Here is a 71,863-nt window from a genome sequence, read left to right as displayed (position 1 = left end):
ATTCTTTGCCTCTCTGGTTAGGTTTATTCCTAGGTATCTTATGGTTTTGGGTGCAGTTGTAAGTGGGATTGACTCCTTAATTTCTCTTTCTTCTGTCTTGCTGTTGGTGTATAGAAATGCAACTGATTTTTGAGCATTGATTTTATATCCTGACACTTTACTGAATTCCTGTATGTTCTAGCAGTTTTGGAGTGGAGTCTTTTAGGTTTTCCAGATAAACTATCATATCATTTGCAAAAAGTGATAGTTTGACTTCTTCTTTGTCAACTCAGATGCCTTTAATTTCTTTTTGTTGTCTGATTGCTGAGGCTAGGACTTCTAGTAGTAGAAGTAGTAGTGGTGATAGTGGAAGTCTCTACTGTGTTCCTGACCTTAGGGGAAAAGCTCTCAGTTTTTCTCCATTGAGAATGATATTAGCTGTGGGTTTTTCATAGGTGGCTTTGATGATATTGAAGTATGTATACTCTATTTCTACACTTTGAAGAGTTTTGATCAAGAAAGGATGCTGTACTTTGTCAAATGCTTTTTCAGCATCTATTGAGAGTATCATATTATTCTTGTTCTTTCTTCTATTGATGTATTGTATCACATTGATTGATTTGTGGATGTTGAATCAACTTTGCAGCCCTGGAATAAATCCCACTTGGTCATGGTGAATAATCCTTGTAATGTACTATTGGATCCTAGTGGCTAGTATTTTGGTGAGAATTTTTGTATCTGTGCTCATCAATGATATTGGTCTGTAATTCTATTTTTTGATGGGGTCTTTGGTTTTGGGATCAAGGTAATGCGGTCTCATAAAATGAGTTTGGAGGTTTTCCTTCCATTTCTATTTTTTGGAACAGTTTCAGGAGACTAAGAATTAATTCTTCTTTAAATGTTTGGTATAATTCCCCTGGGAAGGTGTCTGGCCCTGGGCTCTTGTTTGTTTGGAGATTTTTGATGACTGATTCAATCTACTTACTGGTTATGGGTCTCTTCAGGTTTTCTATTTCTTCCTGGCTCAGTTGTGGTAGTTTCTATGTCTCTAGGAATGCATCTATTTCTTCCAGATTGTCAAATTTGCTGGCATATAGTTGCTCATAATATGTTTTTATAATTGTTTGTATTTCTTTGGTGTTGGTTGTGATCTCTCCTCTTTCATTCATGATTTTCTTTATTTGGGTCCTTTCTCTCTCTCTCTCTCTCTCTTTTTTTGATAAGTTTGGCCAAGGGTTTATCAGTCTTAGTAATTCTTTCAAAGAAGCAGCTCTTAGTTTCGTTGATTTGTTTTGCTGTCCTTTTCATTTCTATTTCATTGATATCTGCTCTGACCTTTATTATTTCTCTTCTCCTGCTGGGTGTAGGCTTTTTTGCTGTTCCTTCTCCAGTTCCTTTAGGTAGGGTTAGGTTGTATATTTGAGACCTTTCTAGTTTCTTGAGAAAGGCTTGTATCAGTATATATTTTCCTCTCAGGACTGCCTTTGCTTTGTCCCATAGATTTTGAACAGTTGTGTTTTCATTATAATTTGTTTCCATGAATTTTTTCAATTTCTCTTTAACTTCCTGGTTGACCCATTCATTCTTTAGTAGGATGCTTTTAGCCTCCATGTATTTGGGTTCTTTCCAATTTTATTCTTGTGATTGAGTTCTACCTTCAGAGCATTGGGGTCTGACAATATGCAGGGAAAGATCCCAATCTTTTGGTACCAGTTAAGACCAGATTTATGACCCAGGATGTGATCTATTTTGGAGGATGTTCCATGTGCACTAGAGAAGAATGTGTATTCTGTTGCTTTGGGATGGAATGTTCTGAATATATCTGTGATGTCCATCTGGTCCAGTGTGTCATTTAAGGCCTTTATTTCCTTGTTGATCTTTTGCTTGGGTGATCTGTCCATTTCAGTGAGGGAGGTGTTAAGGTCCCCTACTATTACTGTATTATTGTTAATGTGTTTCTTTGACTTTGTTATTAATTGGTTTATATAGATGGCTGCTCCCATGTTAGGGGTATAGATATTTAAAATAGTTAGATCTTCTTGTTGGACAGACCCTTTGAGTATGATATAGTGTCCTTCCTCATCTCTTATTATGGACTTTGGCTTAAAATCTAATTGATCTGATATAAGGATTTCCACCCCAGTTTTCTTTTGATGTCCATTAGCATGGTAAATTATTTTCCACCCCCCTCACTTTAAATCTGGAGGTGTCTTTGGGTCTAAAATGAGTTTCTTGTAGACAGCATATTGATTTTTTTTTAAATCAATTCTGATACCCTGTGTCTTTTGATTGGGGCATTTAGCCCATTTACATTCAAGCTAACTATTGAAAGATAGGAATTTAATGCCATTGTATTGCCTGTAAGGTGACTGTTACTGTATACTGTCTCTGTTCCTTTCTGGTCTACTACGTTTAGGCTCTTTCTTTGTTTAGAGGACCCTTTCCAGTATTTCCTGTAGGGCTGGTTTGGTGTTTGTAAATTCTTTTAATTTTTGTTTGTCCTGGAATCTTTTAACCTCTCTTTCTATTTTCAATGATAGCCTAGCTGGATATAGTATTCTTGGCTGCATATTTTTCTCGTTAGTACACTGAATATATCTTGCCATTTCTTTCTGTCCTTCCAGATCTCTGTGGATAAGTCTGCAGCCAAGCTAATATTTCTACCATTGTATGTTACAGACCTCTTGTCCTGAGCTGATTTCAGGATTTTTTCTTTGTCACTAAGACTTCTAAGTTTTATTATTAGATGTCGGGGTGTGTATGTATTTTTATTGATTTTTTGGGGGTTTCTCTGTGCCTCCTGGATTTTGATGCTTGTTCTCTTTGCCATATTAGGGAAATTCTCCATTATAATTTTCTCCAATATACCTTCTCTCTTTCATCTTCTTCTGGGATCTCAATTATTCTAATATTGTTTCATGTTATGATATCACTTATCTCTTGAATTCTCCCTTTGTGGTCCAGTAATTGCTTGTCTCTCTTTTGCTCAGCTTCTTTATTCTCTGTCACTTGGTCTTCTCTATCACTAATTCTCTCATCTGCCTCATTTATCCTAGCAGTAAGAGCCTCGATTTTTTATTGTACATCATTGCTAGCTTTTTTGATTTCAACTTGGTTAGATTATAGTTCTTTTATTTCTCCAAAAAGTGATTTTATTTCTCCAGAAAGGGTTTCTCTTATATCTTCCATGGCCTTTTTCAACCCAGCTAGAGCCTTGAGAATTATCATTCTGAACTCTAGTTCTGTATTGATTAGGTCTCTAGCCATTGGTACTTTCTATTGTTCTTTTTTTCTGTAGTGAGTTTTTCCCCCTTGTCATTTTATCCACACAAGAATATATGAATGAGGGAATAAAATACTAAAAGGGTGGCAAAGACCCCAGAAAAATGTACACTAATTAAATCAGAAGAGAGTCAAACCAGGGGGGAGAAGAAAGGGGAAAAAGAGAAATAAAAATAAAAATAAAAAAATAAAAAATGTATATATTAGACTGGTGAATAGAACAGAGCCATCCACTTAATTTTGGGTGTATTCTGGCCTCTTAGAAGAAACTACCTCCCAAAATTTTAAAGAAAGAAAAACTTATATATATAAAATAAGGGTAAACATGATGAAGGGATGGAATATGACTGTAAAGATGAAAATTAAAAGAATTTTTAAAAAGGGAATTGAGAAGCTAAGTTGTCTGGAAAAAGAAAAAAAAGAGGAGGGAATGCACTCAGGCTAGAACTAGAACTAGACTAGACCAAAGCCATGTGATAGATTTAGCATATATTTTGATATATTAGAAGAAATTGTATCCCAAAATTTGTTTTTATAAAACAAGCTTTTATGTATACAAATATTAGGTTAAATACAATGAAGGCATAAAATATGACTATAATGAAGGTTTACGATGAGTTTTTTTTGAATGGTATTGTTAAGATAAACTAATTAAAAAGTGTTAAAGGAGGAAAGAGGAAAAGTTAAAAAAATAGAATAAGAAAAAAATAAAATTAAAAAAGTTTAACTTCACAAGACTAAAGGATCATGGGGAAAAAGCCATGAATTGTATGTGTTGCTTTCCCCTACCTCTGGAGTTCCACGGTTCTCCTTGGTTGGTGAGCTTAATCTTGGCTGGCTGTTTTTGCAGATCTTCTGGGGCAGGAGTCTGCTGCAGTGATTCTCAAATGTCTTTGCCCAAGGTGGAATTGCACTGCCTTTGCCAGGGACCAGGCTAAGTAATCTGCTCGGGTTCACTCTTGGGAGCTTTTGTTCCCTTAACACTTTCTGTAGAGTTCTGGAGGAGTGGAATGAAAATGGCGGCCTCCCAATCTCTATCCCAGAGGAGCCGGGAGCTCAGGGGCCCACTCCTCAGTGCCCCCTTAGAGAAAAGCACTCAATCCCTCCTGTCTCCCTGGTCTCTGGCTGTGCTCTGTGTTCACCTGGCCTGTGACGGAGCGTTTTTATCTCTGGTGCATGGCCCAGTTTGAAGTCCCAAACCCAGCAGATTCCTGCTGCACTGTTTCTCCCAGAGAAGGAAGGTTAGTCTCCCCAGATCTGCCACTTATGGGTCCCTGCTTGGGGCCCAACTGTGCCTTGGATCATGGTTTATGGTAATCCCAAGCTGAGAGCTCACTCCTAGGCTGTGTCTCTGCAGCTGGCTTCCCCACTCTGATACCTGGGAGCTCTGCCACACTCAGACACCCCTGATCTTTCTGTGACCCTGCAGGACTTGAGACCACTCTGTCCCTGCGATGGTTTCACCTCTGCTTAGCCTCTGGAGCCACGTCCCTCAGGGGAGCAGACCTCTAAAAGTTCTGAATTTGTGTTCCACTTCTCCACCACTTGCCAGGAACTGGTCTATCTTCCCGTCACTTCGGATTCACTTCTTTGCACATCCTACCTTTCAGAAAGTGGTCGATTTTCTGTTCCTAGAATTGTTCCTCTTCTTCTCTTCTATCTCCTGTTGAGTTTGTAAATGTTAGGATGGCTTGATAAGCATCTAGCTGAACTCTTGGGACCTGCTGTCATTTCAATCTGCTACTCCTCTGTCATCTTGCCTCCCCATTTTGTTTTTCTTTTTCAACATTTCCTTAGTAAATCAGGGTCTCTTCCGGTTCCATACAAATTTTAGGATTGTTTGTTCCAATGCTTTGAAAAATGCAGTGGAATTTTGATGGGATGGCATTGAAAGTATAGATTGCTCTAGGCAGTATAGACATTTTAACAATGTTTATTCTTCTGATCCATGAGCATGGGATGGTGTTCCATCTTCTTGTGTCTTCTTTGATTTCTTTCATGAGTGTTCTGTAGTTCCTCGAATACAGATCCTTTACCTCTTTGGTTAGGTTTATTCCCAGGTATCTTATGGTTCTTGGTGCTATAGTAAATGGAATCGATTCTCTAATTTCCCTCTCTGTATTTTCATTGTTAGTGTATAAGAAAGCCACTGATTTCTGTACATTGACTTTGTATCCTGCCGCATTGCTGAATTGCTGTAGGAGTTCTAGTAGTTTGGGGGTGGAGTCCTTTGGGTTTTCCATATAAAGTATCATGTCATCTCTTAACTTCTTCTTTGCCAATTTGAATACCTTTTATTTCTTTTTGTTGTCTGATTGCTGTTGCTAGGACTTCTAGTACTATTTGAACAATAGTGGCGAGAGTGGACATCCTTGTTGTGTTTCTGATCTCAAAGGAAAGGCTGTCAGCTTTTCCCCATTGAGAATGATATTTGCTCTGGGTTTTTCATAGATAGATTTTATGCAGTAGATGAATGTTCTCTCTATTCCTGTACTTTGAACTGTTTTAATCAGGAACGGATGCTGTATCTTGTCAAATGCTTTTTCTGCATCAATTGAGAGGACCATGTGGCTCTTCTCTCTTCTCTTATTGATTTGCTCTATCACATTGATTGATTTGTGAATGTTGAAGCACCCCTGCATCCCAGGGATAAATCCCACCTGGTCATGGTGGATAATCTTTTTAATGTACTATTGGATCCTATTAGCTAGGATCTTCTTGAGAATCTTGACATCCATATTCATCAGGGATATTGGTCTGAAATTCTCCTTTTTGATGGGATCTTTGCCTGGTTTGGAGATCAGGGTAATGCTGGTTTCATAGAAAGAGTCTGGAAATTTTCCTTCTGTTTCTATTTTTTGAAACAGCTTCAATAGGTATTGAAGAATAGGTATTATTTCTTCTTTGAATGTTTGGTGGGATTCCCCAGGGAATCTATCAGGCCCTGGACTCTTGTTTTTTGGGGAGGTTATTGATCACTGTTTCACTCTTGTTACTGGTTATTGGTGTATTCAGTTGTCAGTTTCTTCCTGTTTCAGTATTGAAGTTTACAGGCTTCCAGGAAGGCATCCATTTCTTCTAGGTTGCTTATCTTACTGGCATATAGCTGCTGAAATTAATATCTGATGATTGTTTCTATTTCCTTGGTGTTAGTCATGATCTCTCCCTGTTCATTCATAATTTTTTTTTTATTTTCAGCATAACAGTATTCATTGTTTTTGTACCACACCCAGTGCTCCATGCAATCCATGCTCTCTCTAATACCCACCACCTGGTTCCTCCAACCTTCCACCCCCCACCTCTTCAAACCCTTCAGATTGTTTTTCAGAGTCCATAGTCTCTCATTGTTCACCTCCCCTTCCAATTTCCCCCAACTCCCTTCTCCTAACTTCCCATGTCCTCCATGCTATTTGTTATGTTTCACAAATAAGTGAAACCATATGATAATTGACTCTCTCTGCTTGACTTATTTCACTCAGCATAATCTCTTCCAGTCCCGTCCATGTTGCTACAAAAGTTGGGTATTCATCCTTTCTGATGGGGGCATAATACTCCATAGTGTATATGGACCACATCTTCCTTATCCATTCATCCATTGAAGGGCATCTTGGTTCTTTCCACAGTTTGGTGACCATGGCCATTGCTGCTATAAACATTGGGGTACAGATGGCCCTTCTTTTCACTCCATCTGTATCTTTGGGGTAAATACCCAGTAGTGCAATTGCAGGGTCATAGGGAAGTTCTATTTTTAATTTCTTGAGGAATCTCCACACTGTTCTCCAAAGAGGCTGCGCCAACTTGCATTCCCACCAACAGCGTAAGAGGGTCCCCCTTTCTCCACATCCCCTCCAACACATGTTGTTTCCTGTCCTGCTAATTTTGGCCATTCTAACTGGTGTAAGGTGATATCTCAATGTGGTTTTAATTTGAATCTCCCTGATGGCTAGTGATGATGAACATTATTTCATGTGTCTGATAGCAATTTGTGTGTCTTCATTGGAGAAGTGTCTGCTCATATCTTCTGCCCATTTCTTGATATGATTATCTGTTTTGTGTGTGTTGAGTTTGAGGAGTTCTTTATAGATCCTGGATATCAATCTTTTGTCTGTCCTGTCATTTGCAAATATCTTCTCCCATTCTATGGGTTGCCTCTTTGTTTTTTTGACTGTTTCCTTTGCTGTGCAGAAGCTTTTGATTTTGATGAAGTCCCAAAAGTTTATTTTCGCTTTTGTTTCCTTTGCCTTTGGAGACATATCTTGAAAGAAGTTGCTGTGGCTGATATCGAGGAGGTTACTGCCTAAGTTCTCCTCTAGGATTCTGATGGATTCCTGTCTCACGTTGAGGTCTTTTATCCATTTTGAGTTTATCTTTGTGTACGGTGTAAGAGAATGGTCAAGTTTCATTCTTCTACATATAGCTGCCCAGTTTTCCTAGCACCATTTATTGAAGAGACTGTCTTTATTCCGGTGTATATTTTTTCCTGTTTTTGTCAAAGATTAACTGACCATAGAGTTGCGGGTCCATATCTGGGCTCTGTACTCTGTTCCACTGGTCTATGTGTCTGTTTTTATGCCAGTACCATGCTGTCTTGGTGATCACAGCTTTGTAGTAAAGCTTGAAATCAGGTAACGTGATGCCCCCAGTTTTATTTTTGTTTTTCAACATTTCCTTAGCGATTCGGGGTCTCTTCTGGTTCCATACAAATTTTTGGATTATTTGCTCCAGCTCTTTGAAGAATACCAGTGGAATTTTTATTGGAATGGCATTAAAAGTATAGATTGCTCTTGCACTACTGGGCATTTACCCCAAAGATACAGATGTAGTGAAAAGAAGGACCGTCTGTACCCCAATGTTTATAGCAGCAATGGCCACGGTTGCCAAACTGTGGAAAGAACAAAGATGCCCTTCAATGGACGAATGGATAAGGAAGATCTGGTCCATATACACTATGGAGTATTATGCCTCCATCAGAAAGGATGAATACCCAACTTTTGTAGCAACATGGACGGGACTGGAAGAGATTATGCTGAGTGAAATAAGTCAAGCAGACAGAGTCAATTATCATACGGTTTCACTTATTTGTGAAGCATAACAAATAGCATGGAGGACAAGGGGAGTTAGAGAGTAGAAGGGAGTTGAGGGAAATTGGAAGGGGAGGTGAACCATGAGAGACTATGGACTCTGAAAAACAACCTGAGGGTTTTGAAGGGGCGGGGGGGTGGGAGGTTGGGGGAACCAGGTGGTGGGTATTGGAGAGGGCATGTATTGCATGGAGCATAGGGTGTGGTGCAAAAACGATGAATACTGTTACGCTGAAAATAAATTTAAAAAATGAAAAAAATGGAAAAAAAAGTATAGATTGCTCTAGGCAGTATAGACATTTTAACAATGCTTATTCTTCTGATCCAAGAGCATGGAATGGTCTTCCATCTTTTTGTGTCTTCTTCAATTTCTTTCATGAGTGTTCTGTAGTTCCTCGAGTACAGATCCTTTACCTCTTTGGTTAGGTTTATTCCCAGGTATCTTATGGTTCTTGGTGCTATAGTAAATGGAATCGATTCTCTAATTTCCCTCTCTGTATTTTCATTGTTAGTGTATAAGAAAGCCACTGATTTCTGTACATTGACTGTGTATCCTGCCACGTTGCTGAATTGCTGTATGAGTTCTAGTAGTTTGGGGGTGAAGTTTTTTGGGTTTTCCATATAAAGAGTCATGTCATCTGTGAAGAGAGAGAGTTTGACTTCTTCGTTGCCAATTTGGATACCTTTTATTTCTCTTTGTTGTCTGATTGCTGTTGCTAGGACTTCTAATACTATGTTGAACAAGAGTGGTGAGAGTGGGCATCCTTGTCGTTTTCCTGATCTCAATGGGAAAGCTGCAAGCTTTTTCCCATTGAGGATGATATTTGCTGTGGGTCTTTCATAGACAGATTTTATGAAGTTCAGGAATGTTCCCTCTATCCCTATACTTTGAAGCATTTAAATCAGGAATGGATGCTGGATTTTGTCAAATGCTTTTTCTGCATCAGTTGAGAGGACCATGTGGTTCTTCTCTCTTCTCTTATTAATTTGTTCTATCACATTGATAGATTTGCTAATGTTGAACCATCCTTGTAGCCCAGGAATGAATCCCACCTGGTCATGGTGGATAATCTTTTTAATGTGCTGTTGGATCCTGTTTGCTAGGATCTTGTTGAGAATCTTAGCATCCATATTCATCAGTGATATTGGTCTGAAATTCTCCTTTTTGGTAGGGTCTTTGCTTGGTTTGGGGATCAAGGTAATGCTGGATTCATAGAAAGAGTCTGGAAGTTTTCCTTCTGCTTCAATTTTTTGAAACAGCTTCAGGAGAATAGGTGTTATTTCTTCTTTGAAAGTTTGGTAGAATTCCCCAGGGAATCCATCAGGTCATGAGCTCTTGTTTTTTGGGAGGTTTTTGATTACTGCTTCAATCTCGTTACTAGATATCAGTCTATTCAGGTTGTCAATTTCTTCCTGGTTCAATTTTGGGAGTTTATAGTTTTCCAGAAATGCATCCATTTCATCTAGGTTGCTTATCTTATTTGCATATAACTGTTGATAATAACTTCTCATGATTGTTTCTACTTCCTTGATGTTTTTGTGATCTCTCCCTTTTCATTCATAATTTTATGAATTTGGGCTTTCTCTCTTTTCTTTTGGATTAGTGTGGCCAATGGTTTATCGATCTTATTGATTCTTTCAAAAACCACCTTCTAGTTTCATTGATATGTTCTACTGTATCTCTGGTTTCTACCTCATTGATCTCAGCTCTAATCTTGATTATTTCTCTTCTTATGTGTGGAGTTGGTTTGATTTGTTGTTGATTCTCCAGTTCTTTAAGGTGTAGAGACAGCTGGTGTGTTCTGGATTTTTCATTTTTTTTGAGGGAGGCTTGGATGGCTATGTATTTCCCCTTAGGACTGCCTTTGCTGTATCCCATAGGTTTTGGACCGAAGTGTCTTCATTCTCATTGGCTTCCATGAATTGTTTCAGTTCTTCTTTGATCTCCTGGTTGATCCAAGTATTCTTAAGCAAGGTGGTCTTTAGCTTCCATGTGTTTGAGTTCCTTCCGAACTTTTCCTTGTGATTGAGCTCCAGTTTCAAAGCATTGTGATCTGAGAATGTGCAGGGAATAATCTCAGTCTTTTGGTGTTGGTTGAGTCCTGATTTTTGACCCAGTATGTGGTCTATTCTTGAGAAGCTTCCATGTGCACTTGAGAAGAATGAGTATTCTGTTGTTTGAGGGTGGAATGTTTTGTATATATCTATGAGGTCCATCTGGAACCTTCTCTTTTATCTTCCCTTTCTTTCCTGTCTCTCTCTCTTTTTTTCTTTTTCTTTTCTTTTTTCTCTTGTTTGGGTGGGGAATCCTGATTGCTCAGAAGTGTTCCAGGTTGCACCTTGACTGCACCACGGTCGATACATCCAGCTACATCTGTTCAGTCATCTCTCACCAAAATGACTAGCAGGAGGAATGCCCAAGAGAAGGAAAAATACAGAGGATGGACCTTCTGCAACAGAGCTAACAGCTATCAACATAGACAATATGTTGGAAAGAGAATTCAGGCTAACAATTATCCAGGCAATAGCTAGGTTGGAGATAGCCATGGATGACCAAATGGAATTGATTAGGGCCGAGCTGAAAGCGACCAGACAGGATGTTCACAATGTTAGGGCAGAGCTAAAAGCTACCAGAGATGAGGTTCATAATGCTCTCAATGAGTTCCAATCTAATCTAAATTCTCTCAAAGCTAGGGTAACTGAGACAGAAGGTAGAATTAGTGATCTGGAGGACAAACAGATAGAGAGAAAGAATCAGGAGGAAGCCTGGAACAAACAGCTTAGAAGCCACGAAAACAGAATCAGGGAAATAAGTGATGCCATGAAACATTCCAACATCAGAATTATTGGAATCCCTGAAGGGGAGGAGAAAGAAAGAATCCTAGAAGATATAGTGGAACAAGTTCTTCATGAAAATTTTCCTAATCTCGCGAATGGAACCAGTGTTCATGTACTAGAGGCCGAACGGTCTCCACCCAAGATTATAGATTCCAGAAAAACATCAAGGCACCTGATAGTCAAATTGAGGAATCATAATTGTAGATATAATCTCTTGAAAGCTGCTAGGACAAAGAGGCTCCTTACTTACAGAGGAAAGCCCATCAGAATAACGTCAGACCTGTCCACAGAGATCAGGCAAGCCAGAAAGGGCTGGCAAGATATATTCAGGGCAATAAATGAGAAGAACATGCAGCCAAGAATACTTTATCCAGCAAGACTGACATTCAGAATGGATGGAGAGATAAAGAGTTTCCAAGACCGGCAAGGCTTAAAAGACTATGCAACCACCAAGCCGACACTGCAGGGAATATTAAGGGGGGTTCTATAAAAGAGGAAAAATCCTAAGAATAGCATTGAACAGAAATATAGAGACAATCTACAGACAGAAAGACTTCAAAGGTAACACGATGTCAATAAAAGCGTATCAATAATCACTCTCAACGTGAATGGCCTAAATGCGCCCATAAAATGGCACAGGGTTGCGGATTGGATAATTCGACAGGAACATATGTTGTCTACAAGAGACCCATTTTGAACCTAAAGATACACCCAGAATGAAAGTGAAGGGATGGAGAAGCATCTTTCATGTCAATGGGCCTCAAAAGAAGGCCAGGGTAGTGATTCTCATATCAGACAATTTAGATTTTAAACTAAAGACTGTAGTCAGAGATACAGAAGGACACTATATCATTCTTAAAGGGACTATCCACCAAGATGATCTAACAATTGTAAATATCTATACCCCCAATATGGGAGCAGCCAATTATATAAGAAAACTGTTAATCAAGATAAAGAGTTATATTGATATGGATACATTAATAGTAGGGGATCTTAACACACCTCCTGGGTGTATCTTGATATCTTTGTTAAAGGACTCAACTTTCCAGAGATAAAGGTTGATTAAAACTGGTTTATATATAGGGATAGTATTGATTAGGGAAAAGGGATTACCTTGAAATTTATATCTATATGTATATTAAAAAAAGAAAAGAAAAAGAAAACCACAGGTATATGTATGAAAAAAGTTCAAGTTAAAAGGTTATTTTGGAATATGTTGTATTAAACCTCTAGTTGTAATGGTAAGGGTGTTAAAAATATTTAAAGAACAATAATCATGAGAATGAATTTAAAAAATAGTTTTATCTATGAAATATACAAGTTTTAGAGCAATACTGAGAGCTTAATATATTGTTTTCCCCTGATGTTGGTGTTTTACAGTTTTAGGGGGACCCAGTGGTGGTTGTCCTATTGTTCTTTTGGCTTGTCTTCTGGGCGAGGGGACTGCTGTGTTGTTTTCCAGTCAGTCTTGCCTGGTTTGAGTTGTCCTGCCCCCTGTCAAGGGGCCAGGCTCTGTGGAAACTGGTTTTTCAGGCTCTTGTTCTCTGGAGGTTTTGTTCTTTGGGGGATTTTTGAGGCTTTTTGGAGGTTTAGTGGAAAACAAACTTTACCCAGACCTCCACCTCAGAGAGAAGCCTCAGTCTGCTCCCCTCTGCGGTGTCCAGAACACAGACACTCCTCCTCTACAAACTCTGCTGAACCTTGCAACCTCCCACAGGCAGTGCGCACCCCAGACACACTCTCAGGGGTCACCTGAGGTGCCCATTTGTCTCTGCACCCCTATGCTGCTAAAACCCTGAGCGATATTTGTCCAGGGAGTCTGCTTCTGGTGGCTGCCTTTGCCGCGACTGCTGTCTGGGGTCCAGACTTCATGGTTGTGCAGGTTGCAGAAGGCTGCCAGTGCTGAGGGATCCTGACCAGAGATTTTGCTGGGTTCTCTCAGGCACAGGCTAGGAGTGTCCAGACCCTCCACATGACAAGAGGTCGGGGTCCTAAAGAGCATTGGTTGGTACCCACACCAAGCTCTCTCAGGTGCTGGAGTAGTATGCTTAAATTCCACTTTTGTGCAGGGCATGCAGAGTGCAGAATGGTGTAGACCTAGAAAGTGTTGGCCAGTGCCCACACCAGAACCTCTCACGCATGGGCAGGATTGAGCCCAGTCCAGTGGTGGTGCAAGCACCTGAAAGCTGTTAGCTCAGGGACCAGGAAAGCTGTTAGCTCAGGCTCTGCTGCACTCTCTCTGGTTGGGTGGTCGCCAGCGGTGGCCATCCTGTGTCCGTAGGCTTAGGCCCATGCCCATGACCGCCCAATTCCACCAGTGGTCCCTTAAGATCTTTTGCCCTTTTTGAGTGCCTTCAACCACACTCCAAGTTAATGCTGGTTTCCAACCACAAGGCACTTTCATATTGGGGCATTACTTTCTAATATGGTGGCTCCCTCCTCCTTCTGCTTATCCTCCAATATCAGCATTCCCTCTCTGCTTTACCTCTCTACTGATGTCTTCTGCCCCTGTAGAGATCCAGAAGTGTATAATCTTATATCTTAGCCAGTTTTAATGGGTGTTCAGAGTATTCTGGAAGATACTTAGTTCACTTTCATGGACTGGTTGAAATAGAGCCTCCTACTTCTCTGCCATCTTGCCTCTTCCACATAGTAAGTTTTTGACTTGAACTTTTTCATACATATACTTTTTTCCTTTTTTATATATATAGATACAATCTTCCATATAGTCCTTTCCCCCCTACACAACACTACCTTTATATATATATATACACCAGTTTTAATTTCGCTGTATCTGGAAATTTGAGTTCTCTAACAAAGGTAACAAGATACACCCAGGAAGAACTGAAATACACTTCCTCTCCCACATCGAGGGATTATAACCACCTTCATGTCACCCACCCTTTTATTATTTTGCTTTGTTTTTTCTTTTTATTTTGTCAGTCTTTTTGTTTGTTTTTGTACTTTATAAATCCTACTCTTCCGGCTCATTTTGGCTGTTTTTTAAAAAAATTTTCCACTTCGGTGGTGACTTCTGATTGCTCCAAAACTTCCCAGGGTGCAACTTGCCTGGATAGTACTTGACATTTTCATCTATTCATCCCCTCAACCACAATTCAACAGAATGACAAGGGGGAGGAATTCCCAACAAAGAATAGACCCAGAGACAATGGCCTCTCCAGTAGATCTAATGGATATGGATATGCTCCTGGATTGGAAGAACAAATATTTTGAAAGTGTCTATGCTACTTAAAGCAATCTACACATTTAATGCAATCCCTATCAAAATCCCATCCATTTTTTCCAAAGAAATGGAACAAATAATCCTAAAATTTATATGGAACCAGAAAAGACCTCAAATAGCCAGAGGAATATTGAAAAAGAAAGCCAAAGTTGGTGGCATCACAATTCCGGACTTCAAGCTCTATTAAAAAGCTGTCATCATCAAGACAGTATGGTACCGGCACAAAAACAGACACATAGATCAATGGCACAGGATAGCGAGCCCAGAAATAGACCCTCAACTCTATGGTCAACTAATCTTTGACAAAGCAGCAAAGAATGTCCAATGGAAAAAAGACAGCCTCTTCAATAAATGGTGTTGGGAAAATTGGACAGCCACATGCAGAAAAATGAAATTGAACCATTTCCTTACATCACACACAAAAATAGACTCAAAATGGATGAAAGGCCTCAATGTGAGAAAGGAATCCAGCAAAAATCCTTGAGGAGAACACAGGCAGCAACCTCTTTGACCTCAGCTGCAACAACTTCTTCCTGGGAACATCGCCAAAGACAACAGAAGCAAGGGCAAAAATGAACTATTGGGATTTCATCAAGACCAAAAGCTTTTGCACAGCAAAGGAAACAGTTAACAAAACCAAAAGACAACGGACAGAATGGGAGAAGTTTGCAAATGACATGTCAGATAAAGGGCTAGTATCCAAAATCTATAAAGAGCTTAGCAAACTCTTAGCAAACACCCAAAGAACAAATAAACCAGTCAAGAAATGGACAGAGGACATGAACAGGCATTTCTGCAAAGAAGACATCCAGATGGCCAACAGACACATGAAAAAATGCTCCACATCACTCGGCATCAGGGAAATGCAAATCAAAACCACAATGAGATACCACCTCACACCAGTCAGAATGGCTAAAATTAACAAGTCAGGAAATGACAGATGCTGGCGAGGATGCGGAGAAAGGGGAACCCTTCTACACTGTTGGTGGGAATGCAAGCTGGTGCAACCACTGTGGAAAACAGCGTGGAGGTTCCTCAAAAAGCTGAAAATAGAGCTGCCCTATGACCCAACAATTACACTACTGGGTATTTACCCTAAAGATACAAACATAGTGAACCAAAGGGCACGTGCACCCGAATGCTTATAGCAGCAATGTTCACAATAGCCAAACTATGGTAAGAACCTAGATGTCCATCAACAGATGAATGGATAAAGAAGATGTTGTATATATATACAATGGAATACTATGCAGCCATCAAAAGAAATGATATCTTGCCATTTGGAACAACGTGGATGGAACTAGATGGTATTATGTTTAGCAAAATAAGTCAATCAGAAGAAGACAACTATCATATGATCTCTGTGATATGAGGAAGTGGAGATGCAACATGGGGGGTTTGAGGGTCAGAAAATAATAAATGAAACAAGATGGGATCAGGAGGGAGACAAAGCATAAGTGACTCTTAATCTCACAAAACAAACTGAGGGTTGTTGGGGGGAGGGGATTAGGGAGGAGGATGGGGTTATGGACATTGGGGAGGGTATGTGCTATGGTGAGTGCTGTGAAGTGTGTAAACCTGGTGATTCACAGACCTGTACCCCTGGGGGATGAAAATACATTATATGTTTATAGAAAAATAAAAAAATTTAATAAAAAAAGAATATATGAAGGAGTGAACAAAATACTAAAGGGGTGGCAAGGACCCCAGGAAAATGTGCTTTAACCAAATCAGAAGAGACTCCAAATCATTGGGGGGAAGAAAGGGGGTAAAAAGAAGTTCAGGAAAAAAATTAAAGAAAGAAAACAAATAAAGATAAAAATATATATATTAGACTGGTGAATAGAACAGGGTCACTCAATTTGGGGAGTAGTTTGGTCTCTTAGAAGAAACTACCTCCCAAAATTTTAAGGAATGAAAAACATGTCTAAGGGTAAACACAATGAAGGGATGGAATATGAGTATAAAGATGAAAATTATTTTTATTTTAAAAAAATTTCAAAAAATAGAGTTAATAAGATAAGTTGGTTGGGAGAATAAAGAAAAAGAAAGTGGAGAGAATTTCCTCAGGCTGGAGACTAGAACAAAGCCCTGTGCTAGATTAGGGTGTATTTTGATATATTAGAAGAAGTTGTACCCCAATTTTTTTAGAAGAAAAAAATGTGTATACAAAAAATTGTGTATAAAAAAAAGTTGTATACAATGAAGGATAAAATATGAGTATAATAAAGAAGGTTCAAAAAAGATTTTTTTAAATGAAAGGTATTGTTAAGATAAACTATTTGAAAAATGTTAAAAGAGGAAAGGGTAAAAGTTAAAAAAAATTTAGTAGAAGAAAAAAATAAAATAAAAAATTACTTAACTTTGCAAGACTAAAGAATCATGGGAAGAAAACCATGAATTCCATGCTTTGCTTTCTCCCCCTCTGGAATTCCGCTGTTTTCCTTGGTAAGTGAATTTGGCCTTGGCTGGATTTCTTGCTGATCATCTTGGGGAGGGGCCTGTTGTAGTGATTCTCAAGTGTCTTTGCCCAAGGCGGAATTGCACCACCCTTACCAGGGGCCAGGCTAAGTAATCCGCTCAGGTTCACTTTGGGGAGCTTTTGTTTCCTGAACGCTTTCTGTAGAGTTCTGGAGGATGGGAATGAAAATGGTGGCCTCCTGCTCTCTGGCCCAAGGAGCTGAGAGCTCAGGCCCCCACTCCTCAGTGCGCCCTTGGAGAAAAGCGCTCAATCACTCCCATCTCCCTGGCCTCCGGCTGCTCTCTGAGCTCACCCAGCCTGTGACCAAGCTTCTCTGTCTTTGGTACACAGCCCCGCCTGGAGTCTCTGAACCCTGCAGTTCCCTCAGCTCTTTCAGGGGGTCTCCCCGGATCTTGTGGGGTCCCTGCTCACAGAACAATGGCCTGTGCCACGAATCATGATAAGGTAACTCTGAGCTGAGAGCTCACTCCTTGGCTCTGTCTCTGTAGCCAACTTCCCTGCTCTAATACCTGTGAGCTCTGTGACACTCGGCCCCGATCCTTCTGTGACCCCCCTGGGACCTGAGGCCACAATGTCCCCACGTGGGCTTCACCCCGGCTTAGTCTCTGGAGCGATGCCCCTCAGTGGAGCAGACTTTTAAAAGTTCTGATTTTGTGCTCCTTTGCTCCGTTGCTTGCTGGGAGCTGGCCCCTCCCACCGTGATCTATCTTCCCATCGCTTTGGATTCACTTCTCCACAGGTCCTACTTTTCAGAAAGTGGTCAATTTTCTGTTTCTAGAATTGCTGCTCTTCTTCTCTTCAATCTCATTTTGGATTTGTAGGTGTTTGGAATGGTTTGATAAGCTATCTAGCTGATCTCCTGCTACCTGATGTCTCAGCCTGCTACTTCTTCACCGTCATGACTCCTACCCCATACTATATCATTCTTAAAGAGTATATCCAAAAAGAAGATCTAAGAACTGTAGATACCTATGCCCCCAACATGGGTGCAGCCAAATATATAAGCCAACTGCTAACCAAAATAAGGAGACATATTGATAATAATACATTTATTGTTTCTTTTCACAGTTTGGTGACCGTGGCCACTGCTGCTATGAACATTGGGGTACAGATGGCCCTTCTTTTCACTACATCTGTATCTTTGGGGTAAATACCTAGTAGTGCAATTGCAGGGTCATAGGGAAGCTCTATTTTTAATTTCTTTTTTTTAAATTTTTTATTTCTTTTCAGCGTAACAGTATTCATTGTTTTTGCACCACACCCAGTGCTCCATGCAATCCGAGCCCTCTCCAATACCCACCACCTGGTTCCCCCAACCTCCCAGCCCCTGCCACTTCAAAACCCTCAGATTGTTTTTCAGAGTCCATAGTCTCTCATGGTTCACCTCCCCTTCCAATTTCCCTCAACTCCCTTCTCCTAACTCCCCTTGTCCTCCATGCTATTTGTTATGCTTCACAAATAAGTGAAACCATATGATAATTGACTCTCTCTGCTTGACTTATTTCACTCAGCATAATTTCTTCCAGTCCCATCCATGTTGCTACAAAAGTTGGGTATTCATCCTTTCTGATGGAGGCATAATACTCCATAGTGTATATGGAGCACATCTTCCTTATCCATTCGTCCATTGAAGGGCATCTTGGTTCTTTCCACAGTTTGGTGACCATGGCCATTGCTGCTATAAACATTGGGGTACAGATGGCCCTTCTTTTCACTCCATCTGTATCTTTGGGGTAAATACCCAGGAGTGCAATTGCAGGGTCATAAGGAAGCTCTATTTTTAATTTCTTGAGGAATCTCCACACTGTTCTCCAAAGTGTTTCTACCAACTTGAATTCCCACCAATAGCATAAGAAGGTTCCCCTTTCTCCACATCCTCTCCAACACACGTTGTTTCCTGTCTTGCTAATTTTGGCCATTCTAACTGGTGTCAGGTGGTATCTCAAAGTGATTTTGATTTGAATCTCCCTGATGGCCAGTGATGATCAACATTTTTAATGTGTCTGATAGCCATTTGTATGTCTTCATTGGAGAAGTGTCTGTTCATGTCTTCTGCCCATTTTTTGACATGATTATCTGTTTTGTGTGTGGTGAGTTTGAGGAGTTCTTTATAGATCCTGGATATCAGCCTTTTGTCTGTACTGTCATTTGCGAATATCTTCTCCCATTCCATGGGTTGCCTCTTTGTTTTGTGGACTGTTTCCTTTGCCTTGCATGAGCTTTTGATCTTGAAAAGTCCCAAAAGTTCATTTTCGCTTTTGTTTCCTTTGCCTTTGGAGACATATCTTGAAAGAAGTTGTTGTGGCTGATATCAAAGAGATTACTGCCTAGGTTCTCCTCTAGGATTCTGATGGATTCCTGTCTCACACTGAGGTCTTTCATCCATTTCGAGTTTATCTTTGTGTATGATGTAAGAGAATGGTCGTGTTTCATTCTTCTACATATAGATGCCCTTCAACAGACAAATGGATAAGGGAGATGTGGTCCATATATACTATGGAGTATTATGCCTCCATCAGAAATGATAAATACCCAACTTTTGTATCAACATGGACGGGACTGGAAGAGGTTATGCTGAGTGAAATAAGTCAAGCAGAGAGAGTCAATTATCATATGGCTTTGCTTATTTGTGGAGCATAACAAATAACATGGAGTACATCAGGAGATGGAGTGGAGAAGGGAGTTGAGGGACATTGGAGGGGGAGATGAGCCATGAGAGACTATGGACTATGAAAAACAATCTGAGGGTTTTGAAGGGGCAGGGGGTGGGAGGGTGGGGGAGATGGGTGGTAGGATTATGGAGGGCACGTATTGCATGGAGCACTGGGTGTGGTGCATAAACAATGAATTCTGTTACGCTGAAAAGAAATTAAATAAAAAAGTAATACATTAATTGTAGGAGAACTTAACACTCTACTCTTTGAATGACACTCTGGAGCAGATGGACAATCTGTAACATTGCATCCTAATACAACAGAATACTCATTCTTCTCAATGAGAACTTCCTCCAGAATAGTACTGGGTCACAAATCAGGGCTCAACTGATACCAAAAGATTGAGATTATTCCCTGCATAGTCTCAGACAACAATGTAAAGCTGGAACTCAATCCCAAGAAAAGGTTTTGAAGGAATTCAAACACTTGGAAGCTAAAGACTATCCTGCTCAAGAATGTTTGAGTCAACCACAAAATCAAAGAAGAACTTCAACAATTCATGGAAACCAATGAGAATGAAGACACATCAGTCCAAAACCTATAGGATACTGCAAAGGTGGTCCTAAGGGGAAAATACAAGGGCATCCAAACCTCACTCAAATAACAAATAGAAAAATCCAGAATATGCAAACTATCTTTACACCTTAAAGATCTGGAGAATCAACAACAAATTAAAGATAACCCATGCACGAGAAGGGAAATAATTAAGATTAGAGCAGACATCAATGAAATAGAAATGAGAAATACAGTAAGGAGATCAACAAAACTAGAAACTGGTTCTTTGAAAGAATTAATAAGATCAATAAACCACTGGCCAGACTTATCCAAAAGAAATGGAAAGGACACAAATTAATAAAATTATGAATGAAAGGGGAGAGATCATGCTGAGTGAAATAAGTCAAGCAGAGAGAGTCAATTATCGAATGGTTTCACTTATTTGTGGAGCATAACAAATAACATGGAGGACATGGGAAGTTAGGAGAAGGGAGTTGGGGGAAATTGGAAGGGGAGGTGAACAATGAGAGACTATGGACTCTGAAAAACAATCTGAAGGGTTTGAAGAGGTGGGGGGGGGTGGGAGGTTGGAGGAACAAGGTGGTGGGTATTAGAGAGGGCACAGACTGCATGGAGCACTGGGTGTGGTACAAAAACAATGAATACTGTTATGCTGAAAATAAATTAAAAAAAATGATTAAAAAAAAAGAAAGGGGAGAGATCATGACTAACACCAAGGAAATAGAAACAATCATCAGATATTATTATCAACAGCTATATGCCAATAAGTTAAGCAACCTAGGAGAGATGGATGCCTTCCTGGAAATCTATAAACTTCAATACTGAAAGAGGAAGAAATTGACAATTGAATACACCAATAACCAGTAACAAGAGTGAAACAGTGATCAATAGCCTCCCCAAAAACAAGAGTCCAGGGTCTGATGGATTCCCTGGGGAATTCCACCAAACATTCAAAGAAGAAATAATACTCATTCTCTTGAAACTGTTTCAAAAAAATAAAAATAGAAATGATAGGAAAATTTCCAGACTGTATGAGGCCAGCGCTACTTTGATCCTCAAACCAGGCAAACACCCAATCAAAAAGGAGAATTTCAAACCAATATCCCTGATGAATATGAATGCCAAGATTCTGAACAAGATCTTAGTTAATAGGATCCAACAGTACATTAAAAGAATTATCCATCACAACCAGGTGGGATTTATCCCTGGAATGCAAGCATGGCTCGATATTTGCAAATCAATCAGTGTGATAGAACACATAAATAAGAGAAGGTTTTCATGCATTTTTAAGGAGTGTGCTGACCACATTCTAGTTCAGACAGGGCTGGACAAGTCCTGTCCTGAAGGCCAATCCAGTTCTCATGAAATTCTTCACACCTGCCCAGTGAGGTGGCTATTATTTTTCACATTTTGCAGAAGAGAATACTGATTATTAGTGAGGTTATGTTAACTTAATCAAGGTCAGGTAGACTTTCCATAGCTGGGACTCCAACCCAGCTTTGCCCACTCACCTATGTGAGCCGAATTGAAGACTGGGAGCTGGGACAGCATTGTGGAGCCTTCAGAGGGAAAGTATGTTCTCTCCAGTGGAAACACAGAAGGAGATAGCTCAGTTATCAACGCTTCAGCCCCTACCCTCCTTACTCTGACCACATAATTTTCTCTTCTTTTTCCTCATTTTCAAGTGACTTGTCTTTGCTTCTTTTCTCTTCTGTCTCGATTTCACAGAACTTAAGTACAAATTAAGTACTATGTTCTTCTCATTCCAGCTAAGTCACTTGCCAGCAGTGGGAGTCAGAGCAAGAACAACACTTTGACTCTCTAGGAGTTTTGCCAATGTCTGTACATGAGCCAAACCAGTGCTCCTTCCTTATCCCTTCACTGTTGCCCCAGGGTTTTCCTCATCCACCAGGTACACATTTGCTGTGTTCCCTAACATCCCTCTACTTATTTCCTAAAGCCTTTTACTCAACCTAAACAAATCCCTATTATATCCAAAATTTGCCCTAATTCAAGTTAGTTTACATTCTAGTAAGGCTGCCTCTGCCTTGTTTTGAGGCAATGTTCTGATTTATGCAACAATTAAGCAGGTTGCAGGGTGATCTGGATGGAAGAATTGGTCCATTAACTTCAAATCTTTGCAGACTCCCTTTCCACATACCTGTCCATCCCACTTACACACTCATCCACTCACTTTTCCATTTACCCTGTCACTTGCTCATCTGTCCATGCACAAACTCATCTACATTTATCTATCTATCTATCATCTATCATCTATCTATCTATCTATCTATCTATCAATCATCTATCTATCATCTATCTATTTGACAGAGAGAGAGACAGAGTGAGTGAGAGCAAGGGTACAAGCAGAGGGAGTGACAGAGAGAGAAGCAGAAATAGGGCCCCTGCTGAGCAGGGAGCCTGACACAGGACTCAATCCTAGGACCCTAAGACCATGAGGTGAGCTGAAGGCAGATGTTCAACCATTTGAGCCACCCAGATGCCCCTCATCTACCCTCTTATCACACTCATTCATCCACATACTCAACAGACATGTTTGAGCCCTGGTTGTATCTACTCCAATCCTAAAGGTGATCCTTGGAGAGAAAAAGAGAAATGACTGTATGCTTTCAATGAGCTCTCATTGAGGGGTTGTCACCTTTTATTCTTCACTAAGGAAGACTGATTGTTAATTTTCACCTTTGTCCTCAGCTTATAGCAACTGCAGCAACAAACAGCAGTAAGCGCTATTTCCCAGGCACATAGCTGAGTTGCAACAGCGAATGAAACCAACAACTGTTGGATCTTCTGTACAAAAAGACTTGTTCCCTTGCCTGGGATTAGCCCTGCCATTTTTTAACTTCATGTGGGTACTGAGTATTCACTGGGTGCTTCCTGTGTGTCAGGTGTTGTGCTGAATGCTGAGGTTAGAGGAGCCAGAAGGACAAAGTCCCAAATTGAAGTCTATAGTCCCTACCTCAATCCCTGGTGTTTCAAGACATTTTTCCCCTCAAGCATCTCTTTCTTAGACTCATCAAAGCAAGAGTTAATCACTTCCTCTCTGAGCCATACAAATCATTCTTATGTCTAATAAAACTTGTGATTTGAATGCATGAAAATATTTTCTCCCTTGTAGGGTATGATCTCCTTGAGGGCCAGCACCTTTTCTTGCTTGTCTTGCTTCCCCAGCAGCTAACCCACAGTCTGGGTCACATGAGAAGCTCATGTGTGTAGGATAAATGGTTGAGTGAACAAATGCTGCCCAGGCAGCAGATGGGGTAGAGAGGAGGAAGTAAGATCATTAGCAGTGTGGTCAAGATTCTGGTTCCTTGAAATCTGTCTTTACCTTGTACTAGCTGGGCAACTTGATACAAATGACTCAAGTTCTCTGTGCCTCAATTTTTCATTTGTAAAATGAGGGTAATAGCAACTCCCCACCTGCAATGGACTGTTGCAAACATTCAGTGAGCTAACAGACATAAAGTGTACAATGATATGTTAGTATTACCTCAGTTCTTTTGTTCTGCCACCAAGATGTTATTACCTTATGCCTGCTTCTCCTTTCCACGTCCCAAGCTTCCCAACTACTGGCAAAAATCCTCTAGCACTTTCAAATCACCCATCATAACAGAACTCCAGGGCTAGAGCTCCAGGAATTCAGGAGAACCAGTTGCTTTTGGAGGACAGCTTCTTCCTGAGAACATGAGTATGCATGTGTGTTTCTCTACTATAGAATTAAAATAAATTCTGTTTTGAGAAAATCTGGTGGTGAGGCAGGTAATGTCCTTCAAAGACAGAGAAGTGAGACAGACTTCATGTAGTAAGAGGAAGGGCAGAAACTCTAGGGAAAATCCATTCAGGCCACACCAGTAAGGGTGGGGTGGAAATGGACTAAAAAATACAAGTTTTTCCACCCACCAGATATCGGTTCTCTTTCCATGTAAAAGAAACATGGGAGACAGACCCAAGATTATTCAGTTCTACTTAGCTCAGGCAAATCAAACCTGAATTGAAGCAGCTTATGTCTATATTTCTCCACTAACAACCGCCCCCCCAACCACTCCACCAGTATGTAACAGATCAGATGCAGCCCTTACTGTCCCACTGCCCTGCCAGAATCTTCTTCATTCAGCACCTCTAGGCTCAGTGACAGAGCAGAAACTTTTTGAGTGAGGAATGTCATCAGTGGGAAAGGTTGGCTGCCCTCCAAACTTCCCTAGACCTCCCCATGTGAATACCTTAGGTGTGCCAGATGGACAGAGCTGGATGTGACTGATTCATGGTCCCACTGGACTGAAGAGATCTTTGCTTATATTGTCTCCCTCACTTGCCTTCCTTTTTCTGAAAGTGTCACATCATGATTCACTGAAATGGAAAGGGGCTGTGCATTTTAGTTCCTGGTTGGAGCCTCACTGCTCTCATCTGTAAAATGGATGGGTTGAATTAAAGACATATCCTGTTCTCACTGTTATGGTTTAAGTTATCTTTGCTGAAGGTTAGATGTCTTACCTTGTTTGGCTTTTCTCTGAAGTATCATGGAAGTATGCTGGGCAGCTTGAAAGAAGAAATGAAGTCTTATTTGTCCAATATTATTGTCTTATGTACTCTAACCCACCAAAGGTGGAATCCAAGCCCAAGGAAAGGAAGCAATGGAAAGGTCAGGACTCAACTTCGAAGGCTGGGGTCCTCTCTGGTACTCACCCTGTCTGTGAGCTCTAGTCTCACAGACATCTTCTGGCCTGAGTCATTTCTGCTTTGTCTTTTATTCTCTTTGGACTCTGTGCCACTTCTCCTTTTTCTTTATTGGGGTTCTTTGTCATCATTTCCTTCTCCCTCAAATTTTCTTCATCTTCAAGAATTCCAGGGCTTTTCTCCATCCATATTATATCTGAGGTCTCTTCAGGGCTGCTTATCTCCAGGTGACATTGATGCCCACATTCTTCATCCCAGATCCTTTCCCCTTACCCTGGCACAGCTGACTCCAGGGTCCCTGGAAGCTTCTGTTGTCATAACTGAGAACTTCCTCACTTCTTACCTCACTTAGCATCTGACAGCTTGTGACACTGTATACACTCCTCTCCAGGCAGCCATTCCATGATGCCCTTCTTTTTTTCTCCTGGGCTTCTTTCTTCCTCTTTGAGGACTCCTTTCTTCTCAGTATTCTTCTGCTCCTGCTCTGCTGCCAACACTGACTTTTCTCTCCCTCCTCTGCACATCTTTCTCTTCCCTCTTTACACTCCCATCAGGATCTCAACCAGCACTTCTGATGGATACAAAACTCATCTCCAACCAAGACTTTTCTCCCGAGATCTAGCCCCACTCATTCAACCCTCCTCTAGGACATCTCCTCTTTGAAAGCCTTCAGTACCCTCTTACCTAACACAATAATCATCACAGCATAGTATTGATAATAGCCAATAACAGAAGCTCTTATATATTCTTCTTAGCATTTCACACTTACTAACTTAACCTTCCTGGCAACAATAGGAGGTGTGTATTTTTTTTTTGAAGATTTTATTTTATTTATTTATTATTTATTTATTTTTTAGATTAAAAAAATATTTTTAATAAACATATAATATATTTTTTATCCCCAGGGGTACAGGTCTGTGAATCACCAGGTTTACACACTTCACAGCACTCACCATAGCACATACCCTCCCCAATGTCCATAACCCCACCCCCCTCTCCCAACCCCACTCCCCCCAGCAACCCTGTTTGTTTTGTGAAATTAAGAGTCACTTATGGTTTGTCTCCCTCCCACTCCCATCTTGTTTCATTTATTCTTCTCCTACCCCTTTAGCCCCCCATGTTGCATCTCCACTTCCTCATATCAGGGAGATCATATGATAGTTGTCTTTCTCCGATTGACTTATTTTGCTAAGCATGATACCCTCTAGTTCCATCCATGTCGTCTCAAATGGCAAGATTTCATTTCTTTTGATGGCTGCATAGTATTCCATTGTGTATATATACCACATCTTCTTTATCCATTCATCTGTTGATGGACATCTAGGTTCTTTCTATAGTTTGGCTATTGTAGTCATTGCTGCTATAAACATTCGGGTGCACGTGCCCCTTCAGATCACTACGTTTGTATCTTTAGGGTAAATACCCAGCAGTGCAATTGCTGGGTCATAGAGTAGTTCTATTTTCAACACTTTGAGGAACCTCCATGCTGTTTTCCAGAGTGGCTGCACCGGCTTGTATTCCCACCAACAGTGTAGGAGGGTTCCCCTTTCTCCGCATCCTCGCCAGCATCTGTCATTTCCTGACTTGTTAATTTTAGCCATTCTGACTGGTGTGAGGTGATATCTCATTGTGGTTTTGATTTGTATTTCCCTGATGCTGAGTGATATGGAGCACTTTTTCATGTGTCTGTTGGCCGTCTGGATGTCTTCTTTGCAGAAATGTCTGTTCATGTCTTCTGCCCATTTCTTTTTTTTTTTTAAAGATTTTATTTATTTATTTGACAGATAGAGATCACAGGTAGGCAGAGAGGCAGGCAGAGAGAGAGGAGGAAGCAGGCTCCCTGCTGAGCAGAGAGCCCAATGTGGGGCTCGATCCCAGGACCCTGGGACCATGACCTGAGCCGAAGGCAGAGGCTTTAACCCACTGAACTACCCAGGTGCCCCTTCTGCCCATTTCTTGATTGGATTATTTTTTCTTTGGGTGTTGAGTTTGCTAAGTTCTTTATAGATTTTGGACACTAGCCCTTTATCTGACGTGTCGTTTGCAAATATCTTCTCCCATTCTGTCAGTTGTCTTTTGATTTTGTTAACTGTTTCCTTTGTTGTGCAAAAGCTTTTGGTCTTGATGAAATCCCAATAGTTCATTTTTGCCCTTGCTTCCCTTGCCTTTGGCGATGTTCTTAGGAAGATGTTGCTGCGGCTGAGGTCAAAGAGGTTGCTGCCTGTGTTCTCCTCAAGGATTTTTGCTGGATTCCTTTCTCACATTGAGGTCCTTCATCCATTTTGAGTCTATTTTTGTGTGTGGTGTAAGGAAATGGTCCCATTTCATTTTTCTGCATGTGGCTGTCCAATTTTCCCAACACCATTTATTGAAGAGGCTGTCTTTTTTCCATTGGACATTCTTTGCTGCTTTGTCAAAGATTAGTTGACCATAGAGTTGAGGGTCTATTTCTGGGTTCTCTGTTCTGTTCCATTGATCTATGTGTCTGTTTTTGTGCTACTACCATGCTGTCTTGATGATGACAGCTTTGTAATAGAGCTTGAAGTCCAGAATTGTGATGCCACCAACTTTGGCTTTCTTTTTCAATATTCCTTTGGCTATTCGCGGTCTTTTCTGGTTCCATATAAATTTTAGGATTATTTGTTCAATTTCTTTGAAAAAAATGGATGGTATTTTGATAGGAATTGCATTAAATGTGTAGATTGCTTTAGGTAGCATAGACATTTTCACAATATTTATTCTTCCAATCCATGAGCATGGAACATTTTTCCATTTCTTTGTGTCTTCCTCAATTTCTTTCATGAGTACTTTATAGTTTTCTGAGTATAGATTCTTAGCCTCTTTGGTTAGGTTTATTCCTAGGTAATCTTATAGTTTCGGGTGCAATTGTAAATGGGATTGACTCCTTAATTTCTCTTTCTTCTGTCTTGTTGTTGGTGTAGAGAAATGCAACTGATTTCTGTGCATTGATTTTATATCCTGATACTTTACTGAATTCCTGTACAAGTTCTAGCAGTTTTCGAGTGGAGTCTTTTGGGTTTTCCACATATAGTATCATATCATCTGCGAAGAGTGATAGTTTGACTTCTTTGCCAATTTGGATGCCTTTAATTTCCTTTTGTTGTCTGATTGCTGAGGCTAGGACATCTAGTACTATGTTGAATAGCAGTGGTGATAATGGACACGCCTGCCGTGCTCCTGACCTTACTGGAAAAGCTTTCAGTTTTTCTCCATTGAGAATGATATTTGAGGTGGGTTTTTCATAGATGGCTTTGATAATATTGAGGTATGTGCCCTTTATCCCTATACTTTGAAGAGTTTTGATCAGGAAGGGATGCTGTACTTTGTCAAATGCTTTTTCAGCATCTATTGAGAGTATCATATGGTTCTTGTTCTTTCTTTTATTAATGTGTTGTATTACATTGATTGATTTGCGGATGTTGAACCAACCTTGCAGCCCTGGAATAAATCCCAGTTGGTCGTGGTGAATCATCCTTTTAATGTACTGTTGAATCCTATTGGCTAGTATTTTGGTGAGAATTTTCGCATCTGTGTTCATCAAGGATAATTGGTCTGTGGTTCTCTTTTTTGATGGGATCCTTGTCTGGTTTTGGGATCAAGGTGTTCCTGGCCTCATAAAATGAGTTTGGAAGTTTTCCTTCCATTTCTATTTTTTGGAACAGTCTCAGGAGAATAGGAATTAGTTCTTCTTTAAATGTTTGGTAGAATTCCCCCGGGAAGCCGTCTGGCCCTGGGCTTTTGTTTGTTTGGAGATTTTTGATGACTGTTTCAATCTCCTTACTGGTTATGGGTCTGTTCAGGTTTTCTATTTCTTCCTGGTTCAGTTGTGGTAGTTTATATGTCTCTAGGAATGCATCCATTTCTTCCAGATTGTCAAATTTGTGGCGTAGAGTTGCTCATAGTTTGTTCTTATAATTGTCTGTATTTCTTTGGTGTTAGTTGTGGTCTCTCCTCTTTCATTCTTGATTTTATTTGTTTGGGTCCTTTCTCTTTTCTTTTTGATAAGTCTGGCCAGGGGTTTATCAATCTTATTAATTCTTTCAAAGAACCAGCTCCTAGTTTCATTGATTTGTTCTATTGTTTTTTTGGGTTTCTATTTCATTGGTTTCTGCTCTGATCTATGGTTTCTCTTCTCCTGCTGGGTTTAGGGTTTCTTTCTTGTTCTTTCTCCAGCTCCTTTAGGTGTAGGGTTAGGTTGTGTACCTGAGACCTTTCTTGTTTCTTGAGAAAGGCTTGTACCCCTATATATTTTCCTCTCAGGACTGCCTTTGCTGTGTCCCACAGATTTTGAACCGTTGTGATTTCATCATTTGTTTCCATGAATTTTTTCAATTCTTCTTGAATTTCCTGGTTGACCCATTCATTCTTTAGAAGGATGCTGTTTAGTCTCCATGTATTTGGGTTCTTTCCAAATTTCCTCTTGTGATTGAGTTCTAGCTTCAGACCATTGTGGTCTGAAAATATGCAGGGAATGATCCCAATCTTTTGATACTGGTTGAGACCTGATTTAGGACCGAGGATGTGATCTATTCTGGAGAATGTTCCATGTGCACTAGAGAAGAATGTGTATTCTGTTGCTTTGGGATGGAATGTTCTGAATATATCTGTGATGTCCATCTGGTCCAGTGTGTCATTTAAGGCCTTTATTTCCTTGTTGATCTTTTGCTTGGATTATCTGTCCATTTCAGTGAGGGGAGTGTTAAAGTCCCCCACTATTATTGTATTATGGTTGATGTGTTTCTTTGATTTTGTTATTAATTGATTTATATAGTTGGCTGCTCCTATGTTAGGGACATAGATATTTAAAATTGTTAGATCTTCTTGTTGGACAGACCCTTTGAGTATGATATAGTGTCCTTCCTCATCTCTTATTATGGACTTTGGCTTAAAATCTAATTGATCTGATATAAGGATTGCCACTCCTGCTTTCTTCTGATGTCCATTAGCATGGTAAATTCTTTTCCACCCCCTCACTTTAAATCTGGAGGTGTCTTCGGGTCTAAAATGAGTTTCTTGTAGGCAACATATAGATGGGTTTTGTTTTTTAATCCATTCTGATACCCTGTGTCTTTTGATTGCGGCATTTAACCCATTAACATTCAGGGTAACTATTGAGAGATATGAGTTTAGTGCCATTGTATTGCTTGTAAGGTGACTGTTCCTGTATATTTTCTCTATTCCTTTCTGATCTACTACTTTTAGGCTCTCTCTTTACTTAGAGAACCCCTTTCAATATTTCCTGTAGAGCTGGTTTGGTGTTTGCAAATTCTTTGTTTTTGTTTGTCCTGGAAGCTTTTTATCTCTCCTTCTATTTTCAATGATAGCCTAGCTGGATATAGTATTCTTGGCTGCATGTTTTTCTCATTTAGTGCTCTGAATATATCATGCCAGCTCTTTCTGGCCTGCCAGGTCTCTGTGGATAAGTCTGCTGCCAATCTAATATTTTTACCATTGTATGTTACAGACTTCTTTTCCCGGGCTGCTTTCAGGATTTTCTCTTTGTCACTAAGACTTGTAAATTTTACTATTAGGTGACGGGGTATGGACCTATTCTTGTTGATTTTGAGGGAGGTTCTCTGCACCTCCTGGATTTTGATGCTTGTTCCCTTTGCCATATTAGGGAAATTCTCTCCAATAAACCTTCTGCTCCCCTCTCTCTTTCTTCTTCTTCTGGAATCCCAATTATTCTAATGTTGTTTCGTATTATGGTGTCACTCATCTTTCGAATTCTCCCCTCGTGGTCCAGTAGCTATTTGTCCCTCTTTTGCTCAGCTTCTTTATTCTCTGTCATTTGGTCTTCTATATCACTAATTCTTTCTTCTGCCTCATTTATTCTAGCAGTGAGAGCCTCCATTTTTGATTGCACCTCATTAACAGCTTTTTTGATTTCAACTTGGTTAGATTTTAGTTCTTTTATTTCTCCAGAAGGGGCTTTTATATCTCCTGAGAGGGTTTCTCTAATATCTTCCATGCCTTTTTTGAGCCTGGCTAGAACCTTGAGAATTGTCATTCTGATCTCTAGATCTGACATATTACCAATGTCTGTATTGATTAGGTCCCTAACCTTCGGTACTGCCTCTTGTTCTTTTTTGTTTTGTGGTGAATTTTTCTGCCTTGTCATTTTGTCCAGGTAAGAGTATATGAAGGAGCAAGTAAAATACTAAAAGGGTGGCAAAGACCGCAGGAAAATACACTTTAACCAAATCAGAAGAGATCCCCAATCGTGGGCGGGGGTAGAAAGGGGATAAAACGAGGTTCAGAAAAAAAAAAGAAACAATTAAAAAAAGAAAATGAATAAAGAAAAAATATAAAAAAGAAAAAATACATATATATTAGATAAACTAGTTAAAAAACATTTTAAAAGAATGGGGTAAAAGTTTAAAAAATTTAGCAGAAGAAGAAAAAAAATTGAAAAAGAAGAAAAAAAATTAAATTAACTGCAAGACTAAAGAATCATGGGGAGAAAGGCACGAGTTCCGTGCTCTGCTTTCTCCTCCTCTGGAATTCCGCTGCTCTCCTTGGTATTGAACCTGCACTCCCTGGTAGGCGAACTTGGTCCTGGCTGGATTTTTTGTTGATCTTCTGGGGGAAGGGCTTGTTGTAGTAATTCTCAAGTGTCTTTGCCCCAGGTGGAGTTGTACCTCCCTTACCAGGGCCGGGCAGAGTAATCAGCTCGGGTTTGCTTTCAGGAGCTTTTGTTCCCTGAGCGCTTTCCGTAGAGTTCCGGAAGACGGGAATGAAAATGGTGGCCTCCCGGTCTCCAGCCTGGAGGAGTCGAGAGCTCGGGTCCCCACTCCTCAGTGCGCTCTCAGAGAACAGCGCCCAATTACTCCCGTCACTCTGGCCTCCAGCCGCGCTCCGAGCTGACCGAGCCTGCGACCGGTTCAAGGTAACCCCGAGCTGAGAGTCACTCCTCAGCTCTGTCTCTGTAGCCGGCTTCCCCATTCTAATACCTGCAAGCTCTGCGACACTCAGATACCCCCGATCCTTCTGTGACCCTGCGGGACCTGAGGCCAGACTGATCCCACGTGGGCTTCACCCCAGTTTAGCCTCTGGAGCGATGTCCCTCAGTGGAACAGACTTTTAAAAGTCCTGATTTTGTGCTCCGTTGCTCCGCCGCTTGCCGGGAGCCGGCCCCTCCCCGCCGCGGTCTATCTTCCCTTTGCTTTGGATTCACTTCTTCACCAGTCCTACCTTTCAGAAAGTGGTTGATTTTCTCTTTCTAGAATTGCTGTTCTTCTTCTCTTCGATATCCCGCTGGATTTGTAGGTGTTTGCAATCTTTAGATAAGCTATCTAGCTGATCTCCCGCTACCTGAAGTAGTCTCAGCCTACTACTTCTCCACCATCTTGACTCCTCCTATTTTATTTTTTATGCTCATTCTCTTTTTTAAATTTTAATTAATTAATTAATTAATTAATTATTTCTTTTCAGCGTAGCAGTATTCATTGTTTTGGCACCACACCCAGTGCTCCATGCAATACCTGCCCTCCCTAATACCCACGACCTGGCTCCCCCAACCTCCCACCCCCCGCCCCTTCAATACTCAACTTTTGTAGCAACAGGGACAGGACTGGAAGAGATTATGCTGAGTGAAATAAGTCAAGCAGAGAGAGTCAATTATCATATGGTTTCACTTATTTGTGGAGCATAACAAATAACATGGAGGACAGGGGGAGATGGAGAGGAGAAGGGAGTTGAGGGAAATTGGAAGGGGAGGTGAACCATGAGAGACTATGGACTCTGAAGATTTTATTTTTAAGTAATCTATTTTTTTCATTGTGAATCTGAGAGTCAATGTTTAATTTATTTTTGTTTGTTTATCTATTTATTTTCAATTAGCCACTGTATAGTATATCATTAGTTTTTGATGTAGTCTTTACACCAATGTGGGGCTTGAACTCACAACCCCAAGACCAGAATTCATGTGCTCCACTGACTAAGCCAGCCAGGCACCCAGGGACATTTGTACTTTTATTACCACTCCCCACTTTGTGGATGAGTAAACTGGAACCTAGAGAGGTTGCAAGAGTCCAAGCTCTTAAACACTGAATTTTGGTTTTCAAAATCAAAGTAGTCCTACCTCACTGCTCCCCTCCACTGCCACCCCCTCCTACAAGTATTCTCAGGAACCATCACCACAGTCCTCCCCTTAGGGAGCAGTTAGCCTCCAGTCCATTCCAATGGCCACTAGCTCACCCTATAGGGCCCCATCACCTTCCTCTTAACTGATCTGTCTCCAGCTAGTTCCCAATGAAACCCAATTCATATAGCCCCTCTTTTTAGCTTCCTAAAATGTAAATTTGAAGATTTCATTCTTCCTAATTTGATACAATGCTTCCCTCTGCCCTCAGGATAAAATAAACATGCCTTAAGGGGGCTTTCCAGACCTGGGTCCTACTTCTCCTCTCCCCTGCCTCCCATGGTATTGACCTCATTTCTTGCCACTTCCTACCTCCTACTCTCTGGTTTCCCAAGATGCACACTCATTCTCATGCTTCTTCTACATTTGGTTACTCCTTCTGAAATACACACCCCTATGGTCAGTTGCCTTCAAGACTCAGCTCAAGTGCCCCTCCAGGAAGACTTTCAGGAAATCCACACCCTTCTAACTTGAGTAAGCTACTCTGTGGTCTGTGGGCTTCTCATTTCATAGCAAAATCTTGCTGTTTGCACCTCTGTCTTTATTGACCCCAGGGCTTGTGTTTTTGTTTTATCTTTTTGTTGTTAGAGAGGTACATGATCAGCCTCAAATTAGCATGCTGTGTAAATGATTGAATATTCACTCTCCTCTTAAGGCCTGGATTCTTGACTTGTAGCTAGCCCAGAGGTTTCCAGGTCTGAAGTGGAGGGTTCCCATCAGGGTCTTCATTAGGGCCCTAACTAGTGGTTTTCCCTTGCCAGGTGAACTGAAATTTCAAGGTCAAGGGGAACCTTCTGCCAGTACAACTAGAGAAACTTGGAGAGGTGTTGCAGGGCGGGGATCTACAACCACCTAAACCTAGTTTGGTAAGGCAAAACAAGCAAGCCAAGATATCTCTGGTTAGAAAGTCTCCTGAAGGAGCTTCTGTGTGGCTCAGTTGGTTAAGCATCTGCTTTCAGCTCAGGTCATGATTCCGGGGTCCTGGGATCAGGCCCTGCGTTGGGCTTCCTGCTCAACAGGGAGCCTGCTTCTCCCTCTCCCACTCTCCCTGCATGTGCTCTCTGTCCCTCTGTGTCAAATAAATAAATAAAATCTAAAAAAAAAAAAAAGAAGGAAAGACTGACATACAGCATATGTGGGCTATGTCGACCCGTTTTTTTCTGCTTAATTTAGTCCTTTTCTCCGCCCTCTACCTCTGAGTCATGCTGACAGCTTCCCTTCCTGCTTCTGGCCTCCTGACCACCTCTCTGCACACTTGTTCCCTCCGCACCCTGGTTCAGCTGTTCTCTCAGTGGCTGAGGAGCTCAGAAGCTCATGTCTGACCTTCCAGTCATGATCAGGATCAGAACATCCCTCCTCTTGTTGATGGGTAAGTCATGGGCCCCAGTGAAGGGATATGAGAAGATTGGGTCCAGGTAGAGAGAGAGCTGAGACTGTACATGTTTTAGACCCACACATTAAGGGGGCATCTGGGAATACATAGGGTTTGGGATCTGGAGTTTTTGGAGGGAGAGGATATTGAAGAACTAATTTTAGGGGAGTTTAAGAGACACTAGAAAAGGAGCCAATTGCCTGAATAATCCAGTGATTTCCCAAGTAGGAAGAACAAGTCAAACTTGTACTCTATTCACAATATTACTTTGGCCTAAGTTTTCCTGGATTCTTCCTCTTGGAAGCCCCCAGTGGTAGGGGTGACAAAGGAGTGTCTTTAGAGCTTGTGTGTTGCTCTGTGAAAATGGAGAATTGAAGCTTGCCAGTGGGTCAGTGGGTGAAGAACTGTCTCTGGACTGCCTGAGGAAAGAAGGACGGGTGAGGGAGGCCAGAGGCTGGGAGTTCAGAAATCCAGGAGATGCTGGGATATTGGGCCTACAGGGGAGAGCAGGTGTTGGGGGCTGGGGAGATGGAACAGGAGGAAGACCCTTCTTCAGAGTTTCTTTTCTCACCCCCTTCCCCAGCCTCGGCTTCTTCTCTCTGCTTCAACTTGGACACAGACCAGCCAACAATTTTCCTTATGGACAGTGCTGGATTTGGACACAGCGTGGTCCAGTATGGCAACACCTGGTAAGGACTGGGTGGTGACTTGCCTTTGATTCTTACCAGCTCCTCTCCATGCATAGGGTCCTGTCCTTCCCCATGACCCTCTTATCCTGTGTTTGGTGTGGCAGTTCCCCCAGTGCAATGGAGAGTTGGACTGAAAGCAGGTGTTGTCATGCCATCTTGATAATCACAACTAATATTTATCGAGTGCTTACTAAGTGGGCCCTGATCTGTTTTATTTTATTTCATTTTATTATTTTATTTTACTTTAAATTCCAGTATAGTTAACATAAAGTGTTACTATTAGTTTCAGGTGTACAATATAGTGATTCAAAAATTCCATACATCACCTGGTGCTCGTCATGACAAATGCACTCCTTAATCCCCGTCATCTGTTGTACCAATCCCCCCCCGCCATGCCCATATCCTCTGGTAACCACTGGTTGGTTCTCTATAATTAAGAGTCTGTGTCTTGGTTTGTCTCTCCCTGTTTTTTGTTTGCTTTGTTTCTTAAATTCCACATGTAAGTGAAATGACATGGTATTTGTCTTTCTCTGACTGACTGATTTCACTTAGCATAATATTCTCTACTATGCCATTGCAAATGACAAGAGTTCATTCTTTTTTGTGGCTGAATAATATCTCTATCTCTATTTATCTGTATATACCACATCTTCTTTATCCATTCATCAGTTGGTGGACACTGGCTGCTTCCATCTCTTGGCTATTATAAATATTGTTGCTATAAACATCAGGGTGCATGTAGCCCTTTCAAATTAGTATTTTGTATTATTTGGGTAAATATCCAGTAGTACAATTGCTAGATCATAGGATATTTCTATTTTTAACTTTTTGAGGAACCTCCATACTCTTTTCCACGGGGGCTGCACCCGTTTGCATTCCCACCAACAGTGCACAAGTGTTCCTTTTTTTCCACAACCTCATCAACACCCCCCACCCTTTTTTTTTTTAAGGATTTTACTTATTTATTTGACAGACAGAGATCACAAGTAGGCAGAGAGTCAGGCAGAGAGAGAGAGAGAGAGAGAGAGAGAGGAGGAAGCAGGCTCCCTGCAGAGCAGAGAGCCCAATGTGGGGCTTGATCCCAGAACCCTGGGATCATGACCTGAGCCGAAGGCAGAGGCTTTAACCCACTGAGCCACCCAGGTGCCCCAACACCCCTTTTTTTAAATAAAAAAAATTTATTAACATATAATACATTATATGCCACAGGGGTAAGGGTATGTGAATCATCAGGCCTACACATTTCACAACACTCACCATAGCACATACCCTCCCCAATGTCCATAACACAGCTACCCTATCCCTACTCCCCACCCCCAGCAACCCTCAGTTTTTTTCCTGAGATCAAGAGTCTCTTATGGTTTGTCTCCCTCCCAATCCCATCTTCGTCAACACCTCTTGTTTCTTGTGTTGATTTTAACCATTCTGATAGGTGTGAGGTGATATCTCACTGTAGTTTTGATTTGAATTTTTAGGTGAACACTGATTCATTCTTCACAATAATCTTATGAGGTACGTAGGTATCAACTGTTCAACAAATATTTATTGAACACCTACTACTAAATATTTCAGGAGCCAGGCATACACCAGAAAACAAAACAGACAAAAAAAATCCCTCCCATGTGGAACTTACAATGTATTAATCTCCACTTTGCAGATGGGAGGCTTAGAGGAGTGAAACAAACTTACTGAGGAGAAGTCTGGGTCTGCTGTCCACATTCTTTTTTAAAAAATTTAAAAAGATTTTTATATATTTATTTGACAAACAGAGAGAGATAGTGAGAGAGGGAACACAAGCAGGGGTAGTGGGAGAGGGAGAAGCCAGCTTCCTGTGGAACAGGAAGCCTGATACAGGGCTCGATTCCAGGACCCTGAGATCATGACCTAAGCCATAGCAGACGCTTAATGACTGAACAACCCAGGCACCCTGCTGTCCACATTCTTAATTATAGTGTTCTTTGTCTCCCTCCAGGGTGGTGGTTGGAGCCCCCCAGGAGATAAAGGCTACCAACCAAACAGGCAGTCTCTACCGGTGTGACTACAGCATGGGCAAGTGTGAGCCCATCCACCTGCAGAGTGAGTCGCTGCCCCTCCTTAGGACTTGGGTCTAGACTCTCATGCTCTAGGGAACTGCGGGGAGCACAGAAGACCTACTTCTCAGTTCCAGCTCTGTCTGAGACCCTTAACCTTACAGGCTTCCTGACCCCCTTATGGCCTCCCTGTCCATCATACCCCCGCACTCCCATGGCTCCATCAAGACCTGAAAGCCCTTCACCAGTCAGACTTCTTTGTCTTTCAGGGTTGAGGTGACCCCTGCCCAGATCTTTTACAGTCTCCTCTGTCCTGTGGGTAACACATATCTGTCCCCTCAGTACCCCCAGAAGCTGTGAACATGTCCCTGGGCCTGTCCCTGGCAGCCTCCACTAGTCCCTCTCAGCTGCTGGTGAGTTGCCTTGGGTTGTCGAACTGTCCTGAGGGAAGGAGTGGGGACCTATAGCTGGTGCGGCTAGGGGTCTAGGGGAGGATGAAGGTACTGGGATAGGAGGATGGGATGGAAGGAGGAGCAGGCCCTCCCATCAGGCGCCTCTGTCCCTAGGCCTGTGGCCCCACAGTGCACCATACATGCAGGGAGAACATGCACTTGATGGGGTTCTGCTTCCTGATGGGCTCTTCTTCTTGGCAAGCCCAGAGGTTCCCGGCTGCCCTGCAGGGTGAGTGTTGGGGGGCCACTGGCTCCTTTGAGGAGCATACACACCTTGTGACTGGGTAAAAAAAAAGATATCTGGAAAAAAATATTACTGGTTGGGAGAGTGGTTCCAAATGTGGGCTGGGGAGTCACTGCCTGATTTTACACCTTGCCCTGTCCCACTTACCCTCTTGGAGACTCAGTTTTTTCATCTGTCTGATGGTGATGACACAACCAAGCCTAAGAGGGACAGAAGATGATCCATGGCCAGGATTTAACACAGTGCCTGGCAAGTGGTGAAGGCTCATTTAATGCTAGCTGCTATTATTTTTAGGAGAAGGGGATTTATTTGCACACAGTACATCCTAGGGTATAACCACTTGTTTTGTGGAAATGTGTGATGAGGGTGAAGACAGTCTGAGTGGTATGTGTGTGTGTATATATGGATGTATATATCTGTGCATATGCATATATATGTGTATGCATGTGTCTGATGTATATTTGCATGCAAATGTATACATGAATATGTGTGTCTGTGTGTACATATGAGTATGCATCTGTATATGTGTGTATGTATATGTGAATATGCATGTATGAATGTATGTGTATACACATATATATGCACACACGTACACATGTATATGCACACATGTATATATGTACATGTATGCATGTGTGTGTGTGCATGCAGGTTGAGGCATAGGGTCTGGCTTTCCCAATGTTGATAGGGGTGGGAGATATGGAGTAAGAACAGTAAGTTTTCAGATCTAACCATGGCAGTCCTAGGCCTCTTCTTGGTCTCACATTTACACTCAGGCTCCTGGGGAGATTGACATCTGGCCACTGAATGGAGTGCCCTTACAGTACCTCGTAGACTCTAGACTTCACTCATAGGAGCCTGGGCTCCCTTCAGAACACCCAGGTGGGAACCTCTGGAACAGAAAGGGGAACCGGAGAGAGTTTCCTCTTTTTTTTTTTTTTGACCACTTCTGAATTCACTCAGGAGGGGCTTAAGGGCCTATATTTAAGCTGAGAACAGAATAGGGCCAGTATGTGGCTGTTGTCAGGGGTGACATTAAAAATATTTAGCAAAAAGTACAGTTTGGCACTGACTAATGAAGATGGACTCTGGCCAGGAGCTGAAGCAGTCCCCTTTCATTGGTAGATCATGGAGATGTGGGGAAAGAGGTAGAGTAGGGCTTGGGAAAGAGATATGGACAGCCAAGCTACCTTGGGGAATGGCTCCCAGCTTCTTACCATCTGGATTGGAGGAACTTTTACTTTTTTTTTTTTTTTTAATAAACCAGGCTGACTACACAGGTGTGAGCAGCTGTGTCACAGATGTAGCTTCTTTAAGGACTTTAGGAGGCCAAAGGGCCCTGTTCTATGCAGGGTTTGTGGAAGCCCTTGGGTCGGGGGTGGAGAGTTCTTACAGCCAAGAGGTCCTAGGCTCTGGGTGTGTTCTTTGGAGGACCGGTGCCACCTCTTTTCCCAGAGTGTCCAAGGCAAGAGCAGGATATTGTGTTCCTGATCGATGGCTCAGGCAGCATCTCCTCCCAGGATTTTACCAAGATGTTGAATTTTGTGAAGGCTGTGATGAGCCAGTTCCAGAAACCTAGCACCCAGGTGTGCCCTTGGGAGAGGGAAGGGAAGTGTGCAGGACCCCTGTGGGAGGCTTGTGGGTGGAGTGCCCACGGTTCTGCTCAAGAGGCCTCGGCTCCCAGCCCCCTGCAATTCTCCCAGTTCTCCCTGATGCAGTTTTCCAACAACTTCCGGGTGTACTTCACTTTCAAAGAGTTCACATACAGCTCTAACCCACTCTACCTGTTGGATTCTATACACCAGCTGGGAGGGTATACTCACACAGCCTCAGCCATCCAAATAGTCACGTGAGTCCTGACTTCTCCTGGGTCCTTCCCTAAAGCATCTGGGTCTTCCTTTAGGCCTCATCTCTCTCCACGAGAGAGGGACAGGTTGGTACTGAAATTCAGCCTGTGGTTTTCTCATCCAGCTGGGGACCTATGGGTGGGAGCAGGGCCTCCAAGGGATAGGGGGCATCTCCTTCCCAAAAGGCATAGAAGCCAGCAGCAGGCCTGTTCATAGGTCTCCGGATCCTTTTCTCTGACAGAAACGAGCTGTTCAGTACCTCAAAAGGAGCCCGAAAAGATGCCTCCAAGATCCTCATTGTCATCACAGATGGGCAAAAAACAGGCGACCGCTTGGGTTATGAGGATGTCATCCCTATGGCTGAGGCTGCGGGTATCATCCGCTATGCAGTTGGGGTAGGATGTGGACATACCCTGTCACCACTTCCTCCCCTTGCTTCCTCTTAAGGCAACTTCCCTTTCTAGGATGAAACCGCCAGCTCTCTCAGCTTCTACTACCTTCAGGATGAAAGCTGTGTCTGGGGACCCTGATCCTTTTCCCTAACCTCTTTGATGCTGTTTGAGTCTCACTTTTCTCATCTGTACACTGTGTTTAATAATACTGACCTTGAGGGGTTACTGGAGTATGTCACATCCAGCATGTGCATATTAGATTAATGATTGTTTTCACTGAGTTGGTCTTCACTGGGGACAGGTGGGATCAGCTTTTCGATACCAACATTCCTGGAAAGAATTAAATGACATTGCATCGAAGCCCTCACATGAGTACATTTTTAAAGTGGAGAATTTTGATGCTTTGAGAGACATTCAAAACCAACTAAAAGAGAAGATCTTTGCCATTGAGGGTAAGCTACAGAAGAAAGTACTCATTTCAGAAATCCTCACCCATAAATGCTTCTTGAACCTGGATCCCCATGCCATGGGCATAAACCCATCCCTTTGGGTATTAATCTCCCACATTAGATCCTTTAAAGCTGAGGTGTCCTCAGACTTGGCAAAGCCTATCTTTCTCTCTGAAACCCAGGTGTCATGCCTTCCACCAGGTACGCAGACCATAAGCAGTAGTTCCTTTGAATTGGAGATGTCCCAGGAGGGCTTCAGTGCTGTGATCACACCTGTGAGTGGGGCCCCTTTCAAGCCATTGATGTAGGAAGAGGGATAAGTGGTAGGAGGGAAGGTAAGGAGGGGTATTTGATAAGTGAGTGGAGGAAGAGAATTCCAAATAATGAGCAGAGTCGGTGGCAGGCATTGCTTGGGAATAGGCTGTCCTCATTTGGCTTAGGCCTGCTCAGCCCTGGAATCCTTTCCTCCCAGGATGGACCAGTTCTGGGGACAGTGGGGAGCTTCAGCTGGTCTGGAGGTGCCTTCCTGTACCCCCAAAACAAAAGACCCACTTTCATCAACATGTCTCAAGAGAATGTGGACATGAGGGACTCTTACCTGGGTGAGAAAAGGTTGTGGTTGGGGGCAGAGGTGGGACATGAGCTGCCTGGGAAGGTCAGGCGCTCGGGGGTGGGAAGGAAGGTTTTGTGCTGAGGTGTGCCCTCCTCAGGTTACTCCACTGAGCTGGCTTTTTGGAAGGGGGTCCAGAGCCTGATCCTGGGGGCCCCCCGCCATCAGCATACTGGGAAGGCTGTCATCTTCACCCAGGCATCTGGGCAATGGAGGGCGAAGGCTGAAGTCACAGGGACCCAGGTTGGGTGCTGAGGAAGCCAGAGTGGAACATGAGGGTGGCGGGGTCTGCAGGGGCAGAGAGGGAGGAGATGAAGGGTTTTGGGAGCCTCTAGGGGGGAGGTCCTGGTGGCTGGGGAGAAATGGGACGTGTCCCAGAAGGGGCTGCCTCTGGCAGGGGCAGGCAGCATGATTTCAGGCTGTGCCTTGCAGATCGGCTCTTACTTTGGGGCCTCCCTCTGCACTGTGGATGTGGATAGGGATGGCAGCTCTGACCTTGTCCTCATCGGGGCTCCTCATTACTACAAGCCAACCCGAGGGGGGCAGGTGTCTGTGTGCCCCTTGCCCCAGGGGGTGAGTGTCTGATGAGACCAGGGCTGGGTGGGGCCTGGGTGTGGGGTGGAGGGATTGCCTGTGTTGGGACCTGACACTGGTTTTGTTCTGCAGAGGGCTAAGTGGCAATGTGAGGTCATTCTCTGTGGGGAGCAAGGCCACCCCTGGGGCCGCTTTGGGGCAGCCCTGACAGTGCTGGGGGATGTGAATGGGGACAAGCTGACAGACGTGGCCATTGGGGCTCCAGGAGAGCAGGAGAGCCGGGGTGCTGTCTACCTATTTCATGGAACCTCAGGACTGGGCATCAGCCCCTCCCACAGTCAGGTGAGGCCCAGTCACATGTCCTTTTGTTATAACAACTTCTTCCTTGCTTCTTCTTGTTTTCTATTCTGCCACCAGAAAATTCTCCTTTACCTCTTCTTACGTCTTTGTCCAGCACTGGCACCTTGTAGGCAGCAAGCAAAATCTGTGGAACTTAAAAATGAACACATTGGAATGTTCTCTGCTTTGTATGAGGACTTGATTTTTTTAAATTTATTTTTTATTTTTTATTTATTTACTTGACAGAGGTCACAAGTAGAGGCAGATAGAGAGGAGGAAGCAGGCTCCCCGCTGAGCAGAGAGCCCGATGTGGGGCTCGATCCCAGGACCCTGGGATCATGACCTGAGCCGAAGGCAGAGGCTTTAACCCACTGAGCTACCCAGGTGCCCAGAGGACTTGATTTTTGAGTGAGGTCTCCACTCAGGACTTTTAATCCCACAGTGGCTTTATAAGGTACATAGGCCAGGTATTAACAGATCCATTTTAGAAATGAAATCTGGGGCATGGAGAATACCAGTGATTTGACTTGTCCAAGGTTTATAGTAGATCAGGAATGGTGATAAGTTAGGTTCCAATTTCCTGACTTCTAACCCAGTTCTTGGTCTCTTCATGGCTCCTGTTGTCAGTCTAGGTCTGGCTGCCTTAGTCTGCCTGTCTACTCACCCCTTCTTCTCCATGGATGCTATATGACCATTCCCTCATGCCATCAGCTGTCCTGCCAAATGTCTGTCTTGATGGGAAAAGCTCCCTGAAAAGGGAAGACTTCTTCCCTTGGCAAAAGTCAAAGAAAGCCCCATTTAAAAATAGTAAAAGTGGGGCACCTGGGTGGCTCAGTGGGTTAAAGCCTCTGCCTTCAGCTCAGGTCGTGATCTTAGGGTCTTGGGATCGAGCCCCACACCTGGATCTCTGCTCAGCGGGGAGCCTGCTTCCCCCTCTCTCTCTGCCTGCCTCTCTGCCTACTTGTGATCTCTGTCTGTCAAATAAATGAATAAATAAAATTTTGAAAAAAAATAGGTAAAAGATCTGAACAGACATTCCTCCAAAGATGATATACAAAGGACCAATATATATATGAAAAAATGCTGAACATCATTAGTCGTCAGTCATCAGCAAATCAAAACCACTATGAGACACTACTTCATCCCCACTATGATGGCTAGAATAAAAAAGACAGATAATAACAAGTGTTGATGAGAATGTGGAAAATTTGGTACCCTCACACTCTGCTGGTGGGAATATAAAACGCTGCAGTCACTTTAGAATACATCTGGCAGTTTCTCGAAAGGTTATATGTAGAGTCATTGTATGACCTAGCAATTGTACACTGTATGACTCGAGAAAATTGAAAACCTATGTCCACACAAAAAGTTCTACATGAATATTTATAGTAGCATTATTGATGATATCTAAAATGTAGAGACAGTCCAAATGTCCATTAGCTGATGAACACATACATTCTATTGTAAATAAATATGCATACAATGGAATACTATTTGGCCATAAAAGGAATGAAGAACTAGTATTTGCTATATGAATGAACCCCTTCTTTTCCTTATGCTAAGTAAAAGAATCCAGAAACAAAAGGGTACATATTGTATGTTTCTTTTTATATGAAAGATAAATAGGTAACTCCATAGAGACAGAAAGTAGATGAGGGGTTGTCAGGTGCTGGTGGTGGAGGAAAATAGGGAAAAGGGGGTGAGTGATAAAGGGTATGATTTTTTTGGGGGGGTGATGAAAATGTTCTAAAATTGATTTGGTGTTGGTGGCATAACTCTGACAACTTCTTAAAACCATTGAGTTGTATACTTTATGAATTACATCTTAAAAAGTTTTTAGGAAAAAAATGTCAAAGAATATCCCTATAGTACTGTTACTTCCTAACTATAGGATATTACACACCTCTCTGTGCTCAGTTTCCTCATCTGTAAAATGGTCATAGTAAGAGAACCAACCTCACTGGGCTGCTACTGTGAGGATTAAATGAGTTAGTACATGAACGGTATATACATAGTAAAAATGTATATATGTACCTGGCATATAATAGGTATTACAGTATTATAATCAATGATCGTTAATACAATTTAACAACTGAAAGGGTTCTAAAGAACTTGGAACTTTAAGAAGAGAATGAAAGTCTTTGTTGACAGTAGCACCAGACGTTAAGGAATTGCATTCCTTCTGCACCAACTGGTTTAACCTTCCCTTTGTTGTAGCAGATTAAAGGTGTATGTATGAACACCCGCAATTGCAAATATCACTTGATATTGCAAGTATCGCTTGAGTTATACCTGAAAGTCTTGACTCTAAGAGAAGGCCTTTCCAGATTTGCCGGTCCACCCTGATTTTCTTCCTTCCCACTACTTGACTGGGAAGGACTGGACTTGTTCCCACCGGGCCCACACACTAACCTGAGGATGTGGCAGTGAGATCAGTTTTCTTGAGCATGAGGCTGCTTGACTGGATTTGTGCTAACTCTACCTACTTCTTTCTTTTTAGGTGACCTTAGTAATTAGTAAATTTAACTTTCATTTTATTATTACTATGCTTAATGCCTGCCAGTCCAGCCGTGCTTAGAGATTTTTTTTTTATCATTTTTTAAAATTTATTTTCAGCATAACAGTATTCATTGTTTTTGTACCACACCCAGTGCTCCATGCAGTCCGTGCCCTCTCTAATACCCACCACCTGGTTCTCCCAACCTCCCACCCCCCCACCTCTTCAAACCCTTCAGATTGTTTTTCAGAGTCCATAGTCTCTCATTGTTCACCTCCCCTTCCAATTTCCCCCAACTCCCTTCTCCTAACTCCCCATGTCCTCCATGCTATTTGTTATGCTCCACAAATAAGTAAAACCATATGATAATTGACTCTCTCTGCTTGACTTATTTCACTCAGCATAATCTCTTCCAGTCCCGTCCATGTTGCTACAAAAGTTGGGTATTCATCCTTTTTAATGGAAGCATAATACTCCATAGTGTATATGGACCACATCTTCCTTACCCATTCGTCCATTGAAGGGCATCTTTGTTCTTTCCACAGTTTGGCAACCGTGGCCATTGCTGCTATAAACATTGGGGTACAGATGGCCCTTCTTTTCACTCCATCTGTATCTTTGGGGTAAATACCCAGTAGTGCAATTGCAGGGTCATAGGGAAGTTCTATTTTTAATTTCTTGAGGAATCTCCACACTGTTCTCCAAAGAGGCTGCGCCAACTTGCATTCCCACCAACAGCGTAAGAGGGTTCCCCTTTCTTCACATCCCCTCCAACACATGTTGTTTCCTGTCCTGCTAATTTTGGCCATTCTAACTGGTGTAAGGTGGTATCTCAATGTGGTTTTAATTTGAATCTCCCTGATGGCTAGTGATGATGAACATTTTTTCATGTGTCTGATAGCAATTTGTATGTCTTCATTGGAGAAGTGTCTGTTCATATCTTCTGCCCATTTTTTGATATGATTATCTGTTTTGTGTGTGTTGAGTTTGAGGAGTTCTTTATAGATCCTGGATATCAATCTTTTGTCTGTACTGTCATTTGCAAATATCTTCTCCCATTCCGTGCTTAGAGATTTTAAAGGGCACATTCTCCAAAGGGTTGGTCCTTATAGGAACAATGGAATTAAAAGAGAAGGAACCCACAGGGAGGCAATGTTCCAGAGTTTAGAATTTTCTTGTGGCTATAGCCACTTCCCATCCCAACTTTTCCCCTCCTTGTCCTCTGAAGAGATAGGGTGGCCCTGGAAAGCAAAAAGGGTCCCTGGGCATTGAGTCAGAAGGTTTGATTTCAGGTCTGGAGGTGACCTCCTAAAGGCTCTGTGGCCTTGGCACTCTCTGCAAAGTATGGAAGTGGGGTTAGATGAGCTCCGAGTTTCCTCTCTAGCTCTAATACTCATCATGATCAATGAGTAGTGATTTCTTCTGTTCAAAGACATATATGCATTAATTCATTTACTACTTACTGCTAAAGTCTAAGATATTATTATCCCTATGTGAAAGATGAGGAACCTGAGGCACAGTAAGATTGGATCCTGGTCCAAGGCCTCATGGCTCATGAGAAGAGCCAGATATTGACCTGAGAGTAAGTAGATGAATGAATGAATGAGACACAGGTCACCAGGCCAACCTTTCAATCACCACTTCTTCATTTATGTCTTAGGGATCTTTTCTCTGGTCATTGTTTTCTCACCCCACCTCCTCTTTTTTAGGTACTTCTGGTGATATCTTTTCATTACTCACCTCTTTCTGTCTCCCACATTCCTACCTTCCTGTTCCTCTTATTGCTCATTTCCAACTTGTTTCCATCACTCTCAATCTGCCCTGCCTTTCCCTCTCTTTTCAGAGGATCTCAGCCTCCCAGTTCTCTCCCAGCCTCCAGTATTTTGGGCAGTCACTGAGTGGGGGCCAAGACCTTACCCTGGATGGACTGGTGGACCTTGCCGTGGGGGCCCAGGGACAGGTGCTGCTGCTTAGGTGAGAAAGTCCTTCTCAAACACTTCCAGGTCTGCTTAGGATTTTAGCCTCCTCACCCCCATCCCAGTTTGCCCTCCTGGGACCAAGGTCCTACCCTCAGCTCAGTGTTCTGCCCATAGGACCAGACCTGTACTCAGGGTGTGGATGCGAATCCAATTCAAACCTGCAGAGATAGCCAGGTCTCTGTTTGAGTGTCGGGAAGAGACCTCCTCTGTCAACGCACTGGGTGATGCTAATGTCTGTCTTCATATTTATGAAAGTCCCAAGAATCGGCTGGGTGAGTCCTTGCCTCTCTGACCCAAGATATCTGGTCCTTAGACTCCCTCAGCTCAGGACTTCTGTCTCCTGCCTTGACACTTGTCCATCTGGGGAGTTCCTCGCTCTCTCAGCCCTCCTCATCTCTTCCTTTCCCCTACAGGTGACCTCCAAAGCTCTGTGACCTTTGACCTAACCCTCGACCCTGGCCGCCAGAGTCCCCGTGCCATCTTTGAGGAGACAAAAACCCGGAATCTGACTCGTGTCCGAGTCCTTGGGCTGAGTCAACACTGTGAGACTGTGAAGTTGAGCCTCCTGGTAAGTGGACCTCAGAGTCCTGGGGATGGCAGAAATTCTGAGGCTGGCAGTGGGATGGGCAAGGAAGGAACAGGGTTATTGTGGCTTAGCCCTACCACAGGACCTGGAATAAGGAGGCACATAACGCTGGTTAGCTGATGAGTAAGTGAGCAAGCACATGTATAAATGGATAGGTCATCTGCAACTGCTGAGGCTACACAGCTGGATTTTAGGAGAGTATTACTGCTTCAGAGAACTATGGGGTGATGAGTTGGGATTCTTTTAGGAGCTGCTTCTCTCAGATACGCCCTGTCCTAGGCACTGGGGACACGGCAGTAGACAAAACAGTCGTGCCCACCAGAAACTCTGAGAGAAGGCCCAGAACAATCAAGTTCCTAGATAATAGATATCAGGTAGTGCTGAATGCTATGAAACAAGATAAAGTCAAGGAGGAGAGTAGAGAAAATGTTGGGAGACCTCTTAGATCAGGTAAAAAGTTAGGGAAGATCCTGAATAGAGTGAGTGAGCCACGAGGGACACTGTGGGGAAGGAATAAGGCAGAAAGCAGGCAAAGCAGAGGTTCTGCATGGAGGAATTGTAGCAATTGAGCAAAGCTGGGTATCATTATTTCTCCATTTTACAGACGAAGGAACAGGACAGTGACTGTGAAGATGCATTCCTTAGTCACTGCTGTCTTTAATGTCCATCCTCTAGGCTTGCGTGGAGGACTCGGTGACCCCCATCACCTTGCGTCTCAATTTTTCCCTGGTGGGCAAACCTATCCCTTCCTATGGAAACCTCCGGCCTATGTTGGCGATAGATGCTCAGAGATATTACACAGCCTCTGTAAGTCCTGGTTTTGTAATCTTCCAGAAGGGAGTGGAGGGTGTGGACTCCAGATCTTGAGGAAAACCCTGCTTTGCCTTCCCTCTCAGCTCCCCTTTGAGAAGAATTGTGGAACTGACCATGTCTGTCAGGATGACCTTGGCATCTCCTTTGGCTTCTCAGGGTGAGCTACCACTCCCTTAGACCTGCCCTGGTTCCCCAGCTCCTCTTCTGGAACCTGGAAATTTTGCCCTGGCTCTCCCTAACATTTCTAGCCTGTGCTCAGAAAGACCTCCTGTCCCCTATTTCTCTTCTACCTCCCCACTCTGTGTTTCATCTCCAGACCATTTCTAGCCCCAATCCCAGGATTATCTTCTGCCCTCTACCCCAACACCTAGCTTGAAGACCCTGTTGGTGGGGAGTACCCTGGAGCTGAATATGAGAGTGATGGTGTGGAATGATGGTGAGGACTCCTATGGAACCACAGTCACCTTCTTCTACCCTCCAGGGTTGTCTTATCGACGTGTGGCAGGGAGTAAGGTATTTCTTTCTGGGGAATAAAGCATCTGATGCCTAGAGATCAGCAGAAACTCCTGTGCTGGGTTCAAAGCTCAGGAGGGTACTTTCATTGCTTGGCAGCCTCTTGTAAGCCAAGAGGTCTAGGTTGTTCATGGTTGGATGATGGATTTAGTCATGTTTCTGGGGCTTTCTTTGCCTCATAATGTGTTCAATTCTGGGTATTGCATTTTAGAGACATTGACTATTAGGAATGAGTTCTCACAAGGCTGCTAATGTGTAGAGAGAGGGGACCCTGCCTTAAATTTCTTTGTATTCCACATCATATCAATATTCCTTTGAAAGAAAACATATCTCTACCATCAAATATTTTAAAACACTGTTCTGTATAAGAAAGAGTTGAATTTATCAGTAACTCTAGATGAGCGTTTTGCATACTTTGATAACCAAACCTGTCTGTATGCCTGATGCACAGCAAAGCCAATCACTGACACATTGAATTTGAAGCAAGGAAAGAATTTATTGAAGAGAGCGCCAAACCAGGAGACAGGAAAGCCAGCCTCAATTCTACCCCCTCTAAGTGGGAGGGTCAGAGATTTTTATTTATTTATTTATTTATACTTTTACTTTTATTTTTTTTTATTTATTTCTTTTCAGTGTAACAATTCGCACCACACCCAGTGCTCCATGCAATATGTGACCTCCGTAAGGGGAGATGAACCATGAGAGACTATGGACTCTGAAAAGCAATCTGAGGGTTTTGAAGGGCCGGGGGGGTGTGGTGGGAGGTTGGGGGAGCCAGGTGGTGGGTATTACGGAGTCAGAGATTTTTAAGGCAAATAAAAAAGGATCCGGTTAGATCCTTTTGATCTGGTTAGGGGAGAGGAGTTATGTGACTTCAGAATAGATAAAGGAAATTAATAAGTAGGGGAGGGTTGATTTTGTTATCTCTGCCTGCTAGAAGCTTCTGTATGTATTTTCATGCAATCCATAACCAGAAAATGGCATCCTTAACATGATCAGAGGGTGGGGTTTTAGGACTTTCTAGGTCAAAAGTTCATCCATTGGACATTTGTGCATGCTCAGAGATAGTGTTCCTGACTGGTTTTGGTCGTTTTCTTAGTGAAGTCTTGAGTAATACAACTAAATCAATATTCTGCTATCATGGTGTCAGGCAAGATTCTATAGAAACGGAGTGGCAGGCTGTATTCTGAGAACAAGCAGATCTGGGTAAAAAGTTGCTGTTACACTTATTAGTCCCATTAACCCTTTGGTTACTGATTTCTACTCCAACTGTCCTGATCATTCCTCATTCTTGAGGGAATTGGGAAGATGACTGCTTTAGCTATTTCCTTCTGAAATAGTGTGGAAATCAGGGTTAGAGGAATGGAAACTTTTTGTACTCACCTGGAAATATTCCTTTGTTCCAGTTTGTAAGCCAACATTCTGCATTACCAGTATTTTTGTACTTTTTTTGTTTTTGTTTGCTTTTGTACAACATTTTATACTACATTTTATTTATTTATTTATTTTTTGTACTACATTTTGTGATTAAGTAGCAAAGAAGAAGAGTTAGGAATATGGATATTCTAAATATGACTAATCCTAGGAAAATTGACCTAATTTCTTGGAGGATCCAAGAAAATAACCCTGAAAACCAGTCCAAATCTGAATCTGTGACTTCAGGGGAGATTTATTGTAACCAAGTAGCTCATGTTCTTATTTTGTGAAGACAAACTTCATTTTTGAGGAAGTATTAATATATGTACTGTAGGATGAATTATCTTCTAACAAACACATTGCTCTACTAAAATATAATCTAAAGCGGGGCACCTGGGTGGCTCAGTGGGTTAAGCCTCTGCCTTCAGCTCAGGTTATGATCCCAGTCTACTGGGATTGAGCCCCTCAACGGGCTCTCTGCTCGGCAGGAAGCCTGCTTCCCCACCTCTCTGCCTGCTTCTCTGCCTACTTGTGATCTCTCTCTGTCAAATAAATAAATAAAATCTTAATATATAATCTAAAGCAATTATATTATCTTAAACGATATTCTGGCCAAAGAGCCTAAGGCCTTTTGTTGGGCTGTTTGTCTTGGGCAGTTTCATTTGCAATAATTCCTAAAGTTATTGAAAAATTTCAAATTGTATTTTCATGTGATACCATTCCCCACCATGGCAGTAATGTTCTCCTAAACATGTATCCAATTCCATCTTCTTGATTTCTGGGAAGATGATCAGAATACTTTGTGATTTCTCTCTTCAACCTGAGAATAGTTGAGAGTACTGGTCCAATGGCTTATTTAATTAGAATTACATATGAAAAAAAGGGATGACCAAATATCCTAAAAGACAAGTACCTTCCATGCTCCAGCCATTTAATAATTCATATTGCCAAGGGAAGTGTTGATATCCACAGACAAAAATGTAACATGGGGGTTCATATAGCACTTCTCTTAATTTATGGGGGTTAATACATTCACTATGTAGAATCATTGAAGGTATCATTTGAAACCAAGGAGAATATAGTTAAGTTTGGTATAATTGGTAAGAGGTTATACAGGAAGAAGTGTGGGGGCCTCATGTGGTCAAGTTCATTTAATCTACAGTATCGTACAGAGAGAAGTAGGACAAGATGAATAACTTTTCTTAAAACATGATGGGTATTAAGAAGGGCATGTATTGCATGGAGCACTGGGTGTTATACATACGCAATGAATCATGGAACACTACATCAAAAACTAATGATGTACTGTATGGTGACTAACATAACATAATAAAAACTGAAAAAAAGATTAAAAAATTAATTAAATTTTTTTTCATTCGTTCAATTATTTAATAAATGTTTAGAGAGTTCCTATTAAGTACCAGGCACAATACTAGTTCCTTTCTTTTAAAAAATTATCTTATTTTTACAGTGTTCCAAGATTCATTGTTTATGCACCACACCCAGTGCTCCATGCAGTATGTGCCCTCCTTAATACTCACCACCAGGCTTACCTAACCCCCACCCCTCCCCTCCAAACCACTCAGTTTGTTTCTCAGAGTCCACAGTCTCTCATGCTTCATCTCCCCCTCTGGTTACCCCCAATTCACTTTTCCTTTCCTCTCCTAATGTTCTCTGTGTTATTCCTTATGCTCCACAAATAAGTGAAACCATATGATAATTGACTATATCTGATTGACTTACTTCACTCAGCAAGATCTCCTCCAGTCCTGTCCATATTGATACAAAAGTTGGGTATTCATCCTTTTTGATGGCTCCATAATATTCCATTGGATTATGGACCACATCTTCTTTATCCATTCATCTGTTGAAGGGCATCTTCACTCTTTCCACAGTTTGGTGATTGTAGCCATTGTTGCTATGAACTCTGGGGTCTCTGTGGTCCTTCTTTTCACTACATCTGTATCTTTGGGGTAAATACCCAGTAGTACAATGGCAGGGTCATAGGGTAGCTCTATTTTTAATTTTTTGATGAATCTCCACACTGTTTTCCAAAGTGGCTGCACCAACTTGCATTCCCACCAACAGTTTAAGAGGGTTCCCCTTTCTCCACATCTTCTCTGACACTTGTTGTTTCTGGTCCCATTGATTTTGGCCATTCTAACTGGTGTAAGGTGGTATCTCAATGTGGGGTTTTGATTTGAATCTCCCTGATGGCTAATGATGATGAGCATTTTTTTTCATGTGTCTGATAACCATTTGTATGTCTTCATTGGAGAAGTGTCTGTTCATGTCTTCTGCCCATTTTTTGACATGATTATCTGTTTTGTGTGTGTTGAGTTTGAGGATTTCTTTATAGATCCTGGACATCAGCCCTTTGTCTGTATTGTCAGTTGTGAATATCTTCTCCCATTTCGTGGGTTGCCTCTTTGTTTTGTGGACTGTTTCCTTTGCTGTGTGTGAGCTATTGATCTTGATGAAGTCTCCAAAGTTCTTTTTTGCTTTAGTTTCCTTTGCCTTTGGAGACATATCTTGAAAGAAGTTGCTTTGGCTGATGTCAAAGAGGTTACTGCCTATGTTCTCTAGGATTCTGATGAATTCCTGCCTCACCTTGAGGTCTTTTTTTAAAATTAATTTTTAAATTAATTTTTAAATTAATTTTTAAAATTAATTTCTTTTCAGCATAACAGAATTCATTGTTTATGCACCACACCCTGTACTCCATGCAGTACATGCCCTCCATAATACCCACCACCTGGCTCCCGCAACCTCCCACCCACCCCCCACCCCTTCAAAACCCTCAGATTGTTTTTCAGAGTCCATAGTCTCTCATGGTTCATCTCCCCTTCCAATTTCCCTCATCTCCCTTCTTCTCTCCATCTCCTTATGTCTTCCTTGTTATTTGTTATGCTCCACAAATGAGTGAAACCATATGATAATTGACTCTGTCTGCTTGACTTATTTCACTCAGCATAATCTCTTCCAGTCCCATCCATGTTGTTACAAAAGTTGGGTGTTCATCCTTTCTGATGGAGGCATAATACTCCATAGTATATATGGACCACATCTTCCTTATCCATTCGTTCATTGAAGGGCATCTTGGTTCTTTCCACAGTTTGGCAACTGTGGCCATTGAGTTTATCTTTGTGTATGGTGTAAGAGAATGGTCGAGTTTCATTCTTCTACACATAGCTGTCCAATTTTCCCAGCACCATTTATTGAAGAGACTGTCTTTTTCCCACTGTATATTTTTTCCTGCTTTGTCGAAGATGATTTGACCATAGAGTTGAGGGTCCATATCTGGGCTCTCTACTCTGTTCCACTGGTCTATGTGTCTGTTTTTATGTCAGTACCATGCTGTCTTGGTGATCACAGCTTTGTATAAAGCTTGAAATCAGGCAACGTGATGCCCCCAGTTTTGTTTTTCTTTTTCCATTTCTTTAGCAATTCAGGGTCTCTTCTGGTTCCATACAAATTTTAGGATTATTTACTCCAGCTGTTTGAAAAATACCGGTGGAATTTTGATCGGAATGCCATTGAAAGTATAGATTGCTCTAGGCAGTATAGACATTTTAACAATGTTTATTTTTCCGATCCACGAGCATGGAATGATCTTCCATCTTTTTGTGTCTTCTTCAATTTCTTTCATGAGTGTTCTGTAGTTCCTTGAGTACCTCTTTGGTTAGGTTTATTCCCAGGTATCTTATGGTTCTTGGTGCTCTAGTAAATGGAATCGATTCTTTAATTTCCCTCTCTGTATTTTCATTGTTGGTGTATAAGAAAGCCACTGATTTCTGTACATTGATTTTGTATCTTGCCACATTACTGAATTGCTGAATGAGTTCTAATAGTTTGGGGGTGGAGTCTTTTGGGTTTTCCATATAAAGAATCATGTCATCTGCGAAGAGAGAGAGTTTGATTCTTCATTGCCAATTTGGATACCTTTTATTTCTCTTTGTTGTCTGATTGCTGTTGCTAGGTCTTCTAATACTATGTTGAACAAGAGTGGTGAGAGTGGGCATCCTTGTCATGTTTTATTTATTTATTTATATTTATTTATTTTTTATTTTATTTTTTATTTATTTTCAGCATAACAGTATTCATTGTTTTTGCACCACACCCAGTGCTCCATGCAATCCGTGCCCTCTCCAATACCCACCACCTGGTTCCCCCAACCTCCCACCTCCCGCCCCTTCAAAACCCTCAGATTGTTTTTCAGAGTCCATAGTTTCTCATGGTTCACCTCCCCTTCCAATTTCCCTCAACTCCCTTCTCCTTGTCGTGTTTTTGATCTCAGAGGGAAGGCTGTCAGCTCTTTCCCACTGAGGATGATATTCACTGTGGGTTTTTCATAGATACATTTTCTGAAGTTCAGGAATGTTCCCTCTATCCCTATACTTTGAAGCATTTTAATCAGGAATGGATACTGCATTTTGTTACATGACTTTTCTGCATCAACTGAGAGGATCACGTGGTTCTTCTCTTTTCTCCTACTGATTTGTTCTATCACGTTGATTGATTTGTGAATGTTGAACCACCCTTGCAACCCAGGGTTAAATCCCACCGGGTCATGGTGGATAATCTTTTTCTTTTTTTAATCATTTTTTAAAATTTATTTTCAGCATAACAGTATTCATTATTTTTGTACCACACCCAGTGCTCCATGCAATCCGTGCTCTCTCTAATACCCACCACTTGGTTCCCCCAACCTTCCACCCCCCCACCTCTTCAAACCCTTCAGATTGTTTTTCAGAGTCCATAGTCTCTCATTGTTCACCTCCCCTTCCAATTTCCCCCAACTCCCTTCTCCTAACTCCCCCTGTCCTCCATGCTATTTGTTATGCTCCACAAATAAGTGAAACCATATGGTAATTGACTCTCTCTGCTTGACTTATTTCACTCAGCATAATCTCTTCCAGTCCCATCCATGTTGCTACAAAAGTTGGGTATTCATCCTTTCTGATGGAGGCATAATACTCCATAGTGTATATGGACCACATCTTCCTTGGTGGATAATCTTTTAAATTTACTGCTGGATCTTGTTGAGAATCATAGCATTCGTATTAGCTAGGATCTTGTTGAGAATCATAGCATTCGTATTCATCAGGGATATTGGTCTGAAATTCTCCTTTTTGGTGGGTGTTTGTCTGGTTTGGGGATCAGGGTAATGCTGGCTTCACAAAAAGAGTTTGGAAGTTTTCCTTCTGCTTCAAATTTTGAAACAGCTTCAGGAGAATGGGTACTATTTCTTCTCTGAAAGTTTGGTAGAATTCCCCAGGGAATCCATCAGGTCCTGGGCTCTTGTTTTTTGGGAGGTTATTGATCACTGCTTCAATCGCTTCACCTGTCAACTGGTATCTTCTGCCCCCCGTAGAGATCTAGAAGTGTATAATTCTAATCTCAGGCTGATTTCATGGGTGGTCAGAGTTCTTTGGTAATCATCTCACTCAAAACAGCGCCTCCTACTTCTCCACCATCTTGCCTCCTCCCTCATTTATGTAAGTTTTGAATGATTGTAGTCTCAAAATATGCAGGGAACAATCCCAGTCTTTTGGTACTGGTTGAAACCTGATTTGTTACCCAGTATGTGATCCATTCTGGAGAATGTTCCATGTGCACTTGAGAAGAATCTGTTGCTTTCAGAAGGAGTCCTCTGTATATCTGTGAAGTTCATCTGGTCCAGTGTGTTACTCAAAGCCCTTGTTTCTTTCTTGATCTTCTGCCTAGATGATCTGTCCATTGTTGTGTGTACGTGTTAAAGTCCCACAATATTATTGTATTATTATCAATGTGTCTCTTTAGTTTAGTTATTAATTGGTTTGTATAATTGGCTGCTCCCATGTTAGGAGCATAAATACTTATAATTGTTCAAACTTTACATATGATACAGTGTCCCTCTTCATCTTTTACTACAGTCTTTGGTTTAAAATCTAATTTGTTGGATTCCTCTCTCACATTGAGGTCTTTTGTCCATTTAGAGTTTATCTTTCATATGGTATAAGTGAATGGTCGAGCTCATTCTTCTGTATATTTCCCAATTTCCCCAGCACCATTTATCGAGGAGACTATCTTTTTTCTATTGGATATTTTTTCCTGTTTTGCTGAAGATTATTTGACCATAGAGTTGAGGATCCATATCTGGGCTCTCTATTCTGTTCTATTGGTCCATGTGTCTGTTTTTGTGCCAGTATCATGCTTTCTCGGTGATCACAGCTTTGTAACATAGCTTGAAATCCGGCAATGTGATGCCCCCAGATTTGGTTTTCTTTTCCAACATTTCCTTGGCGATTTGGGGTCTTTTCTGATTCCATACAAATTTGAGGATTGTTTGTTCCAGCTTTTTGAAAAATGCCAATGTATGAAAGTATAGATTGTTCTGGACAACTTAGACATTTTAACAATGTTTATTCTTCTGATCCATGAGCACAGAATGTTTTTCCATCTTTTTGTGTCTTCTTCAATTTCTTTCCCAAGTGTCTGTAGTTTCTAGAGTATAGATCCTTTCCTAAGTATCTTCTGGTTTTTGGTGCTATTGTAAAGGGAATTGATTCTCTAATTTCTCTTTCTACAGTTACATTTTAGTGTATAGGAAAGTAACTGATTTCTGTGCATTGATTTTTGTATCCTGCCACATTACTGAATTACCATATGAGTTCTAGTAATTTGAGGGTGAAGTCTTTCAGTTTTCACATAAAGTATCATGTCATCTGTGAAGAGAGAGAGTTTGATTTCTTTGCCAATTTGAATACATTTTATTTCTTTTTGTAGTCTGATTCCTGTTGCTAGGACTTCTAGTACTATGTTGAACAATAGTGGTGAGAGTGAGCATCCTTGTCGTGTTCCTGATTTTAAGGGAAAGGCTGTCAGCTTTACCCTGTTGAGAATGATATCTGCTGTGGGCTTTTCATGGATAGTTTTTATGATATTGAGGAATGTTTCCTCTATCCTTAAACTCTGAAGAGTTTTAATCAGGAAAGGATGCTATATTTTTGTCATATGTTTTTTCTGCATCAATTGAGAGGACCATATGGTTCTTCTCTTTCCTCTTATTAATGTGTTCAATCACATTGATTGATTTGTGAATGTTGAACCACCTTTGCATCCCAGGGATAAATCCCACCTGGTCATGGTGAATAATCCTCTTAATGTACTGTTGGATCCTATTGGCTAGGATTTGGTGAGTATTTTGGCATCCATTTTCATCAGGGATATTGGTCTGAAATTCCCTTCCTGATGGGATCTTTGCCTAGTTTTGGATCAGGGTAATGCTGGCCTCAAAGAATGAGTTTGGAAGTTTTCCTTCTGTTTCTATTTTTTGAAAGAGCTTCAGGAGAATAGTATGATTTCTTCCTTAATTATTTGGTACAATTCCCCTGGGAATCCATCAAGTCCTAGAATCTTGTTTTTTTGGGAGTTTTTTGATCACTGCTTCACTCTTGTTACTGATTATTAGTCTATTCAGATTGTCAATTTCTTTCTCTTTCAGTCTTGGTAGTTTATGGGTTTCCGGGAAGTCATCTGTTTCTTCTAGGTTGTTTAACTTATTGCCATATAGCTGTTGATAATTATTTCTGATGATTGTTTCTATTTCCTTGGGGTTAGTCATGATATCTCCCCTTTCATTCATAATTTTACTAATCTGGGTCCTTTCTCTTTTCTTTTGGATAAGTCTGGTTCTTGATTTATTGATCTTATTAATTCTTTCAAAGAATCAGCTTCTAGTTTCATTGATCTGTTCTATTATACTTCTGGTTTCTATACCAGTGATCTCTGCTCTAATATTAATTATTTCTCTTCTCCTGCTTAGCTTAGTTTTTGTTATTGTTGTTGTTCTTTCTCCAGTTCTTTAAGGTGTAAAGTTAGTTTGTGTATTTAAGATTTTTCTTTTCTTTTCTTTCTCATTTTTTTGAGTGAGGCTTGGATGGCTATGTATTTTCTACTTAGGACCACCTTTGCCATATCCCATAGGTTTGGGACTGATGTGTTTTCATTCTCATTGGTTTCCGTGAGTTGTTTAAGTTCTTTGATTTCCCAATTGATCCAAACATTCTTCAACAGGAAGGCCTTTAGCTTCCAAGTGTTTGAATTCCTTCCAATTTTTTTTCTTGTTATTGAGTTCCAGTTTCAAAGCATTGTGGTCTGATAATGTGCAGGGAATAATCTCAATCTTTTGGTATCAGTTGAGCCCTGATTTGTGACCCAGTATGTGGTCTATTCTGGAGACTGTTCCATGTGTGCTCAGGAAAAATGAGTATTCTGTTGGTTTAGGGTGTAATGTTCTGTATATATCTATGAGGTCCATTTGGTCCAGGGTGTCATTCAAAGCTCTTGTTTCTTTTTTGATCTGCTTAGTTGACCTGTCTATTGCTGAGAGGAGAATGTTGGAGTCTCATACAATTAATGTATTATTATCGATATGTCTCTATTTTGGTTAACAGTTGGTTTATGTAGTTGGGTGCTCCCATGTTGGGAGCATAGATACTTACAATTGTTAGATCTTCTTGGTGGAGAGACCCTTTAAGAATGATATAGTGTCTTTCTGTATCTCTAACTACAGTCTTTAGCTTAAAGTCTAATTTGTCTGATATGAGAATTGCTACCAGAGCTTTCTTTGGGGTATGTTGACATGAAAAATAGTACTCCATCCCTTCACTTTCAATCTGAATGTATCTTTAGGTTCAAAAAGACAGCATATGGATGGGTCCTGTCTTTTCATCCAATCTGCAATCCTGTGCCATTTCATGGGAGCATATAGGCTGTTCATGCTGTGAGTGATTATTGAAAGATAAGATTTTATTGTCATCGTGTTGCCTGTAAAGTCTTTGTTTCTATAGATTGTCTCTGTAAATTTCTGATGTATATCACTCTTCGTGTCTTTCTCCTTTATAGACCATCCCCCCCAATATTTCTTGTAGGGCTGGGTTGGTGATCATATTCTTTCAGTTTCTGCCAGTCTTAGAAGCTCCTTATCTCTCCATCCATTCTGAAGGACAGCCTTGCTGGATAAAATATCCTTGGCTGCATGTTCTTCTCATTTAGTACCCTGAATATGTCTTTCCAGCTCTTTCTGGCTCTCCAGGTCTCTGTGGACAGGTCTGATATTATTCTGATGTTCCTCCTCCCTCTGCACATAGAAATCTCTTCCCCCTTGGTGCTTTCAAGATTGTTTCCTTGGATCTAAGATTTGCAAATTTTACTATTATATGTGATGACATTGGTCTCTTCTTGATCTTGGGAGGGTCCTCTGTGCCTCTTGGACATGAATGCTTGTTTCCTTCCCTAGATTATGGAATTTCTCAGCTATGATTTGTTGAAATCTATCTCTCTCTCTCTCCACCCACTCAGGGATTCCAATAATGCTGATATTGGAACATTTCATTGAGTCATTAATCTCTCTCCATCTGATCCCATGGGCTTTAATCTGTTTTTCCCATGCCTCCTCCATTTCCTTCTTTTCTATCATCTTACCTTCTAGCTCACTAATTTTTTCTTCTGCCACATTTGCCCTGGCAATTAGAGTATCAATTTAGACTGCATTTCATTCATAACATTTTAAAGTTTGGCCTGATGAGATTCTATATTGTCATTAATATTTTTCCTAAGCCTAGATACTGACTTCCTAATTGTTACTCTGAAGTCTATTTCTGACATCTTGGTTTTATCCATGTCCATTCTTTTTTTGGGTTCCTCCTCTTAGTCATTCTCTTTAGGGGCAGTTGAGGGAATGTACAGAGTCCAAAGTATTGACCATGACCCAGCAAGATGTACCTGTTTTATAGGGAACTTAGGGTTGTCGTCCTCTTGTTCTTCCATCCTGTCTTCTGGTGGAGGGGACTGGTGCACTGTTACTCAGGCATCCCTGTTTGGGCAGAGTTTTACTGCCCCCTGTGGTGAGGAGATGGACTCAGTGAAAACTGGGGCTTTTGTTTTCTGGTGGCTTTCCTTGGCAGCTTTCCTTGTCTCTTCCAAAAGTCAGAGCAAAACTGACCACATCCAAACCTCTGTCTCTGAACAGAGAAATCACAGTCTGCTTTTCACTGAACTCTCCAGGCCACGCTGTCTGCATTTCTGTCTGTGCTGCTAAAAACCGCAGCCTCTCTGGTCATGTTCCCCACAGCAACACTCGTAGCATTGGAACCCAAGCTGGACATGTATCTGCCCTTTATACTTCTTTTTTTAAAATTTCTTTTCAGCTTAACAGAATTCATTGTTTATGCACCACACCCAGTGCTCCATGCAATACGTGCCCTCCATAATACTCACCACCTGGATCCCCCAACCTCCCACCCCCCTGCCCATTCAAAACCCTCAGATTGTTTTTCAGAGTCCATAGTCTCTCATGGTTCACCTCCCCTTCCAATTTCCCTCAACTCCCTTCTCCTCTCCATCTCCCTATGTCCTCCATGTTATTTGTTATGCTCCACAAATAAGTGAAACCATATGATAATTGACTCTGTCTGCTTGACTTATTTCACTCAGCATAATCTCTTCCAGTCCCATCCATGTTGATATAAAAGTTGGGTATTCATCCTTTTTGATGGAGGCATAATACTCCATAGTGTATATGGACCACATCTTCCTTATCCATTTGTCCATTGAAGGGCATCTTGGTTCTTTCCACAGTTTGGCAACTGTGGCCATTGAGTTTATCTTTGTGTATGGTGTAAGAGAATGGTCGAGTTTCATTCTTCTACACATAGCTGTCCAATTTTCCCAGCACCATTTATTGAAGAGACTGTCTTTTTCCCACTGTATATTTTTTCCTGCTTTGTCGAAGATGATTTGACCATAGAGTTGAGGGTCCATATCTGGGCTCTCTACTCTGTTCCACTGGTCTATGTGTCTGTTTTTATGCCAGTACCATGCTGTCTTGGTGATCACAGCTTTGTAGTAAAGCTTGAAATCAGGTAATGTGATGCCCCCAGTTTTGTTTTTTCCTTTTCAACATTTCTTTAGCAATTCGGGGTCTCTTCTGATTCCATACAAATTTTAGGATTATTTGCTCCAGCTGTTTGGAAAATACCAGTGGAATTTTGATCGGAATGGCATTAAAAGTATAGATTGCTCTAGGCAGTATAGACATTTTAACAATGTTTATTCTTCTGATCCAAGAGCATGGAATGGTCTTCCATCTTTTTGTGTCTTCTTCAATTTCTTTCATGAGTGTTCTGTAGTTCCTTGAGTACAGATCCTTTACCTCTTGGTTAGGTTTATTCCCAGATATTTTATGGTTCTTGGTGCTCTAGTAAATGGAATCAATTCTCTAATTTCCTTCTCTGTATTTTCAATGTTAGTGTATAAGAAAGCAACTGATTTCTGTACATTGACTTTGTATCCTGCCACGTTGCTGAATTGCTGTATGAGTTCTAGTAGTTTGGGGTGGAGTCTTTTGGGTTTTCCATATAAAGAATCATGTCATCTGCAAAGAGAGAGAGTTTGACTTCTTCATTGCCAATTCGGATACCTTTTATTTGTCTTTGTTGTCTGATTGCTGTTGCTAGGACTTCTAATACTATGTTGAACAAGAGTAGTGAGAGTGGGCATCCTTGTCATGTTCCTGATCTCAATGGGAAGGCTGTGAGCTTTTTCCTATTGAGGATGATATTTGCTGTGGGTCTTTCAAAGATTTTATGAAGTTCAGGAATGTTCCCTTTGTCCCTATACTTTGAAGCGTTTTAATCAGGAATGGATGCTGGATTTTGTCAAATGCTTTTTCTGCATCAATTGAGAGGTTCTTCTCTCTTCTCTTATTGATTTGTTCTATCACATTGATTGATTTATGAATGTTGAACCATCCTTGTAACCCAGGGATGAGTCCCACCTGGTCATGGTGGATAATCTTTTTAATGTGCTGTTGGATCCTGTTTGCTAGGATCTTGTTGAGAATCTTAGCATCCATATTCATCAGTGATATTGGTCTGAAATTCTCCTTTTTGGTAGGGTCTTTGCCTGGTTTGGGGATCAGGCTAATGCTGGCTTCATAAGAAGAGTCTGGAAGTTTTCCTTCTGCTTCAATTTTTTGAAACAGCTTCAGGAGAATAGGTGTTATTTCTTCTTTGAAAGTTTGGTAGAATTCCCCAGGGAATCCATCAGGTCTTGGGCTCTTGTTTTTTGGGAGGTTTTTGATCACTGCTTCAATCTCGTTACTAGATATTGATCTATTCAGGTTGTCAATTTCTTCCTGGTTCAATTTTGGGAGTTTATAGTTTTCCAGGAATGCATTCATTTAATCTAGGTTGCTTATCTTATTGGCATATAACTGTTGATAATAATTTCTGATGATTGTTTCTTTTTATTTTATTTATTTTTTATTTATTTTTAAAGATTTATTTATTTATTTTAGAGAGAGAACAAGCATGAGTGGGAGGGATGGGCAGAGAGTGAGAAATCCTCAAGAAAACTCCCCACTGAGTGTGGAGCCAAACTTGGCCTCCATCCCAGGACCCTGAGATCATGACCTGAGCAGAAAACAACAGTCAAATGCCCAACCAGCTGAGCCACCCATGCACGCCTTATGATGATGTAATCAAGTTAAATATGTATGTTTTTAAAAAAATACACTTGTCAACAAAACTAAAAGACAACCTATGGATTGGGAGAAGATATTTGTAAATGACTTATCAGATAAAGGGCTAGTATCCAAAATCTATAAAAACTTATCAAATTCAACACCCAAGAAACAAAATATCCAGTCAAGATGGGCAGAAGAGATGAACAGACATTTCTCTAAGAAGACATATGGTTTTACTTATTTGTGGAGCATAAGGAATAACATGGAGGACATGGGGAGATGGAGAGGAGAAGGGAGTTGGGGGAAATTGGAGGGGGAGACGAACCATGAGAGACTGTGAGGGGTGGGGGTTGGGAGGTTGGGTGAGCCTGGTGGTGGGTATTATGGAGGGCACATACTGCATGGAGCACTGGATGTAGTGCATAAACAATGAATTCTGGAACACTGAAAAGAAATTTAAAAAATTTAAATAAAAAGTTAAATCATTGAAAAAAAAGACATACAAATGGACAACAAACATATGAATCAGGGGTCAGGGAAATACAAATCAAAACTACAATGTGATGCAACTTCACACTAGTTGGAATGGCTAAAATTAACAAGATAGGAAATAACAGGTGTTGTTGAGGATGTGGAGAAAGGGGAACCCTCTTATGCTGTTGGTGGAAATGTAAACTGGTATAGCCATTCTCCAAAACAGTATGGAGGTTCCTCAAGAAGTTAAAAATTGAGCTACCCTCTGACCCAGAAATTTTACTTCTAGGTATTTATCCAAAGGATACAAACATAGTAATCTGAAGGGGCACCTGCACCCAATTGTTTATGGCAGCAATGTCCACAATAGCCAAACTATGGAAACAGCACAGGTGTCCATCAACAGATGAATGGATAAAGAATATGTGGTAGGGCGCCTGGGTGGCTCAGTGGTTGAAGCCTCTGCCTTCGGCTCAGGTCATGATCCCAGAGTCCTGGGATCGAGTCCCGCATCGGGCTCTCTGCTCATCAGGGAGCCTGCCTCCTCCTCCTCTCTCTCTCTGCCTGCCTCTCTGCCTACTTGTGATCTGTCTGTCAAAAAAAAAAAAAAAAAAGAATATGTGGTATATTTATAATGGAATATTACTCAACCATCAAAAAGAATGAAATTTTGTCATATGTGATGATGTGGTTGGAACTAGAGGGTACTATGCTAAGCAAAATAAGTCAGAGAAAGACAGATACCATATAATTTCACTCATATGTGGAATTTAAGAAATAAAAGCAATGAACATAGGGGAAGGGAAGGAAAAATAAAATAAGATGAAAACAAAAAGGGAGGCTAACCATGAGAGGCTCTTAACTATGGGAAAGAAACTGAGGGTTGCTAGAGGGAAAGTGGGTTGGGGGTATGGGGTAAGTGGGTGATTGGCTTTAAGGAGGGCATTGGATGTAATGAGCACTGGGTTAGTTATATGTAACTGATAAATCACTAGATTCTACCCCTGAAACTAATAATACAGTATATGTTCACTAAATTGGATTTAAATAAAAAATTTAAAAAAAGAAATGCAAAAAAAAAACCCCTTATCTGTTGATGGCATACATTAAAGTATTTCTGGATAAAATGATGTGATATTCAGAATGTGCTTTAAATTTTTCAGGAAAAAAATGGCAAAGAGCTGAATAAAGAAAGAGTAGAAAAATGCTAGTAATTAAAATTGAGTGATGGGAACATGGGAGGGTTGACTTACCAGTCTCTCTCTACCCTACTAAGTATGTTTCAAAATTTCCATAATAAAAAGCTTTTTAAAAAAAGAACAGTAAAGAAAAAGGGGGTAGACTCTAATAAGTCTGGCATTTCTATTAGGAAGAAGTTTGACCAAATAGTATCTAAATATTTTTATTTTATTTTATTTTTAGTGTCTGAGGATTTTTAAAAAAAAACATAATCTTGAAGGTAGATACCAGGAAACTGTCACTACTTCATGGAGTCTCTTTGGAACATGAACAAATGCTCACCTGTTTTTTTTCCACCTGTCCTTGCCTAGAACCAGCTGCAGCCACACTCCCCACGCCTGACCTGTGATGGCACCCCAGCCCAGGGCCAGGGTACTCAGAGCACTCGCTGCAGCATCAACCACCTCATCCTCCATGAGGGTGCCCGGGTTAGCCTTGTTTCTGTCCAACCCCAGCTCCCCTGCCCTCACCCTATCTCATTCCCTGTAACCTCCCTCATTATTGCCTCTTCCTCAGATCACCTTCCTGGTCACCTTTGATGTCTCCCCCAAGGCCATGCTGGGGGACCGGCTGCTTCTGACAGCTAATGTGAGCAGGTGAGCTGGGGGTATTTAGATCTTGCACCTTGCCTCCTCCTCTGGGATGTTTACCAACTAGGATCCTCCTCTTTCTCCAGTGAAAATAACACTCCCAGGACCAGCAAGAGCACCTTTCAGATGGAGCTCATGGTGAAGTATGCCATCTACACCGTGATTAGCAGGTACCATAACATGACTTCTCCACTCTGATGGGTCTAGGAAGTGTTGCAGCCACTGCAGCAGCTGAACACCCAAGACATTCAGGTTTTATCACCACCCTTTCTATTGGTAGATGATCAAGTATTGAGTGTTTATTGTGAGCTTGTTATGATGATAATAATTGTGATATTATTATCATTACATCATACACTTAATAGAGGTTATGGGTCCTTTTAAGAAAATTATTTATTCATTTCACACACACACACACACACACACACAGAGCACAAGTAAGCAGAGTGTAGGCAAAAGGAGAGGGAGAATCAGCCTCCCCGCTGAGTAGAGAGTCCATTGTGGGGCTCGATCCCAGGATCCTGGGATCATGACCCAGGCTGAAGGCAGATGCTTAAACAACTGAGCTGCTCAGATGTCCTGAGATTATGGTTCTTAGAAGTTTTTCTTAAAAGTACCAAGATTGTCCTGGGTTTCCTGAGACATATGAGACATTTTCCTGTCTTGAAGTTTTTACAGCTTTGTTGGGGAGGGAGTTTACCCTGATCCAAGGCAGAATCTCATCAATGACCTCTCTGTGGTTCTGTACCCTGAGGCTATTATGAATTCCCAAGAGCAGCTAGAGACTCCTTTCAGTGAGGCCTCAGCTAAATGTTAGCCAGTGATTCTCAAAGGAGACCTTGGTATTTGGATGAGACAATTCTTCATTGCAAGGAACAGATATACACCACATAGGTCTTTTAGAACTGCTATTTCTCCTTTTCTCAGTTCCCTTTGGGAGGTTTAGGAAGAAATGAACTGCTTGCAGCAGAAGCCAAGTGTCAGGGAGAAGGTAGATAAAAGAAAGACCTTAAAATGCTGCTCCAGGAGGGATAATGGATGAGTTGTTTAAAATTCAGGAGTCAAGTAATATATTTGAGCATATACCTTCCTTCTGTAAATACCTTCCTAGCATTTGCTGTGTTCTAAGACAGGGCTATATTTGCTTTATATAAATTCATTTAACTTTCAACAAAGGTTTATTGAGCCTCTAATATATATAATCAAAACCAGATGTAACGACCTGTCCTTGTGTGATGTGTACACTCATGATGTACAATAAACCCATGTGGCTTAGTATGGGTACATTCCATTGTACAAGTTCTATCCTTGTGACTCATTGGACATCCTCTTCCACCCAGTTTCACACTCTAATTCACACTTCCATACCAGGAGCTCTCAGCAGCCTGGCCGGGTGCATGCTCTGAGCTTGCTTACTAGAGTGTGCACTGGGGACCCATACAGGGTACACTACATCTAAGTGTATGTGGCTCTACAGTTCAGTTGTGCTCTGCTGATCCGACTCTGTGGGTGGGGACATTCAGAGAGGCCCTTAAGATGAAGCTGGGGCATTTTGGGGGAGTTCCTCACAGAAGAGGGATGAGAATTCAGAATAGAAGTGGTCTAGATTTAGGACTGTGCTGGCAAAGGACAGGTACTTAAGAAGTGGAGCAAGAAGGGGTGGGGGTGAGGCCACATGTTCAAGTGGCCAGGCTGGCTACTGGGTCTCCACACTTGGGTCTGAGAAGGTCTCAGGAGGAATTGTTACACTGAGATCTAGCCAACAGTCTACTGTTAGACCTTCCCTCACCTCTAAGCCCCAATCTCAGAAAAGCCAAGGAAACAGGAGATGAGAAAAGGCCTGTGGGAGGCCAGACAAGGGTAGTGTTCAGTAGACATTTGTCAACAGCATCAGCATAAGTATCTCCAAAATTCTGCTGTGTCTCACATGCATATCTAGTATCCTCTGTGCCCATGAAAGCCTGAAAGGGAAACAGTCACAGGGAGGGATGGCCTGGCCCCTGCTCTCCAGTGAGTCAATGGCATAGTTCTGGGTCCATTTCACTGTAGTCTCTGCCCAGTCCCCTGGTTAGTTTCCTCTGTTGGGAGCTTTTGCGAGAATCTTTCACCCAGCCCGAAGCCCAGTTCTGCTCCATAAACACTCCCATTATCCAACATCAGCAATAGACTTCATTGCAGACCACCCCAAGACCCCAGTGACTACCTATCCTGTCATGCTGCTAGCCAGAACTCTTTAGGAGGCCCCCACGGGACCTCAAATTCATCCATGCCTTTTCTCTCACCAGCCATGAACAGTCCACCAAGTACCTCAACTTCTCAGCCTCAGACCAGGAGGAAAGCAGCCAGGCTCAGCATAGATACCAGGTAAGTGATGCTGACTCAAGACCGGAGGCTATGGCAGGGGCCTGGGATCCAGTAATTAGGGAGAGAAATGGGTTTTGGCATGGTCTTTGCCCTCACTGTCCTCTGTGCAGGTGAACAACTTGGGACAGAGGGACCTGCCTATCAGCATCATCTTCTCTGTGCCTGTGGAGCTGAATGGGGTACCTGTGTGGACAGAATTAGAGGTCTTCCACCCCCAGGTACTCCAGGACTGTGTACAGCTCATGTACTTTACCTGGATTCTCTCTGTCCCTCATGAATTCCCAATGACCCCATTGAAATGCTTGCTTTGTATTTTCCTAGAATCCCTCCATTCAGTGCTCTTCAGAGAGAATAGCTCACACAAAGTCTGACTTCCTGAACAAAAATCAGAAGAATTATGTGCTGGTAAGGAGGGTTCTGGGCCATTTCCACTTGGAGCCACACTTCAGAGGAATTTAATTCAGGAATCAGTATTATATTCAGATGGCTGTCTGCTGAACAGTCTTCTTGAATTCAAATGTGGCTACTCCTCTCATCAGTCAGTTTAATGCTGTCTTCTACCTTTAAAACCACCTATCTCTGGCCTCATGTTACTTCTCTATTCCTAGGACTGCTCCATTGCTGACTGTCTGAGGTTCTGCTGTGACCTCCCTTCCTTTGGTGTCCAGGAGGAACTTGACTTCATCCTGAAGGGCAACATCAGTTTTGGTTGGGTCAGCCAGGTGTGTGGGCCCAACAGCAGAGTCTCTCCCCTGAATCCAGGTGGACCAGATGTGTCTGTGGCCACCCTCAAACCAGGACTTTACTTGAACTCTGAGCCTTTCCCAGAGATAGTTCCCAGCTCTGCCCCTCTGTATTGCAGACATTGCAGAAGAAGGTATTTGTGGTGAGTGTGGCTGAAATCACATTCAACAGATCCGTGTATTCCCAGCTTCCAGGACAGGAGGCATTCTTGAGAGCTCAGGTAGTGACCATGTAGTAGGAGTGGCCAGACTGGTAAGAGGGCTCCTAATGTTAAATCTGTGGTGCTGTGTGGGAGGCTCAGAAGCCTGGAGGGAGGAAGGATGAAGGTCCATCAGCAGGAAATTTGTCCCTAAGCCCATGAGTGTTTCTATATCCCACTTTTTGGAGAAAAGGAAGGAGGGGAGGGAGTTAAAGTTTGGTGAACCTAGAAAGAGTCTGGGAAAGGAAGAGTTCTGATACTTTCTGATAAGGTCATCTCCACTCCAGATGGAGACAGTGCTGGAGAAGTATGAGGTCTACAATCCTATCCCCATCATTGTGGGCAGCTCTGTGGGAGGACTGCTGCTGTTGGCTCTCATCACAGCCATCCTGTACAAGGTGAGTCTTTTCCACTCTCTTCTTCCTGTCTTTTGTACTGTCTTCCTCACTACATGTTTCTCTTCATGGCAAATATCAACATAAAGGCAGTGGCCTGGATTCAGTGTTGACTCCACTGCTGATTCTGTCTGTAGCTGTAGGCAGTGTCTGATCCATGCTGGATTTCTTGTTCTGATTTCTTGTTCTGAAGGTGATTCCACCTAGTTCACAAATTGTGGTAAAGTCTAAATGGCCCAGTGTGTCCAAAGACTCTAGTACAGTGCTTGAACATAGAGTAGATGTTCCAGAAATGGTGATCCCTCTCCCCTGAGCCATCTCTTTTCCTCTCTTCCACTGGGCTTACTAATTCTTTTCTCCTTCCTCCCCCATAGGTTGGCTTCTTCAAACGTCAGTATAAGGAAATGATGGCAGAAGCAAGTGGACAGACTGTCCCAGAAAATGGGACTTCAGACCCTCAAGTTGCCCAATAAGAAACTACCTCCGATTATCCCTTGCACCTGTTATCTTCTGAGAAGTTTTCTGGTTCTCTTACAACCATCTAAGTTAGGCATACAGGAGGAGAAATGCTCCACATGAGTGAGGCTAAGGTCAAGCTGATTTCTCCCTTTGGGAGGATGCAGTGTGTCCACACTACATGCCTTGCCTGGGGAGGGCCATTTGTCCTGTCAAGGTTGTAATTGGAAACTCCAAAACAGGATTCTAACCATGCCCACATGCCATGATTTGCTCTGTGCCTCCCTATCATCCTTATTCCTAGTAAAATCCTGTCAATATTAGCCCTTTGTCTCAGGAATCTAGGTCCAGATTTCCCAACCTGAACTGGAAATAAAATGTCTGCACACTGGAATTTGTAAACTTGGTTTTCAGGCTTTGTCAGCATTGCTAGCTGGGAAGGAGGAATAGAACCCCAGCAGAGGGGACATTTCTGTTCTCAGTTTTTCCACATTGAGGGTGATGTTGGCTGTGGGTCTTTCATATATGGTCTTTATGATGTTGGGGTATGTTCCATCTATACCTACTTTGTTGAGAGTTTCTATTGAAAATGGATGCTGGACTTGGTCAAATGCTTAATCTGCATCTACTGGGAAGAACATATGGTTCTTATTCTTTCTTTCATTAATTTGGTATATCACATGGATCCATTTGCAAATATTGAACCACAAATCTGACTTAATCATGGCGAATGGTTCTTTTGATGTACTGTTTGATTTGATTTGCTGGTATCTTGTTGAGAATTTTTGTATCCATGTTCATTGGAGATATTGGTCTGTAATTCTTTTTATAGGGGTTTTTCTGATATTGAATAAAGGTAATATTGGTCTCATAGAAAAAAAAAAAAAAGAACCCCAGCAGAGTATTGCCCCAATGCCACTTGGCTCACCTAGCTCTAGCATCTTTCAGAGATCAAGAGGCCCAGGGCACTTCCATATTTTGAGATTGCAAATATAGTAAATGAAGAAATGCTGAGACATAATTATAAAAATTTTTATTTAATTTAAATTTAAGTGTCATAGGTATTTAATGCCAGTATTTAAATGTTGGCCTTAACAAACTAACATGTGTTGTTAAAACCAATGTATGTATCTTTATTGGGAAATAAGTCAAAGATCTAAAATTAAGGCCTTTTAGGGATGTAGATCCTGTACAATGATGCCCATGGTGTCCCTTAACCAATGGTGGAGCTGGCCAGCCCTGAATCCTGGGACCAGGACAAGAATGTTAAATAGAGGGGAGGCTATTACATCCTTATACTGGGGGTAACCTGGCTTCTTATTCTACTCACTCAATTCTCAAAGCTGTCACTGATGGGAAGCTAATGGAGCTGTGGCAGATGGGGATGGGGCAAGAAAAAGGTCTCTGGTGGAAAGGTCATTTGAGTGAACCAGTACAGTGGTGTTTCTTACAAATCCTAGGAGGTAGTGAAGGGGACATTGTTTGCATAAGGTTAGTGATTGGCAGGCACTTTGAACTCCTATATCAGAGATCTGCTGCCCCCAATATGGTCATTGTTACTATTATGCCTGTTACTGAGTTGGGTGTCAACACATATCAGGCCATTCCCTGCTCCGAAGTGATCCCATTGTTGCTGCCACCTCCAATGTGTTTGGGCCATGTGGATGTTCTAATTAGAAACACACTCATGAAAGAAATTGAAGAAGACACAAAAAGATGGAAGACCATTCCATGCTCATGGATCGGAAGAATAAACATTGTTAAAATGTCTATACTGCCTGAGCAGTCTATACTTCCAATGCCATTCTGATCAAAATTCCACTGGCATTTTTCAAAGAGCTGAAGCAAACAATCCTAAAATTTGTATGGATCCAGAAGAGACCTTGAATTGCTGAGGAAATGTTGAAAAAGAAAAACAAAACTGGGGGCCTCATGTTGCCTGATTGCAAGCTTTACTACAAAGCTGTGATCACCAAGACAGCATGGTACTGGCATAAAAACAGACACATAGACCAGTGGAACAGAGTAGAGAGCCCAGATATGGACCCTCAACTCTATGGCCAAATCATCTTTGACAAAGCAGGAAAAAATATACAGTGGAAAAAAGTCTCTTCAATAAATGGTGCTGGGAAAATTGGACAGCTATGTGTAGAAGAATGAAACTCGACCATTCTCTTACACCATACACAAAGATAAATTCGAAATGGATAAAAGACCTCAGCATGAGGCAGGAATCCATCAGAATCCTAGAGGAGAACATAGGCAGTAACCTTTTCGACATTGGCCACAGCAACTTTTTTCAAGATATGTCTCCAAAGGCAAAGGAAACAAAAGTGAAAATGAACTTTTGGGACTTCATCAAGATCAATAGCTCACACACAGCAAAGGAAACAGTCCACAAAACAAAGAGGCAACCCACGAAATGGGAGACGATATTTGCAAATGACAATACAGACTAAGGGCTGATATCCGGGATCTATAAAGAAATCCTCAAACTCAACACACACAAAACAGATAATCATGTCAAAAAATGGGCAGAAGACATGAACAGACACTTCTCCAATGAAGACATACAAATGGCTACCAGACACATGAAAAAATGTTCATCATCACCAGCCATCAGGGAGATTCAAATCAAAACCCCACATTGAGATACTACCTTACACCAGTTAGAATGGTCAAAATTAACAAGACAGTAAACAACGTGTGTTGGAGAGGATGTGGAGAAAGGGGAACCCTTTTCCACTGTTGGTGGGAATGCAAGTTGGTGCAGCCACTTTAGAGAACAGTGTGGAGATTCCTTAAGAAATTAAAAATAGAGCTTCCCTATGACCTTGCAATTGCACTACTGGGTATTTACCCCAAAGATACAGATGTAGTGAAAGAAGGACCATCTGTACCCCAGTGTTCATAGCAGCAATGGCCACAGTCACCAAACTGTGGAAAGAACCTTCCATGGAGGAAAGGATAAAGAAGATACGGTGTCGTGGCCAGTGTGAGAAATTGACCAGGGTCGAGAGGGTAAGAGGATGCTGAAAAGAAATTAAGAAACAAAGAGATGGGGGCAGGAGGAGCACCAAGGAGGATGTCCAATAGTGCCAATTTTATTTAAGGTAGCAAGGCATTATATAGCTAAC

The 71,863-nt window shown here is 41.7% G+C and overlaps 1 protein-coding gene across 4 annotated transcripts; it reads left to right on the top strand.

Annotated features, from left to right (window-relative positions):
• The first annotated feature begins 34,223 nt into the window (after window positions 1–34,223).
• ITGAX (integrin subunit alpha X) lies at window positions 34,224–69,128 on the top strand. 4 transcript variants are annotated; one of them, XM_032842760.1, is made up of 31 exons: window positions 34,224–34,361; window positions 34,948–35,053; window positions 37,026–37,129; window positions 37,426–37,496; window positions 37,650–37,764; window positions 39,235–39,365; window positions 39,483–39,628; window positions 39,868–40,021; window positions 40,320–40,470; window positions 40,669–40,742; window positions 40,940–41,069; window positions 41,178–41,320; window positions 41,510–41,650; window positions 41,744–41,953; window positions 46,291–46,421; window positions 46,541–46,698; window positions 46,840–46,994; window positions 47,688–47,819; window positions 47,909–47,982; window positions 48,197–48,338; window positions 64,290–64,406; window positions 64,495–64,574; window positions 64,655–64,738; window positions 66,854–66,932; window positions 67,043–67,150; window positions 67,254–67,337; window positions 67,541–67,654; window positions 67,795–67,818; window positions 68,163–68,273; window positions 68,645–68,740; window positions 68,776–69,128. In XM_032842760.1, the coding sequence occupies exons 1-31, from the start codon at window positions 34,307–34,309 to the stop codon at window positions 68,782–68,784; spliced, it is 3,429 nt and encodes a 1,142-aa protein (XP_032698651.1). In that variant the 5' UTR covers window positions 34,224–34,306; the 3' UTR covers window positions 68,785–69,128. The 4 variants fall into 4 exon arrangements, with proteins under 4 accessions (XP_032698651.1, XP_032698652.1, XP_032698649.1 ...); XM_032842758.1 differs by having other exon boundaries at window positions 34,225–34,361; window positions 67,795–67,896; XM_032842759.1 differs by having other exon boundaries at window positions 34,225–34,361; window positions 67,795–67,896; window positions 68,645–69,128.
• Window positions 69,129–71,863: the final 2,735 nt, after the last annotated feature.

Source organism: Lontra canadensis, unplaced genomic scaffold (genome assembly GCF_010015895.1).
Source record: "Lontra canadensis isolate GAN:19392208 unplaced genomic scaffold, GSC_riverotter_1.0 scaffold132, whole genome shotgun sequence".
NCBI classification, from domain to species: domain Eukaryota; kingdom Metazoa; phylum Chordata; class Mammalia; order Carnivora; family Mustelidae; genus Lontra; species Lontra canadensis.
The sequence above is the reverse complement of the archived record's forward strand: the minus strand, read 5'-3'. Positions and strand labels throughout refer to the sequence as shown.

Coding starts and splice junctions, on each gene's coding strand:
- ITGAX (XM_032842758.1), top strand. CDS start 34,307: ATGTCTGACCTTCCAGTCATGATCAGGATCAGAACATCCCTCCTCTTG. Junction 46,995..47,687: donor CTGTGAAGTTGAGCCTCCTG/GTAAGTGGACCT, acceptor TCCATCCTCTAG/GCTTGCGTGGAGGACTCGGT. Junction 64,407..64,494: donor TCCTCCATGAGGGTGCCCGG/GTTAGCCTTGTT, acceptor CCTCTTCCTCAG/ATCACCTTCCTGGTCACCTT.